Here is a 65,835-nt window from a genome sequence, read left to right on the forward strand (position 1 = left end):
TTGTAACTCGAGGTACTACTGCATTCTGTATTATTCTGTATTTGTAATTGGTGTATTTTAAATGCAGCAAGCCTCCTTGAATCCCAACCTGGGAGAAAAGTGGGATACGAATATATAAAATGAAATACCGTATTTTTTGCTCTATAAGACTCACTTTTTCCCTCCTAAAAAGTAAGGGGAAATGTGTGTGTGTCTTATGGAGCGAATGCAGGCTGCGCAGCTATCCCAGAAGCCGGAACAGCAAGAGGGATTGCTGCTTTCACTGCGCAGCGATCCCTCTTGCTGTTCTGGCTTCTGAGATTCAGAATATTTTTTTTCTTGTTTTCCTCCTCCAAAAACTAGGTGCATCTTGTGGTCTGGTGCGTCTTATAGAGCGAAAAATACGGTAGATGCACCAGGGCATTTCCTGCAGGGAACACACTGGCAAAGCAGATCCCTCCTCCCAACCGGTGGGTTAACTTTGGCAAGTGTGTAGGACTGCCCATCTATCAGTTAGCTGACACCCTCATGATATGAAATGATAGGCAGGTAGGTGCTCCACCTACCTATTAAAAGATGACCAAAAAGGTCATAGTAGTAGTGGCTTATTCAATTTACTGTAAGTTTCCAACAACAGTCCCCGCCCCACCAACAACAAAAAACCAAGACAAAGGCATTTTTTTCCTTTTCCCTGCAATTGTTTCTTATGGTAAACCAGAAAATACAAGATGCCGTTCAAAACCAGAACAGAACAGTTGAGCTCACAAGACACTGGGCGGCAAATAGAGAAAGACATTTGCCTTCCTAGTGTCTTCAAACACACACAAACAAAATACCAACCAGCAGGCTGGCCACAAGAGCATAAACATAAAAATGAAAAGTTTGCTGCCATTGTTTATTATTATTATTAAAAAAAAAAAAATCTGCTTTCGGCCACAACAGGTTTGGTGAATTAAACACTAGTTGGGCCTAATCCTTTTTGAGGGTTGGGGGTTGGAGGAAGGAGAGGGGCAGGGAAGGAAGAACTCCACTGATTTGTGCTCACCATATATAAAAGTCACAGAATTATTTGTTGGGCCTGGGGTGTGGACGTAAGCAGAAACATCGGAAACGAAATATGGGATTCAGCATCACTGTGCATGAGCAGCCACCTTGAAACCCAACTCTTACAGCAGCTGTAGCTGCCGAGACTGCAATTTATAAGCACCTGAGACCTTCTGTCTACAGCAAGGTCAAAAAAAATTTTTTTTGGGGGGGGGGTTGAGGAAGACAGGAGAGGAAGGGGGAGAGTCATGCATGTAATGTCCTGTTGAGGAGCTTCAAGATGATGCCATCTACAGACAGCAGGTCAGTCACATTTGTTTTTGGAAGTCGTTTAAGAAATGTGTGTGTGTGTGTGTGTGCGCGTGCATGTAGATAAACACACAATTCTCTCCCGCCCGCCAGTTTCATACAACGCAGGAGTATCAAAATGCAAGAGAAACCCGTGAAAGTTATTGTCTCCTACCCCTCCCCACGCCGTCAGGGCGGCTGTTGCCGGTCGTGGCTTACAGGAGAGGGCTTGGGTGGGGAAGGACCAGCGCACAGAACACACAACCTCAGCAAGTGTCTACAGCAAGGGTGGGTCAGTCGTTGGCTTCGGGGTCTGTCTGGGCCATGTAGGCGTCCAGTTCAGCATCCAGGTGTCCTTTCGTTTTTGACATGTACGCGTCAAGTTGGTTGTCGAGCTGCTCCTTGGTCAGGGCGGGGCGAGGGGCGCCTCTGCCTCTGCCCCGGCCTCTCCCACGGCTGCCGAAGCCGCCTCGTCCCCGGCCCACCATGCCACGACCTGGGCGGGAGGAGGAGGAGGACAGGGTTAGGCACTGCACCACTGGAGCTCAGCTGCCTCCTCTTCTAGGATAAAGTTCAAACCGCCCCCCGCTCCCGCCCCATAGCCTCCCCAGTGCAAAAGATGGCTAAAATGCGATCAGAGGGCTGCTGTCAATCAGAGTAGACACAGAAAGCTTCCTTCGACTGCACCAGGCTATCGGTCCATCTAGTTAACTCAGCATTGCCTAGATCAGGGTTCCCCAAACTTGGGTCTCCAACTGTTTTTGGACTACAGTTCCTATCATCCCTGACTACTTGTTCTTCTAGCTAGGGATGATGGGAAACAGCTGAAAGACCCAAGTTTGGGAAACCCCGGTCTATATTGATTGGCAGGGGCTCTCCAGTGTTTGAGGAAGGGGATATTCTCAGCCCTTCCTGGATATCAGTGACTGAACTGTGGCTCTTTTGCATTCACAGCTGATGTTCTATCATTGAGTTATGGCTTGTCTCCTAAAGTTAAAGCAAGATCCCAGATCTTAGTTTTCCCGATTAAATGGCCTATTCTAGTCCTCATAGAAAGCTGCCTTATGTTGAATAATAATGTTTGTCTATCCCACAGAGCTCTCTTGGGTTTCAATGTTTTTCCTGTGTTTGGTTTTAACGTTTTTTGCTATTCCTGCTTATTCATTTCAAGTCGCTTGGTGTAAAAAGCGGCAAACGAATATAACTGACCTCTCCTGTGCTGCGGTTTTCACACATGCAGTAAATCTACTGTATATTTTTGGAAAGCTGTTTGTTCCTTCGCTCAGCATTTAGATGCCTCTTAAAGATACCACCACCAAATTTGGCATGCCGGTTCCTGAGGTGACGGAGCAAGTTTTCGTCTAAAGTTTGGAAACAGCTGGAAGCCATTCTGACTCGAGATGGCAGACTAAACCTTTTCAGTACGGGACTGATGTTTTCGCTTCTTAGAATTTCTCTGCAATGCCAGGTACGAGGCTGCAGGAATAAAATGAAAGTGAGTGTAACATCCCAAGTTAGTTGTGCTCACCTCTGCCGCCAATGCCACCCCGGCCCATGGCTCCTCTGCCAAGCCCTCCTCTGCCAAGCCCACCCCGTCCTCTAAGGCCTCCTCTTCTCAGGCCCATTCGAGCAGCTATGCCGCGTCCTCCCCGAAGTAAACCCTGTCCTTTAAAGGGGAAGAGAGAGAGAAAGAGAGAAAGAGAGTCAACCATCAGTTGAGCTTTTGAAGAAAAGGTCTTGCCAGCAAACTCAGGATATTTCTGCACTACAGGTCTACTTTCAAATTCTACAGTGGCTTAATAATAATGGTGTCTCCAAAGCACATTTTGCTTGAGAATTCTCTTTTGGATCCTAGCCCCTTCACTGGTTGTCGGCTTCCTATTTCAAAAAAAGTTGCAACAGCCCAGGTAACTGTTATGCCAAAATGCGCTATGGCAAATGTGGGGAGGCTTTGTAGCCTTACAGTTGTTGTTGGACTCCCATGTCCCAGCAGCTGGCATGGCCACAGTCAGGGATGATGGGAGTCACAGCTGAAAGTTCACCACCCATTACCTATGGGCTTCAAAGCCTACCAGCCTCGTTTTCCATTTTCCAGGCTTCTCTCTGCAGTTACAGAAGCTAGGGACTTAAAAAAAAAACAAAACAAGCAGAGCTTACTCCAGGATAGCAAACTTAGCTGAAGAGAAGCAGAGCTCTGCTAAAGGCGGCTGAGTCTTTGGTAATATGGTGCCCTGAACAAGGACAAAAATCCACACACCCCCAATATCTTATTTTAGTAATACTTCCTTTTGGTACAGTTGCATTTTTATGGATCTTAGTAAATACATGTTTTTAAATAATAATAATAATAATAATAATAATAATAATAATAGTAATAATAATTATTAGCCCCCTTGGTAGTATGTCCTAAATCTGGCACCGGAAAACTGTTTCATCTGTTGGGGGCAGGCTCCCAAGTTTCTCTTTCCTCAACTCCTTGCTCTCCCACCCCTCTCTCAAGTTTGCACCAAGTATACTAAATCCACTGAAGTCACGCCATGCAATCAGACTCATGTAGATTAACATGTGGACTATGTCAAAGTTTATGCACTGAGCCCCCAAACGGGGGGAGCAGAGCACACAGCAAACAGGCTGTGTGAAGAATGGACATCAGTTCTGGCCCCCCCCCATAGTATTATTGTTCATCAGATATATCTTTGGGGGGTGTCAAGTGATATTTGGCAAGTAAAGTTTGGGGAGCCTCAGACCTGAGGGCTGAGTTGAATGTGGCCCTCAAGGTCTCCCTATCTGGCCCTCAGAACTCTCCCAGGCCCCACCCCTGCTCCCAGGCCCCTGGGCCCTGCTTCACACCCTCTCCTTGAGTGTTTTTGCCTGGCTGGGACGTGCCTTTGAACTCTGACCATGCCTCTCTGGGTGGAAGATGGAGAAGGGCACGCGTGTGTATGTGCAGAAAGTAGCCTACGGTACAAAGGTAAAATTGGCCTTAACTTTTCCACCCATTGTTCCTCCTTGCCCTGCCCAACACTGGCACGTGGCCCTTCTTGGAAGGGTACCCAGAAAGGATTGCTGCCTCCAGACAGAAAACGGTGCCGCCCCCCCAGTCCTAAGTGAACTAATTCACTGACACACTAACCTCGGAGGGGAATTCCTCCCCGTAGCAACGCTCTGGTGCCACGCCCGCCGCGCATGGCTCCTCGGGGCAAGCCTCTCTGACCCATGGGCAAGCCTCGGCTCCCTAATGCACCCCGGACCAGGGGTCCCGCCGGCCGGCCTAAACGCGCCTGGATGTTGCTCTTCCCCAGGCGTTGCTTCAGGCTCTTCTGGAAGAAGAGAGTGTTAGACAGGAAAACGTCGCACAGAAACAAGCAGCGAGCAGCGGGCACGGAAGGGCGGGCGCAAGCTGCTTGAGATGGGAGTAATGGGGGGAAAAGAGAGAGAGAGGGTCACATGTGATCACCACGGCTCTTGGTTCAATGCAGGAAAGGTCTGGGGAAGAAAAAGGGTGAAGCAACATGGTTTGGTTTGAGGAGGGAATGAAGATGTGCCCAGAACATTTTGAGAGATGCGCTGCATTTTTATTTTAAATACCATTACATAAAACCTATGCAATGGTTTATCACATCAGCAGACTAGTGTATAATGGATTATTATGTGAGTGGCGGTAAATATATGAAATGTTAAACATGGTTCTCCAGCTCTCACAAGTCACCTGGTAGCTCATGAAATCATACCAAGGTACATCCTCACAGGGACACGGGTGGCGCTGTGGTCTAAACCAGAGCCTAGGGCTTTCCAATCAGAAGGCCAGCTGTTCAAATCCCCACGTGGGGTGAGATCCCGTTGCTGGGTCCCTGCTCCTGCCAACCTAGCTGTTCGAAAGCACATCAAAGTGCAAGTAGATACCGTATTTTTCGCCCTATAGGACGCACTTTCCCCCCTCCAAAAATGAAGGGGAAATGTGTGTGCGTCCTATGGGGCGAATGCAGGCTTTCGCTGAAGCCTGGAGAGCGAGAGGGGTCGGTGTGCACCGACCCCTCTCGCTCTCTAGGCTTCAGGAAGCTATCCGCAAGCCGTGGGAGGGCTGCGCGAAGTCGCGCAGCTCTCCCACGGCTTGGGGAGAGGTGCCTGCACCCGAAACCTGGGGGCCCGCTGAGCTCAGCGCCCCCCCAGGCTTCGGGCTTTGCGCAGCTCTCCCACGGCTAGTGGATAGCAGCCTGTTCTGGGGGCTGGGGAAGCTCGGGCTTCCCCCGCCCCAGCCCCGCACCTGGGGGGGAAATAATTTTTATTTATTTCCCCCCCAAAAAACTAGGTGCGCCCTATGGGCCGAAAAATATGGTATATAGGTACTGCTTCGGCGGGAAGGTAAACGGCGTTTCCGTGTGCTGCTCTGGTTCACCAGAAGCGGCTTAGTCATGCTGGCCACATGACCCGGAAGCTGTATGCCGGCTCCCTCGGCCAATAAAGCGAGAGGAGCACCGCAATCTCAGAGTCGTCTGCGACTGGACCTAACGGTCAGGGGCCCCTTTACCTTTACATCCTAACAAGATCAGACAAAGGGAAAGGAGGGGACCGCAGATGCACCCCGAGATAAATCAGAGCCACCTTTTGCAAGTAGGGGATGACCATGCCTCTTTCAGGGAGCAGCACCCGTTCAGGACTCTACTGCATTTTAGCTCCTGCCATATGTTCTCATTTGAAAAGGGTCATTTCACACAAGTCGTGCAATGGAGCAGCACCTGCTACACACGTGTCACGGCTGCCTGCGCCACCCTGGGGCCCAAATGTAGATGGAGACTAAAGCTACACAGGGGGGGAAATGATTGCATGATCAAAACCAGCAAAGCTGCACCACCACCCTGGTCCTCTGAGGCCCAAACTCAGAAGGGCAAACTCTCCCAGAATGGGATTTCGGTCACAAGCCTGTAATCTTTTGGGGCCTACCACAGCGAGGTGCAAGGGAACCTCCTCTGCTGTAGCCAAGTCCCTGAGATCAACCCACGTTGCTTTAACCTTACGCAGCACAATGACATAGGCGGCCATTTTCTGTTTCTGGGATGACATGCAATCGTTCTTGCCTTTTGTGTGGTTGTGTTTGCGGTTTCTTTTTTGTTATTTTTCACACAATGAATACTAGAAGTAAACAAATAATGGGTACGTCTATGTGGTGCCTTCCAGATCTGTCGTGAACAACAGCTCCCATCACACACCCTCCATCACTGACTGAGCTGGGACTGATGCAAGTGGCCACCCGAAACAGGTGGAGGGCACCAGGTTAGCAACCCCTGAGTGAAGCCATATGGTGATTGCTATGCAGTCCTTCCTTAAGAGCCCTGGTGGATCAGACCACCTGGACAAAGGATTATTTCCTAGAAGGCAGCAGGAGGTGTCGTGGGACGTGGCCCACCAGCAGGAACATCGACCAAAGATTTGCATAAGGAGAGCCTTGCTGGGTCAGGCCAATGGCCCATCTAGCCCAGAATCCTAATCTCACAAGAGGACCACGCTGTGGGAAACCTGCAAGCAGGACCCTGTGGTTTCCAGAAGCTGGCATCCATCTATCACACCTGTGCTTCCCACCCAAATGAAGCCCCCGGCTGCCAAGGCTCCATCGCTGGCTCTCCTGCGCCTCTCTCACCTGCTTGAGCTTTAACGCAGCCTGCACAGAAGGTCTGTTCTCCATCTGCTGGGCCAGCCTCCTGTTCCGGGCACTGGCTAGCTGTTGCTGCTGCATGGTGGCTCGAATGTTCACGGGGATCGGCTGTTTGTTCTTCAGCATATTAGTAAAGCTTCAAGGTCGAACAAAACGGGTGTTTAAACAAAAGCTTGTCATTACAAAAGCATCTCAACTGGCATTTCATGGCCCTTAAGAGTGGGCGGCCGCGGCCCACAATTTTTTTTTTTTAACGCCAACAACGTGGTACACATTTTAATTTATCGCAGGTTAATGAGCTACAGACTTTTCCTCGTTTTCCAGAAGACGTGCAAGGACAGGACATTCAAAAGGGTATGGATTAGTGCAGTATATTTAAAACAGAAGTGATTTTTTTAAATAAAAAAATCAAATTTCATGTGATCTCAAAATGAAGAAGCAAAGATGGAAAAAGCACACAAAGCAGTTAAGCAAGATGGAGAGAAAGGTGAAGGGAAAGCAGTGCTGGTTGCAAATGGACTGACTCAATTGGCCAGCAAAGGGAGGCTAAGAGAGGAATTGCCAAATCAAGCTGCTCTGAACCACTAGGTCATCTTGAAGCTGCAACGGACCTCTTCTCCCCATAGGAACCAGCCCAGACCTTGCGGTCTTCATCTAAAGCCCTTCTCATTGAGTGCCCCACCTGAGGGAGGTGCGGAGGGTGATCACACAAGAACACGCCTTTTCTAGTGGTCCCATGCTGCCACCTGGAGGTCCCAGGAAGACATGCCTGATGCCAACCTTGCCAATCTTTAGGCATCAGGCCAATACTTTTTAACTCAACCAGGCCTTTGATTAATTAATGTTGCCGTCTGTGGCAGTGCTCAGCTTTAAGCAGGGCAGGCAGGCCTTGGTCCTTATTTATATGTTGCTATATTTTGGTATGGTTCATGGTTTCAGAATCCCCCTCACTCCTAGGGATTTACATTGCTTTTATAAGTTGTATTTCACCTTGTCAAGCTGCTCTGATACTTGCTATATAAAATGACTGATATAATAAATAATAATTATTATTATTATACAATGCTCCAAAGGTAGCAAAATTAAAGAACCAGCCCTATATTTAATAATTCTCCTGGCAGCCACATACAGTGAGTACTTTTAGGCAGGGCATGTGCCGGAAGGATGGGGGGCTGAGAGGTGAGAACTACTAGTTTCTTAGCAAGCTAGTCACTTTCGTTAGCTTATTTATGAGGGAGCTACGACATGGGACGTGTCCCCCCCATAACTACAATCCCAGGGGTTTCTAATACTATGGCAAAAATGCCGTTCCAATTCTTATGGCAGTTTCCATCTTTTGGACACATAAGGGAACACACAAACTGCCAATCGGCAACTAGCATACTGCTAGATTTGCACCCAGTCCAAACGAGGTTTGGATCCAGATTCTGAAAGGCGGCTGCTGCTCACAAACAAGGTTTTTCAGCTCTCCCTTTATGGGCCTGAGCAGCACCCTAAACCAGGAGACACAAAGGGCTGCCAGCTGGAAAGAAACCAGTCGTTGGCAGGAAGCGTTCTCTGCTCATGCCGGGGGCATTCAAACCCTATGAGTAAGGATCTCAAACAGCACACAGGATGTGCTTTCGAAGTAAAGTTTGGACCTGGCTCCAGAAATGGTTCCTTCAGCAAATAACTGGCCATGCTGGCTGGGGCTGGTGGAAGTCAGGAGCCCAACTGCAGCTGGAAGGGCAACAGGTTTTCCCCACATGGAGATCCCCCTCCCCACAAAAACTCCATGCCCTGGCAGGTGCAGGGACAGAGCAAGCAATTGGAGCCTGCTGCCCAATCTAGGCCCAGAGCCACAAGGTCAAATGCAGACAGGACAAGGGCACACTGGTGAGCAACTGTTAAAAATGAGTCATAAATCAATCACATTACGGGAGGGGTATTTCTCGGACTAAGGCGAAACTATGAAGCTCCTTTGCCATTTTTGCTTTTGGTTTTCTGGATGCTGTTTAAGTAATATTGTGATGTTTTTTAGTATTGAAATGTGGGGTTTTGCTATGCTATTATAATTGTTAATGTTTGCTAAGTTATTGTAAAAATAGTCTTTGTAGCATTCGTTTGCAATGTGTTCCCGTTTTCTTTGTTATAAGCCGCTCTGAGCATGATTTATTTTCTGGAAAAGCAGCATACAAATTGAGTGGCTGAATGAAATCAAACGGATTTTCTCTGGGCAAGGACCTAGCCCCTTTCCACGTCTATGATGCCACTCACCCTGCCAAGTTAGCAAGGGCTCAATATCAAATAGTACTAATACAACCTTCAAAATACGATGGGAAGCAGCTACCCCCTGACGGTGGAGCCCAATCTCGTTGGTGAAGCCTTCCAATAAATCAAAAATATGAGCGCACGCCACTAACATACAGGAAGCCCCCTACAGTGTGGTGTGGCCTGACCACTGGTTCCCCAATTGAAGGGGGTGGGAGAGATGGGAGAGATGGCCACAAGTGCAAACCTGTTGCTATGGAATAGAGCAGAGCTTTCCAAACTTTTCAAGTTGGTGACACGCTTTTTGGACACGCATCATTTTGCAACACAGTAATTCAGTTTTACTATCAAACTGGAGGTTAAACTAACCCTTTCCATTGCCAGGAGGAGCGCAGGGAGCGTTCGTGCAACACAACTACACACTGCAGCTGACACACTAACGTATTGTGACACAGAGTTTGGAAAACTCTGGAATAGAGTCTACAGCAGGTGTGGGGAACCACCGGCCCTCCAGATGTTACTGACTCCAAGTTCCATCAGCTCCAGCAAGCATGGCCAACAGCCGGGGATGATGGGAGTTGTAGTCCAGCAACATCTGGAGGGCACTAGGATCCATGACTCCCAGGGTTTAACAAAACTCACACACCTACAATTTTGAGAAGGGGCAAGAAATCCAAAAAAATTCAAATGGAAACTTAGAATTCATTTTCTGAATGCCGAAAGGCATGTTTCCCACTCCTGGTCTACAGCATAGCTAGCAGGCTCCCCCGATTGTTCAGAAAGGCTGCAAACCCTATTGCCTGTGTGTGTGTATTCCTATCCAATAATGCTATGAAGATTTACTTGGAAGTGCACTTGATTGAGCAAAGTGGGACTTAATTCCAAATAAGCTTATGTAGGACTGCACTGTTTATTAAATAGTATTCTGCAGATTGCAAAAGGACTATCCCTACACCCTCAAAGAACGCCTGATGAAAACTTTAGGACACAAATGAAATGCCAATCCAAGAACAGGAGATATGTTATTCAGCAACATGGCTGTAAAAAGGCAGAATTTATTCTCTAACAGAATAGACATTATGTAAGGCTAGAAAGAATTTTGTTTGCAATTGTAATGTCATGCATTTATACCAAAGGTGGGCAGAACCCATGGTCTTCCTGGCGTTGTTTGACTAAAACTCCTTGTCCACTGAGCAGGCTGGCTGGGGTGGATGGGGAACTGGAAGTCCAGCAATACCTGGAGAGTGACAGGTTCCCCATCCCTGATCAAAGAGCAGCTGACTGTGAGTTGTATGGTCTCCTCAGAGCAGACCTACTGAAATTAATGGACAGAAAGGATGTAGATGCCCAACTGTTTCAAGGGACCAATTCCAAGTACAACTACACCCCTACAGAGCAGCTCAAGGAGTTTCTCAGATAATCCAAGCCTGCCATACCTCTGTACACTGGATCCCTCTTCTCCTGGCCTGCCATTGAAACCAGCTGTGCGTTTCCCAGAGAGATGACCAGGTTTTAAGATTACCAACCCTCTTAACAGAGACAGAGTACACAAGGGCCACACAATGTAAGCACCACCTATTAGTTGGAAAATTTACATATAGGAATGCACTGGAGAGGAGAGGAGAAAAAGGAAGGAGAAGAGAGGGCATGCAGAGGGCAAAGGAAGCAGATGATGAATGGAGCGGAGCACTTGCCTCTTACAAGGTCCAAGGACTGTGGCCAAGGAGCCTTCGGGCTGATCAGAGCGGCCAGCTGCCTGCCTCTTACAGGCCAGACCACACAAGGATGTGTGTCCGCCTTGGACACCGCAGCAAAGCCTCCTGCAGCTTAGGTCACATGCTACCGCACTGCAGGGGTCACCTATATAATGTGAACACATGTGGAAGAAAAAAAGGAGGGTGCGAGGTTTTCCTTAGAACACATCCCACCAGATTACCGTTTTCAGCTTTATCATCAGACAGACAATTTTGGCCCTTTTAACCTTGTGTACCATCGCTTGCTGTCGGATTTAAGGCAGACGCAAAGCTGCCCCCTGCTTCTCTGCATCTGGGTAGGTTAAAAGCAGGGCAAGGACCATGTTGGCTCTGGATATCGAACACAGTGATAACTAAGCAAAAATAAAAATTTAAAAAAAATCTTATGAGCTGAAGTTGGCCGTTGGGCTCCTCACCGCTCGTTGAGGGACATCTTGGTGGTGCTCTTAAGCACGACTTTCGGCGCTGACTGCGCGGCCATCTCAGGTCCCCAGAATCTGCAAAAGAAGAAGACAGGGCCAGTTCAGAAAAAAGAAAAAAAACATTAACTGTTGCTAAAGGAAGAGCTTCTTCACACAGCTCACAGCTAAATGTTGAAATTCACCCACAAGAGGCAGTTATGGCCACTAACTTGGCTGGCTTTAAAGGAGGATTGGAGAAATTCCTGGGGGATAAAGGCTATGGATGGATACGAGCCATGATGGCTAATTTCTGCTTTCATGATCAGAGGTAGTAATGCTTCTGAATACCAGCCCTGGGAACTGGTAGGAGGGGAAAGCACTCTTACACTCGGGCCCTGCTTTTTGCTATCTGGTTGGCCACTATGAGAACAAGTGGAGGGACTACATGGGTCTTTGGCCTGATCCATCGGGCTCTTATATTCTGGGAAGCAGGGAGCTCATTGGTCCTCTTGCTAGTAGCAAAAGCATCTGCCTCACAGTCAGTCTCAGGGAACTTTCCCCCTCTTTTTAAAAGAGCCAAACAAGATTCCTCAATACAATTATGGAGGAGAAGGCTATCAACAGCTACCTGAGCCTGTCTTCACATGCAGGGTAAGTTCCTAACTCACTGAGGGTTTGAGACCTATCGTTGACCCTCGCCTAGTTTAGTTGGCCAGTCAAATTCATTTCCCAGAAGGAGCATTACTGTGCTACAGGAGGAGTCTACACTGTGCTGCATTCATTGGTGTTTCAGGGGCCTAATTTGGCCCGCCAGTCGATTTAATCCGGCCCCCATGGCAGTATATGTCCCGGGGTAAAATCCAAAAAAAAAGCTCAACAACTTCAATCCTAAAAGAAGCTCAACAGCTTTGGTTGGCCCTCAAACACGTTCACTTCATCAAATCTGGCTCAGAGTTCTAGTCCCTGCTCAGCCATGAAGCTTAGGCCAATCACTGTCTCTCAGCCCAACCTACCTCACAGGGTCATTGAAAGACCAAATGGGGGTGGGGTGGACAACCAAGTTCACCACCTTGGCGAAAAAGTGGGATATAAATGTAATAAATAATAAAGGAGGGCAGAGTAGAGCCAACATCAAAAGTGATTTTATACAGGTTTTTTTTTTCTTTTTTAAGCAGGAACTGAGGGCAACTGAGTTTCCTGACCTTTAAAAAATTAAATCTTTTTTTTTTTTGGTCTGACGGGGCTGATATGGAGATACACCCAATGCCTGAGCCAAAAATCCACCTATATCTGTAATCAATAAATTCGTGGCCATTTCTAATTCAGATCCTTGTCTGCTTGAGCTGATTAATCACAACTTAACATTTAGCCACTGCTGGGCTGTGTGTGTCGGTACTGCGACTGGGCCCGCAATAAATTTCGCGGTAACTTCCCCCACCTCTTCCCCCCCCCCGAAAAAAAACACTGATTTTACAGGAGACCCATTCATTCATTCATTCTGGAGAGAAGGGAACGCATGGGAATGCACTGGAGTCGCCCCGCCCACCACAGAACCCCGTTGCATCCGGGCATTCCCCCGCTGCTCGCCAGGCTTCTGAACCGGTCACGTGCGCGGCCGGGGCGAATGCCTCCCTCTCCCCCCCCCCACCCGGCGCGGCCTGCTGGAAGGCGCCAACGGTCCTCGAGGCCCCGCCCCCTCCGCGCGCGGCCTACACGACCCAACGGTCTCCTCACTCACCGTCGGGGGCGGGGCTCGCTCTGCTCTGTCTGCGGCTCCGGCGGGGCCAGCGGAGGCGGCGGGAGGCTCCGCTCAGGCTTAGCCCGGCCTCCCCCGTCAGGCGCCCCAAACGCAAAGATGGTGGCGGTGGTTGGTTCCCCCCTCAGCTTCCCCTCCTCCTCCAACCTCCCGTCGTCTCTCTCTCGGGAGGACGACGACGGCGACGACTCTCTCACTTCAGCCGCTCGGAGCCTTCCTCGCTTCAAATTCCCCTTCAGAAAGGAGCCCGGCAAAATGGCGGAGCTTTTTTTTCCCCAAAAAAATTAATATATATATATAAAAAAGGCCGGAGCTGCGCACGCGTCAAGCAGCGGCCGCGCGTGCGCCAGGAGGTTGAGGCGAGGCTGCCTCTCTGCGCATGCGCGGAGAAACGTCCTCTCCGGATGGGAGGAGGAGACCCGGAGCGCACCGTGGTTACGTCTCCTAGAAAGAGAGGGAGAAGGCGGGCTCCGACGTGCTACGTAGAGTGGTTGGCCGTTTGTCGCTTTCTGAGTGGTTGGAGCTGAGGGAGGGGCGTGGCTCTGCCGGGGCGACGCTCATTCTCAAGAGAGGAAGCTTTTTTTGTGAATGGATGGAGTTGGTTTAGAAGCGGGCGCGGTTTGGTTTAAAGGGGCGCGGCTGCTTTTAAGTGCGAGGGGGTTTCGGAGCGAGGCCTGCATACAGTGGGTTGAGGTTTGTGCATAAGAACAGAAGGTGTTTCCTGTTGGAGTAGGTGAACGGCCCATCTAAGTCATAGAATCTCAGAATTGTAGAATTGGAAGGGACGATGAAGACCATCTGGTCCAATCCCCTGAAATGCAGGAATCTTTTGCCCAACCCACAACCCTGATTGATATTAAGAATTTCATGCTTTACCGATTGAGCTATCTAGCATCCTGGTCTCACAGTGGCCAGCCAGATGGCCTCACTGGGAAGCCTGCACACAGGACCTGAGCACAACAGCACATACCCTGCTAAGGTTTGATGCTAGGCTGTGCATGAATACAGTACCAGCAACTCGTATTCAGATGCATCCTGCCTCGGAGGGTGGAGGTGGAACAGAACACCAACACCACAGACTGGCTTATGAGTATAAAACCAAATTTACTAGAATAACAAGTAGAATAGACTTGTAACCATTCAAGCAACAAACATACTAAGGTGCCATGTGCAAAACAAAGCCTGGAGATACTGTAAACATGGAGTGGACAAATGTACAACTGGTTCTGTGATTGGACTTATGCTACTTGTTGAACGGTTCATTATCCAGTCTGTATAACGTTTATTGCACATGTAACTTGTTAAGATACAGTTGTACATTTATCCACTCCATGTTTACAGTATCTCCAAGCTTTTGTTTTGCACATGGCACCTTAGTATGTTTGTTGCTTGAATGGTTACAAGTCTATTCTACTTGTTATTCTAGTAAATTTGGTTTTATACTCATAAGCCAGTTTGTGGTGTTGTTTTGTTGCATTATTATTACTGTCACCACATTTGATACTTTGTGTATATACTATGGAGGTAGAACAGAGCCATTGTGGCTAGTAGCCACGGATAACCTTATTCTCTGTGAATTTGTCTACTTTTAAGGCCATCCAAATTGGTGGCTGCTGTTGCATCTTGTGGGAGCAGATTTCATAGTTTTAGCTATGTGCTGTGTGAAGGAGGACTTTCGTTTGTCTGTCCTGAGTCTTTTTTAACTTCTCAAACACATGGGCTTTGTCTATGCTAAGGGAAATTGGGAACTCTGAAAGCGTCTTAGGAGAGGATATTTTAAAGTCCCATCAGTTTATATTCCCACACTTTACTTTCCTGCCTGTTTTGTGGTTTTAATTTAAATCTCTGCTGGGGCTCTCTCACCAAAGAGTACCTGCCCCAAACCTGGATCTGTACATCCAGGGAATACTCCTTTTACCATATCTATTATCCTTTAAAACCAACAGTGTATGCGGCCCATAATCTTAAGCACCTCTGTCATGTCTTCCCAACTTACCTTTCCCTCCTAAAATAAAAAAGCTCTAAATGTCATCTTTCCTAGTAGAGGAGTTGCTTTAACTCCTTGATCATTTGGGTTGTTCTTTTCTGAAACTTTTATGAGTAAAAATGCATAGGATCAAGATGTATCATTTATTGGTTGTATTTATTGGTTGACCACAAGGTGGCAGTCCTCTACAGTCAGAGAGATGCTCGTCCACTCCCAGATCAAGGTTTTCTTCACTTCCTGCAGGGCCTATCCAGGTTTCCTCAGAAGTAAATCTCACTGAATTTAATGAGATTAATTCCACAGTGTGCATTGTAGCCTCACAGTGCTATCTTGTACAAGTCTGTTCAGAATTCATTCCCATTGAATAGATTGGGACTTCACCTTTTTGGGAAACTGGGTAGGATTGCAGCTTTGAAGATGGAAGGTGCTGAAAAATCTTGGGTGCAATACATGAGTCTGCCAATCCCTTGCTGCAGTGAACATTTCTCTGGTTTTGTTTTGTTTATAGTAAAGTTAGAGCTGCAACAAAGTTTAATCTATTTTGAGTAACAAAAAAGTACCCTATATATATATTAATCGGGACACCTTTTTAGATGATTTTTAATGCATCAAAGAGCAGTTTGGATAAATTTGTTCTGTATCCTGGAAGGATGTTGTTAATCACCAATGAAACCATATCTTTGACTAAGGTCACAGAGATACTGGTTTACTCTGTTATGTTAGTCACATACACATGACCTTCCTCCACGACCACACACACACACACACACAAACAAATTATGCAGGCCAGCACAGCAGAAACATATTGCTCAATCTACTGGTAAAAAGAAAAAAATCCCTACAAGGCTTGTAGCCAACATTTCCATGCTGGTTGAAGAGTGGGCTTCTAAGCAAAATATTTTTGCAGGCCAGTAAAATTAATGGCAGGCTACTGACATTTGTGGGCGTATTTATTTTAACAACACTGGCCGCATCAGTTGGTGCCGCCAGCGGTAGAAGTGAAATTGAATTTTTCTGTTTTTTAGTTTCAGCCCTTGCGTGGATAGCTGAGTAGAAAGCCCGTGAAAGGTCCCAATCCTGGAACCGGAGGTGGTTGGCCCATCCCCAAATCTGCTCCTCCCCACTTTCCCCTGCAAGAAAAGCAGACCAGACCACCAGCAAAGGGTTGGGTGGGGGATGGCTTTTAATAAGCAGCGTTGTCTGGCGAGCGATTACATGGCACTGAAAGGTGCTCTCTTTCCTCCAGGCTGGAGGGAGAAGCCAAGGAGGCTAGGAGGGGGACCGGGAAGGAGACGGCAAGAGGGGTGCCATGCCAGGCTTGGCAAAGCAGCTGCTTCCGTGGCTCGCCAGGGCTTCAAGCCCCTCAGGAGTTCTCCCAGAAGAAGTTGTTGCAAGCCACAGTGAGGGCTGCCACCAGGACCACGAATTCCTGGAAATCGACCTCCCCATCGCCGTTCTCATCCAGGTCATGCATGATCTTGTCCACTGCTTCTGTGTCCTTCTGGGCCTGCAACACAGGAGAGAAGGGGTTCATTTTTTACAATTGTGTCGTTTTACTACTGCTGTTTGCATTGCTCCCCAACCCCGCTTACTCCCTGCCCCATGTATTCACAGCTCCATCTAACCCACTCCCTGTTCTCACAGCTCCTCTGTATCTCTCCCTCTCTGCTTTACTCTGCGGTTGTTTAGAAACCATTTAAGAACCTGCCTTCTCTCCCACTCCCCTATCCTGCTCTGACTTCCTGCAAATCCAGGATTGTGATGCTGCTCTACAAATCATCCAATGGGAGCTGTGCTTTGACTTCCTAACCTCTTTATGTATGCAGTGAGATTGTATACTACCAGTCCCGTACACAGCATTGCTTGGGAATTCCCGGGAACCAAAAAGATGAGAGCGGTTTTGAAAACAGTGGTTAAAATCGGTACATTTTCAAAAGGTTCAGCCTGCCATCTTGAATCAAAATGGCACCCGGCTGCATCCAAACATAGAAGAAAAACCTTCTTCTTGATCTCTGGAACCATCACGCAAAATTTGGTTAGAATGAGCACTGCTTTGAAGGATTCATCAATCCACCTTGATTCAAAATGGCACCCAGTTATAGCCAAACACAGGCAGAAAACCTGCTCCTTGATCTCAGGAAACCCCATTCAAAATTTGGTTACATTATTGTAAGATGTGTCCGAATGCATAGCAAACAAACAGCATTCCAAAATATTTAACAGGACTAGCAGAAAGTTCCTGGTGCTGTTCAAACACCTGGTTTTCTGCAGCAAACTACCCTTGAACATGGAAGATCTATTTCACTGTATTGACAAAGAAGCACTGATAGAACTATCCTTTATAAGTAAAGCAGTTTGCATTGGCATGCAATGCGAACAGAACCCAAGAAAGGCATGCACGAATGACGGCAGACGAAGTTGTGCATCATCCCTCTGTTTAAATCCACCCAATGCCGGATTTGTGTGCTGCGGAGAGGTCCGGTATCGCTGTGCCGGCCAGTCAGGCTTGCCCTCCTCGGGGATTACTCCATTCCGTTTCCCCATTAAAACTTTCCATACCTCCAGGAAGCAGCCGAGCTCGTTCTGCAGCAGATCCTTCAGCTCCTTCTTGCTCAGCTTGTACTTGTCGCCCTCCTTGCCCGAGTAGCTGTGGAAGACGGAGATGAGGCCGTCCATTGCGCTCTCCAGCTGCGACGTCATTTCTGCGGTGGTGGTGGAGGAGGAGGAGAGAAGCCCGATAAAAGAATTGACCCTGTGGAGGAATGGAAGTTGACCATCAAACTCCCTGGGTGCATGCATGCAGCCATTAACACACAGCCCGGAAATGTCACATAAGGTGGGAAAACCCACCTACCCCATGCTATAAGAACAGGAGCCTTTTGGGTCAGGCCAATGGCCCATCTAGTCCTGTTTCTCACAGTGGCCAAGCAGATGCCATAATGGGAAGCTCTCAAGCAGGATTCGAACACAAGAGCCCTCTCCCTTCCTATGGTTTCCAGCCACTGGTATCCAGAAGATTTGCTGCCTCTGTCTGGATGCAAAGCATAGCCATCAGTGGCCTTATCCTCAACAAATTTATCCAGTCCTCTCTTAAAGCCATGCAACTCGCTGCGGCCATCGCTGCCTCCTGTGGCAGCAAGTTCCGTAGTTTAACTGCACCGCACGAAGAAGTACCGTATTTTTCGCTCTATAAGACGCACCAGACCACAAGACGCACCTAGTTTTTGGAGGAGGAAAACAAGGAATAAAATATCTCAGAAGCCAGAACAGCAAGAGGGATCCCGCTGCACCGTGAAAGCAGCAACCCCTCTTGCTGTTCTGGCTTCTGGGATAGCTGCGCAGCCTGCATTCGCTCCATAAGACGCACACACATTTCCCCTTACTTTTTAGGAGGGAAAAAGTGAGTCTTACAGAGCAAAAAATACGGTACTTTCTTTTACCTCTCCCAAACCTCCTGACGACCCCTTTCTGTAGTCAGAAATACACCGTAGATTTGAAGCATGCTTAAAGCACATGACGTCCCCCAATCCTGGGAACTGTAGTTTAAGGGCGCTGGGAGTTGTAGCTCAGTGAAGGGCAAAGTACAGTCTCCAGGATTCTTGGGGGGTGGAGGGTGGGCAGGGAATACGCTTTAAACGTATGGTGTGTACACAGATAATTTCCCACCCGTATTCTCAGGCTACCTTTCAGGAGTTTTGAATCAAGGAAGAGAGATCCAAAGTAAGAGAGTGAGGCTCTGCCATGTTGGCATTCTGGACTGGAGTCCCAGGCATAAAGCACAGCGACAGGGAAAGGGCAGGCTTGCTCATACAGCTCTGTAGAGATTAGTGTGTTGGACTGGGGCTGGATAAACCCTGGTTCAAATCCCCCTGCCAACTCGTTGGCTTTGGGCCAGTCACTCTGTCACTGTAACTAGCACTGCAGGCTTGTTGGGAAGATATAAAGGTAGATAGGGGAGACTGCATTGGCCATCCTCAACTCCTCGGGGGGGGGGGTATAACTACAATCAACTAAATGGCACAAGAAGACTCTTGCATTTTCAGTTTTACAGCTGCTTAAATGTTGGGGCCACCTGTTCCTGGCTTCGAAAACCCTTGCCCTCGCTTGCTCCCACCACACCTGCCTCCCACCCTCACCTGTGCGGGCGCAACCCCAAAACCATCACCCTCACCTCTCTTTCTGTCCTCAGTTCTGTGCGTCGCAGCTGCCTCTGACAAAGCGAGTCCAAAATAGCTGGTCAGTGGCTTTAAATACGATCCCAGCGCCCTCCCCCAAAGGAAGAAACCGATACCGGCAGCTGGACAATCTGGCTGGGAGCTCACCGGGCAGGCAGTGTCCAAATTTAAAGGGGCAGGGTGGGTGCAGGATTAGGCAGGATTCTCTCCACCACACCCAGATGGAGCCACTAAGCCCGGGGAATGACTGAATACAGTGGAAAAATTCTCATCCTATGCAAACAGGAGTCCTTTTTCCCCCTTTTTACTCCCTGCCGAATACGCGATCCAGAGAACCCTCACGCTTTTTGATGGAACTGTGTCGCTCCCCCAAAAGGCTAGCAAATAAAATCTGCCCTGTGCGAGCCCCAAAAACCCACAAGTGGAAAAAGGCTGGGGTTCTGCAACCCCCGTGGTCAACACAGCAAAGCAAATCTTTGGCCTTGTTTTCACAGATGTATTTCTCTGTTTTACTTGACCGCCACTGGAAGTTCTTCTCCCTCCATCGCCCACTATATTTGTCTGCTCCTTGGCCCGATCAAAGAGCGCAATTGTCCTCTGGCATACATTGAAAGCTCAAAAAGGAAGCCTCATGCTACGTGGCACCCAAATGTTCAAGTGTGCAGAAGTCGGGGTACTTCTCTTCCTCCACTCAGACTATCAGCTCAATCCTAGGCAGGGGCAGTTCCACACCTGGGGAGCCCCGAGGGGCTCACTGGGAACCAGTGGTGTCAAAGCGAGGCCAGGACCTGACGTTTTAATGGCCCACAATGCCCCAGGGCCACTCAGGGGCATTCTGGGAAACTGAAATGGCAGCTCATAGACCCAACTGCCCAATGTGTGCTAGGGGCAGCTGCTGGTGGGCCCACCTGGGGTCTTAGCGCCTGTTGTAATATTGCAGGAATTTATGTATAGGTTGTGGGGGGGTTGCCCCTCCAGCAGATATCACGCACATGCACCCCACTACCAAAATCAGCACACTTTTGTGACTTGTCCCCACAAAACACTTCGTCACAGTTTCTCCGTATCTATTCAAAGCGCCTCTGCTGCACAATACCAAACGTAACAATTCACTGATAAATGTATCTATGTACACTGGGAAAACTTCAGAAATTCATATAGACCTGTGAGCTCAGCTATTCAGCAGCCCCTCTGCCTGAGTGATAATTCCTGGCATCCTGATACCTGAGTGCCAGACAGGTAGCCATTCCAGAAATAACAAACCCAGATGAAGACAAAAGGGTGGGATTAACTTGGCTGGGAAACAGGGAAATGTAAATATCTCTTTTGTTTCACTTGATAGGTGTATGGTGGAGGGCAAGGGGAACCATGGGGCAGGGTCCAGGATGCTCAGATTACTGCCACCAGACCTCCCCTTTCATGATGTAACCATGATGTATTAATGATGTAGTTTGGGGGGGGTGTAACATGGGGATTAGGGATGCGGGTGGCGCTGTGAGTTAAACCACAGAGCCTAGGGCTTGCCAATCAGAAGGTCTGCAGTTCGAATCCCTGCGACAGGGTGAGCTCCCATTGCTTGGTCCCTGCTCCTGCCAACCTAGCAGTTCAAAAGCACGTCAAAGTGCAAGTAGATAAATAGGCACTGCTCCGGCGGGAAGGTAAACAGTGTTTCCGTGTGCTGCTCTGGTTCGCCAGAAGCGGCTTAGTCATGCTGGCCACATGACCCGGAAGGTGTACTCCGGCTCCCTCGGCCAATAAAGCGAGATGAACGCCGCAACCCCAGAGTCATCCGCGACTGGACCTAACGGTTAGGGGTCCCTTTACCTTTAACATGGGGATTAGCAGCTAATAAAAATTTGGGTTCTCTTTTGTACGGGGCTTCCATCTTGTTCCACCTGGTGGCAGGTGGGAGTCCTGTCGCGACAGTCTTCAATAAAGACCAAGCCTACTGGCTGCTGTTTGCTCTGGTATTCCTGGCTGGTGTCCTTGGTTGGTTTTTTTTTTGGTCCAAGGGAGCCCTCATATTTCTCCGTTAACAGTTGGAAGCCGGTCGCTACCGCCGGTCCTGATCCTATCCATGTTTACTCCGAACTCTGAGTTCAATAAGAGCATTGAAAAGCCGTGCTGAATCAGGCCCATCTAGTCCAGTGTCCTGTCCTAAGAGCTCAAGTGGTGGCTGTTAGAACTGGTAGGGCGGAAGGCAGGGAGCCCAGCAGTAGGTGGCGCCAGAGAGCCAACGGTCCCATCCTTTCTCTTCCTCCCTGCTGAGTTCTACCAGGGGCAACCCTGAGACTAAGCAGGAGGAGGAAGCTGACAGCCAGGGTCACCCTGGAAGTAAGAAGCCATGGCAGTGACCCATTTACCCTAATGGAGCAGCCTCTGCGGCCTAAGGGTCAACCAGATGACCCTGGGAAGCTTGCAAGCCAGGCTTGCGAACAACATCAACTCTCCCCTCCTGCGGTTGACAGAACATTAGCAGCTGCAGCTAAGCTAACGTTCCTAATCTTCTTTTAAAGCTGTCGCAAGTTGGTGGCCATTGTTGCCTTTTGTGGGAGCATGAATAGGGAGAAGTCCTTCATTTTGTCTGTCCCAAATCTACCCAACATTCGACTTCACTGGATGTGCCTGAGTTCTAGTACGATGCAAGAGGGAGGAAAAACTTATCCGCTGTCTTCACAACATGCATAATTTTGGACAGCTCTTCTCTCACGTTCCCCCTTCCTCGCCTTTTCTCTAAGACCTACTCGGTAAGTAGACCTAGGATTGCTGGGGACGCGGGTGGCGCTGTGGGTTAAACCACAGAGCCTAGGGCTTGCCGATCAGAAGGTCGGCGGTTCGAATGAGCTCCCATTGCTCTCTCCCTGCTCCTGCCAACCTAGCAGTTCGAAAGCACGTCAAAGTGCAAGTAGATAAATAGGTACCACTCTGGCGGGAAGGTAAACGGTGTTTCCGTGCGCTGCTCTGGTTCGCCAGAAGCGGCTTAGTCATGCTGGCCACAGGACCCGGAAGCTGTACGCCGGCTCCCTCGGCCAATAAAGCAAGATGAGCGCCGCAACCCCAGAGTCGGTCACAACTGGACCTAGTGGTCAGGGGTCCCTTTACCTTTTTATTGCATAGCAGATAAATGTAAGAAAAGATGTCATACCTGAATTATCTAAATTGATAACCTTGCTAGCTGAGGTGATACACCTCATGTAAACAATATACCTCAATACAGTTTTATTTTATTAATTGCATTTATACACCAAAGAGCTTAAGGTGCCATGCATGGGCCTCCCACCTCTTCATTTAACCCCCAAAACAACCCTGCAAAGTAGGTCTGGATGAGAGGCAGCGACTGGCCCAAGGTCCCTCAAATGAACTTCACGGGGCCAAGTTGGGGGGATTTGAACCCTGAACTCTCCCAGGTCCTAGTCTGAAACTCCTACCACTGGCTCTCACTAGGAGTCCTCGACTCTGTGAACTACATGTAATATATGTGTTTCTGTTTCTGCTTGCCTGCACCAACATATCAGCTCTTTGTTAAGAGAGTTTGTTTCTCCAAAGACGCCTTCAAATTTTCTTCCAATGGTCAAAGAAGAACCCCCCTCCCAAAAAAACCCAGGATATTTGGGCAGGCCGGCATCAGACCGAAATCATCCTGCGAAATCTCGGCAGCGGCACGTTGGCCGGGCGTGACTCCTGAGAGGGTTTTTTTTTTTTGCTCTGCGCCCGGTCTATTAATACCGCGAGTACGGTTTCTGCCGTAACAGTGGCATTGTCCGGGGACCTGTAACCCATCCTCTCGATAAGGAGGGCCCGCGATTGGGTGTCTCTGCCAGCTTCCTATCGGACAAAGGGTGCTGTCAGAGGAGGCCGCTCGGGTGACGGATCCGGGCCCACCTGACTCTGGGTTACGCAGGGATGAGAAAGGGCCCTTGTTGAATGAAAACGTGCTGCCCTCAATGGTTGCCGCGGAAACGGAGGAGACCCGAAACCGGATTCCGGGCCTGGAGCCGGGACAAGCAAAGCCCAACTGGAAATAAACAAAAAACAAAAAAAACCACAACCCACCCACACGCCTCGGGTCCGGTTACGAGACCTGGAGCTTGCGGCAAGAATAAACCGTCCTGGCATTAAAGATGCAAGGGGGAGACCATTAATCATGCATCGTGTTATTGTGCCTTTTCCTCCTCCAGAGCTGGATTTGGCATCCTTGTTCTCAGGCATAAGTCACGATGTTTCATGCCACCCTGGGCACACACATGAGGCAAAGTCAGCTCAGGGCAGGCGGGGATGCAGTTCTCAGTCGGCTGCCGTGTGGGGAAATGTCGAGGGCACCCCAGGGGTGTGGCGAAAGGCAGGGCTGGGCACATTTTTTTAGCAAAGTGTGGGAAGGCTTCAGAGTTGCGGGATCAACTTTGTTGGGGTGGGGGGGCCTGGTGCAAAATGGCGGCTCATGGGGGCAGAGCTAGGCTCAACATGGCCGCACTGGGGACGGAGCCCAGCCAACAACAGAGCTTGGGAACTTGCAGTGGGGAAAATACTTACCTATGATACGTTAATCTTTATTGTCATTGTCCCATACAGAACAACAAAACTGAAAAATCACATAAGACATTCAAAACCCAAGCTACGCCAGCCCATGAGCCAAGCATTGTGTATACAAGAGAAAAAACATAACACAATATTCAGTAAGGTAAAGGTAAAGGGACCCCTGACCATTAGGTCCAGTCGTGGCCGACTCTGGGGTTGCGGTGCTCATCTCGCTTTATGGGCTGAGGGAGCTGGCGTACCGCTTCCGGGTCATGTGGCCAGCAGGACTAAGCCGCTTCTGGTGAACCAGAGCAGCACACAGAAGCAACATTTACCTTCCCGCAGGAGCGGTACCTATTTATCTACTTGCACTGGCGTGCTTTCAGACTGCTAGGTTGGCAGGAGCAGGGACCGAGCAACGGGAGCTCACTCCGTCGCGGGGATTCGAACCGCCGATCGGCAAGTCCTAGGATCTGTGGTTTAACCCACAGCACCACCGGCCTCCCTACAATATTCAGTACAGTAGTCTAATTTGAAGGCACAGGAGTAGCTTTGTCATAGCCTATCCTGCTTTTTACTCCATGTCAGAAACCATATTGTTCCTGTCCATCCAGACACTGACCAGGCCCAGGCTTCAGCAAGTTGGTGGCCTCATGTGCTTTCCTGCTTTTATTGTTAATGATGATTATTATTCATAATGGTGATGATATTTTAGCCTCCTTGAGTTTCCTAGTTCATGCCCTAGTCCAGGTTTTCGGGATAGAGGGCACCATTTTAAAATTCCGAGCTATTGCCGTGGGTGCCGCTCACAAAATGGCGTCTGCGTGGATGTGGCATGTCACAAAATGGATGCCACGGGAGCGTGGCATAACTCAAAATGGCTGTCTTAAGAGGTGCTGGTGGACACACAGACAACCTCTGCCCTTGGTTCTAGCAGCCTGGTAGGAGTCAAATCAGATTTGCAGAGAAGACTCAGCGAGACTCTTATCGAGGGGAGGTCTGAGTCTCTTTGCATTATATCAGAGGATTTCAACCTTTTTAAGTCCACGTCTCCCTTGACCACTGCATTATACAGGTTCCTGCAAGGCTGAATGGTAAAGTTTCTATTGCCGCACAAAGTTTCACATGCACCTTCTGTTCCACCCAGGCTCTCTACGGTGTTTCAGACTCTACAATCACTCTGCTCACCATCCTCTATATTAGCAGGTCCCCAACTGCTAGTTTATTTTAAATAGATATAATCATTTGACAGTCATTAAAAATAATCAAGAAATCTGCTCAAGAAAAAAAAGCCTTCGCATCCTTAATATGCTGCAATAAAATACGGCAACGTAAAACAACATTTTTTTCTAAAAAGAGAAAGACAAAAACTGCTTGAATTAGCTTTTATGGAAGGTCATTATTTTCTTAATACAATATTGTATTAAGGGGCAACCTGTTTCCCCATAATTTATTTCTAGAGTCGCTTGCAGTTTTCACTCTTAGGTGTTATTCTTCCTATTACAGCCAAATCCCAAAGTTTCTTAGGAAATTCTTTCCACGAAGGGAGTAATGGAACTTTCCAGTTTTGAGCCATTAACATTCTTACAGGTATTTGCAGATAGGAGGCCTGTTCCTTATGTTATTTCTTTAGGATAGGTGACATATAGTTCTGCCCTATCAATACCGGATCTAAGGGAACTTCATATTTCAATATTGTCGCTGTTATTCTAATGATCACCTTCCACTATATTTGTGTAAAAGATACACGGCCACCACATGTGGTGATATGTTCCGTTCTGCTTTCTGCAAATCTGCCTCATCTTGGCTTTCTCTGTTGCCTCCGAGTTCGTGGTACCATTACACGCAAAAGCCCCTTCGTTTGGTGGGGCTGCATTTGCTACTGTCTCTCTTTGCCCCCCACCCCATCCTGCCCCATCGCCTTATAAAGCAGTTGGGACTCATGACATCGTCGTCAGGCTATTCTGGCAGCTAAGATTTTACTTCTCTGGTCTGGCGAAGGAGAATGTGAAGCAGTCAGGCACAAAACACACACACACCCTCCAACATATCTCCAATGAAAATAGGGATGTCCAATTCCATAGTAGTAGTATTACTTGTTGTTGTTATTATACAGCACTCATCCTACTGGTTTGCCCCAGCCCCGCTGGGTGGCTTCCAACATATATAAAACATAATAAAACATGAAACATTAAATAAACCTTCCCTTTACAGGGCTGCCTTCAGATGTCTTCTAAGGGTTGTATAGTTATTTATCTATTCAGGGGGGTCACATAACTGTACTCTCCAACATTTCTCTGATGAAAATAGGGACGTCCTAATGAAAAGTGGGACATTGCAGGGTTAAGAAATCAGAAACTGGGACAGATTCTGTAAATCCAGGACCGTCCCTGGAAAACAGGGACACTTGGCGGATCTGAAAACATCAGGGCTTGCTCCAGTCAGATTGTAAAGCCCCCCCCCCCCCAATTTTACATGTTATATGATTTGTCTTAGTACTTTAAAATTGTAAACCACCTTGGGTGCCTTGGCAGAAACATGGCTTATTAATGCAATGAAATAACAACAACAACAACAACATTGACAGAGTGTGGGAGTTGGGTCTACTCCTGGCTTGCCTCTCCACACGGATATGTTACAGTCAACATAGTGAATCACTGGGTAGCGATTGATACGGTTGCTTGCATGCCATTTCGAACAATGACTAGCCAGAGCATGAAACCAAGGGCAAATTCCAGATTGCCAACACGAGCACACCTCGGTTGGTTCTGCTTCTGAGTTGGCAAGCCAGCCGCCATTTTGTATTCCCCCACAATGCACTGGAAATGGTGAGGGGAAATGGCAGGCGCCACCAACACGCACACAGAGAATGTGGAGGATATTCCACGAATAGTCTACAAAATGGCCTTCGATGAGTAGACAAGGGCCTTAATAATTAAAAAAAGAAGAAGCACATCAAATTCTACCAGAAAGGTTGTGAAATGTTTGGCCCAGCTTTGCATTAAAGTACCGGTCATCGGCCACTAGTGGGCAATGTATGCTGTTATCTCTACTGCTTCCCAGGCCTTTGCCACTGAGAACTGCAGCTGATTTTGCAAGAGCTTAAGGCGTGGACCAGAGATGCTCCAGAGACCTGCCAGCATTCCATCGCTCTCTGAATTCCTCCACGGTCTAATATTTCTCTCTTGCTTCCTGTCCCCAAACAGTTGTGTAATTGTGTAATTGCGCTGCGGCGCTGTGCAATGGAGCCTTGTCATTTTTCCAGAATGGAACGACGTTCTGGAATGTTCCCACTTCCACCCAGCCTTACGCATGGCCCTTGATTTATTTTCTTTTATGAAATACATGTAAAAGGTTTCGGTTTTTTAAAGAAAAGCACAGTCATTCCTGTGGTATCGGAGCACGGTGGCACATCACGGTCACACTGCGCACCGTACATTTAACAGAGGATTATACCACTTCAAGGGACGCGCTGATCGGAAGGTCGGCAGTTCGAATCCCATTGCTCGGTTCCTGCTCCTGCCAACCTAGCAGTTCGAAAGCACATCAAAGTGCAAGTAGATAAATCGGTACCACTCCGGTGGGAAGGTAAACGGTGTTTGCGTGCGCTGCTCTGCTTCGCCAGAAGCTGCTTAGTCATGCTGGCCACATGACCCGGTTAAGCGAGATGAGCGCCGCAACCCCAGAGTCATCTGCGACTGGACCTATCGGTCCGGGGTCCCTTTACCTTTACCTATACCACTTCAACAGTCATATCCCTCCCCCCAAATAATAATAATAATCCTGGGAGCTTTTGTTTGTTACGGGTGCTGAGTGTTAGTAGGTGGCCCTGCTTCCCTTCACAGAACTAACATTTTCAGAGTTCCCTAGGAAGAGGGGTTGATTGCTAAACCACTCTGAGAATTATAGCTCTCTGGCCATTGCTGACATTCTCTTTATCAGCAACTGGCAACTCCTGGGCCAGGTGAATTTCCTTAAAAAATAGCTAAAATGCATACTTTTTTATGGAGATCTTGGAAAAAAAAAAGCTCAACAACATTTGCGTCCATCTGGATTTTTACTTTTTGAAATATGGCAACCTTAATGTACAGTCCACTCATGGAGAGCTATAACTTATATGGGGGTACCCAGGCAAGTCCTATTATGTGCCTAGGCACCCGAGCCACAAAGTTCCCAGGAGAACAATGAAACACACTGACACGAAGTATTTGGGTTCAAACAGGCCACAACATGGCCGGCCATGACGTAGGGGTGAAGTAGAGTACCTCCACCCCTAAGCTGGACAACCATTGAGGCTTGGTTTCCTGGCCGCAATGCCTCCCACCATTAAAGAGGTGAGCGGACTTCTGAGAAGACCCATCGGTGGGTTTACTCTGAGTAGGACCTAGTTGTCCCAGAAAGGCCTATTATAGCCTATTGATATCTATCTTGTTGACCCCTCAAAAGCTGCCATAATATATTGTCTGAACTAATTATTAATGGCAGGGAGGAGAAAACCCAGAGCTCTTCACTGCAGTATAAGCTTTCTAGAAAGGTGTCGTTTTCCAACAACACAGCGTCTAGGATATCATCCTTCCATAGGCTTGATTTCGAAAATCGGAAGCTTGTTGTGTTTGGTCAACGTGGAGTAACTGTGCGCTGTACCCTCCTGGTCAACCTATCCGCAGGAAGGTTAAACTATGCAAATTTCTGCAGAAAGGTGAAGAGCTGAATTTAAAATTGGAGAGATGGGAAACCGACTTACAGATTTGTACCTCCTTAGCGGCTCATAGGGAAGTCAGAGAATTCTGACCAAAATGGGGATCAGAAATTGCTAGTGCTTGCTCACTTGTCCCCTGTCCAGAATACAAACCAGTCTGGCAAATATGATCAGTCCTTTGCTATAATTTTCTGCTCTCAGTCTGCAAGCGATACTTGATTATTTCCCCCTGTGCTTCCTTTGCATTTATGTGATGTATTTTTGTGTTTATATACTGTGAACTGCCTTGTTATCCTCGGATGAAGGGCAGTATACAAATGTAATATAAATACAGATAAATAAATAAAATTAATTCAGTAACTTACGTACGACAGCAATACAAACAGTACAGTTTTGGGCAGAGGACTAACTGCATGAGACAAACACAGGGTGGGACGGGAAAATATGCCTTCTTACATTGCTAGTGGCTCATCGTGCCCAAGCCATTTTGCTCCCTGAGGCAAAGGAAAAATTGCCTCCCCCCCAAAAAAATGCCATGTACAAAATCTGACCAGTTTAGCAGTTTTGTCTTATTTCTAGACCAGCAGTGGGGCATTATCCCTCACCATACCTGCAGGCCACAGGCTAGCATGGAGGGTTACAAAGCAAGCTGGTTTAGTGAAGTTAGGGGGGAAGGGAGGACCGTCCCCCTATCATTTGCCACCTGAGGCAGATGTGTCACTTTACTGAATAGCAGAGCCGGTTCTGGTACTTTCTGAACAGGAAGGGGTTGGGAACGGAGGGTTGGGAGGGGGAGAAGGGGAGCTGTTTACAACTGTCTTTTTTCTCCCTCTGCCAAGACAGAGAACTCATTCAGTTCCTTGGTCCAGTAGCACCAGCGGTGCTGAGCCTCGCCCCTTCCTTTGCCCGTGGGATTTTGGAAAAGCGTCTCTCTCTGTGTGTGCACAGGAACCGGGGGGGGGGGAGCAGTGGAACGAGCGAGATGTTTGCAAGAACACGGGGTGGGTCGGAACGGATGGAGTTGGATCTGATGTCGAAGCACAAGAAGAGCAGTGTCTCAAATCCAGGGGTGGATTTAGAGGCCACCCCACCCCTGGTCACTGCCGCCTGCGTTAAGGGTGCCAGCGTTCCTTGCTAAAACATCGTCATCAATCGACAAGCAAGTCAAGGAGGGAGACCAACGTCACTTGCTGTTTGGCGGAGAGAATGCGCCATGGGCCAGCCTTTCAGCCTATCATAGAATCATAGAATGGTAGAGTTGGATATATGGGCGGGGTATAAATAATAAATTATTATTATTATTATTATTATTATTATTATTATTATTATTTGCTGAGATTCCTGCATTGCAGGGGGTTGGACTAGATGACCCGGGGTCCCTTCCAACTCTAAGATTCTATGATTCTACCATTTGGTGGCGGCTGATAACTACTGAAGCCGGAGGGGTGGTGGGCAGGGCATCTAATGGGAGGGGGAGCCATCTCATTCTCCCTCCCTCGTCCCTTGCAAAGGGACAATGGGCACAAAGCAATTCTCAAACGCAAGCACCGGATTTGGATGATGCCAAGGTTGCAGGTTCGATCCTGGGACGGGACAGCTGCATATTCCTGCATTGCAGGGGGTTGAACTAGATCATAGCTGTCAACTTTTCCCTTTTCTTGCGAGGAATCCTTTTCAGAATAAGGGAATTTCTCTTAAATAAAGGGAAACGTTGACAGCTATGCACTAGATGTTCCTCAGGGTCTAAAATTCTATGATCCTATGATTCCCATCACCTCTGACTATTGGGCATGCTGGCTGCCAGGGGTTGGGAGTGCAGCAGGCTCTCCACCCCTGCTCCCTAAACTTACGAGGAAGAACATTTGCTTTTATTCTCTAATATGCGACGTGGTTGACAGATCCACGCTTGCAGGATCTTCTGGCTCAGAGATGAGTCATGGGTGCAGATGGCGAAGCCAAGTCAACATAACGCATGCAGCCATGGTGACTGCCAGCTCAGCGCGTTGAAGGGATCATGGGAGATGCTCCTTGCTCAGAGAAGCCACACTGGTCTAGCGCTTGGATTATTCAATTTGTTAATGATCTGGAGTGAAGGAGGATGATCCCAATTCTGGGGTAGCCGACAGTTACCCTGCCTAGGCATTAAGTGCCACAGCCCTTTTCAGAAAGACCCATTCACCTGTGGGTAGATGACCTGAATCAGAGAAAATTAGGGCTTCCTTTAACTCTGGCTTGCATCTAGGAAATGCCTCTGGGCAGGTGCAGAGTGCCTTTTGCTTGCCAAACTGAGTAACCACCACCACCACCACCTAATCACCAGCCAGGGGAAAGGCATGGGCACAGAGGCAAGCTGGTTTGGGGACTAGGTGCCCACAGGTGCCAGTGTGCTCTCCAGCCCCTCTAATGGTGCCCACAAAATATCTCTTTCAAAATCCAGGGGTGGTTTGCTCTTCCAGCTCAGTTCCTGTTTGCACTGGCTCATTCTCATACACTGAAAGCACCCTCTTAAACATGCCAGGATTCAATCTTCCCATTCTGGACAGAGAAGAGGTGTAAAGAGTTTCTCTCTGCGAGAAAGCACAGTGGTCCGTGATGTGGGTCCCTTTTCCCTGTTGGGGGGCAGCCAATGGGGGGCGGGAATGCCATTTTCACTCTCTCAAATGCTGCAGCTGTTTTGTGCTAGGCCGTACCCCCACAGCAGCTATCAGAAAATACTACTAAATATTATTATTATTATTATTAAATTACAAGTACTATTACTGCATTTATGTCACAGAGAAAACAGCACAATCATAAAACCATGTAATAAAATCCACAAAAATAAATCAATTAAAAACCCTGCAGCAGTGAGTTCCATAGATTCACAACCGCACAGTGCAGATTTGCAGTGCTTTGATTGGTCTCTCCTAAACGTGCTGGCTCGGCAGTGCCGACATTCCAGCAGAGAGAGAGAGACAATAAAAATAATAATATCAACTTTCCATCCTATCCCCTCCATCACCCAGCTGCCCCCACCCCCAAACTAACCCACCAAATGTGTTTGCCTTTTCCTGATAGGTGCTCCAAACATCTGGACCGTTTCAGCTGCCCTTTAAGGGAGGGCCGTCACACAGTGGAAAAGCACCTCCTTTGTACCCAGAAGGTCCCAGGTCTTGTCTCTCACCTGAAACCCTGACATTCAAGTGTAGCAAATGCTAAGACAAACGAACAAATGACCTGGTGCCGTATAAGGCAGTTTCCTGTTTTCCTTATCAACACAGCTTTTTATTCAGAACAATGAGGACTAGGATCTTAACTTGACTTATTGGCAGTGCCGCCTGTCTGAAACCCTTGAATGCAGCTGCCTGTCTGTGGAGACAGAGGGAATATTGATCTAGATAGACCAGCAAAAGAAGACGCTGTTGGATCAGACCCCCAGCCCCTCTCTAGTCCTGTCCTTGCAGGTGCCAACCATATCTCCCAGCGACAAACCCGCAAGCACAATGGCCCTCTACCCTCCTGTGTTTCCCTCCAGCCACAGAGGCAGAGCGTAACCCATGTGGCTAGTAGCTATGAATAGCCTTCTATTCCCATGTATATGCCCAATCCGCTTTTAAAGCCATTCCAGTTGCCGGCCATCACTGCATTCCTGTGGCAGAGAGTTCCACAGGTCCTGAATCTTCCAACACTCAGCTTTGCCTGCAAGTTCTGCTGTTGTGGAAGAGAAGAGCCTCTCTCCATGTTATCAATGTGATGCGTAATTCTGTAAACTTCTGTCAAGCCGCCCTTTCCCCTCGCCTCTAAGCTGAAAAGTCCCAGACACTGAGGAGCTCTGTTTCGTGTGTCCTCTTCTTGGGAGAGGAGAGAGGAGGGGAAAGCCAAGCCCAGTGCTGCCCCTTCCCCAATCCCCTTAAATCGAAACCACTTACTTAAAACCTGGAGGGATATTGCGTGCGGCTGCTGCAGCAGGTCTGGGATAGGTGGGTGCCAGAGGGACTTGCCTTGTACCCGGGTCTGGACCCTCCCCCCGGACCCTCCCCACCTCTGAGCACCAATGAAGGGAAGTCGGCAACCGGTCAGAAAGCACAGAAGTCTGTTTGTCTAGCCTGCTGTGGCCCAGCAGAAGAGGCCGTGGGCATAACAAAGGCCAATTGTGCCCCATCTCCGAAAAACAGCCGGCTCTCACACCCGCTACCTCTCAATTCTTCCTTCATAAAATGAAGGTGGGGGAAAAAAAATAACCCTCTGAGGTTTTTCAAGCAGCCAAGCTCAAATATTCGGTGCCTGGGTGCTTTTCGCTTGTTTGTTTTTTTACACAGCGTCCAAAATTCTGGGACAGGGAAAGCAAAAAAGGGGTTATTGATTGGGGATAGTGAAGCTGTGGCCCCGCAGGTGTTGCAGAACTACAACTCCCATGAACCTTTGCGGTTGGCCACGCTGACTAGGGGCTGATGGGAGTTTTCAGCAGCAACAACTGGAGAACCACAAGCTCTCCATCTCTGTTTTGCGCCTCTCTATGTGCATTTAATGTGTGATCCCTAATTGGTTGGGACCATAGCTGTCAACTTACAGATTTGAAAATAAGTGATCAGCAGCCTTGAAAATAAGGGATCAGCAGCCAAAATAAGGGATTTTCCGGGCACAGATATGTTCAACTTCTGAGCCCCTCTGAGCCAAAAGCAGAAAGCCCAGCCAGCAGCCAAATGAAGCCTCATCAATAAGGGACAGCAGCGGGACATGGCGCTGGGATAAGGGACTGTCCCGCCAAATAAGGGACACTTGACAGCTATGGTTGGGACGTGTGTCTAGGAGAGGGGTGGGCATGTGGCTGGACTCCCAACTCCCACAATCCCCAGCGGTTTGCCATGCTGGCTGAGGTTAATAGGAGTTGGGAGTCCTGGATGGAAGACTGAAGAAACCCCAACTTAAGAATCATGGCAAGAAAAATTGATGGACTACACAGAACTGGCAAAACTGACATACAAGCTACGGGACAAGGATAACTGTGACTTTAAAGATGAACGGGAACCCTTTACAAAGTATTTGAAGACGCAACAAAGCGAACTGGACTCCTTGGCTGGCTTTGAATAAACATTCACAAACTTTTTATTGATAATAATCAGCTAAATAGTTTGAGGATCTATACAACTGTGTAACATGCAGAAAATAGCATTTTTAGAGAAATCAAAGACTGGAACTGAGGGAAGTCGGGGGTGGGGGTGGGTGGGTTCTGTGGGGGGAGGGAGGAAAAATGGGGGGGGGAATAAGGACGATATGTTTCTGGATAATATGTTTTGTTTTAGGTAAAGGGACCCCTGACCATTAGGTTCAGTTGTGGCTGACTCTGGGGTTGCAGCGCTCATCTCGCTTTATTGGCCGAGGGAGGCAGCGTACAGCTTCTGGGTCATGTGGCCAGGATGACTAAGCCGCTTCTGGCGAACCAGAGCAGCACACGGAAATGCCGTTTACCTTCCTGCTGGAGCGGTACCTATTTATCTACTTGCACTTTGACGTGCTTTTGAACTGCTAGGCTGGCAGGAGCTGGGACCAAGCAACAGGAGCTCACCCTGTCACGGGGATTCGAACCGCCGACCTTCTGATCGGCAAGTCCGGGGCTCTGTGGTTTAACCCACAGCGCCACCCGCGTCCCTGAAGAACCGCTATGGTGTAGTTATTAGAGGTTTGGACTATGACCTGGGAGACCAGGGTTTTAATCCCCGCTCAGCCATGAAGCTTGCTGGGTGACCTTGGGCCAATCACCGTCTCTCTTGGCCAGGGTTATTGTGAGGATAAAATGGGGAGGAAGAGAACCATGTGCCCCACCTTGAGGTTCATGGAGAAAAAGTGGTATATAAATAAATGAATAAATAAATAAAGTTTGATGAGGTTCAAAGGAAGGTCTCCTGCTTGGGGCCTGACACGACTGCTTAGCTTCAGCAATGTGGCTGCATCATAGGCCTGCAATTACTGCAGCCAATCAGATGCCTCGGGGATGCCCACAAACAGGCCACGAAGGCAGCAAGCCTTTCCTATTGTTTACTTCCTTATGGTTACTCCTAACCGACTGTTTATGCTGTTGCATCTATGCTAATCTCTGAGCAGCAACAGACTCCCACTTCTGACACCAGTGTTGCACGCACCCAATTTCCAAGTGGTGGGAGACTCCAGAGCATCCTTTCTCAACCTGTGGGTCCCCAGATGTTGTTGGACTACAACTCCCATCACCCCTAGCTAGCAAGGCCAGAGCTCAGGGATGATGGGAGTTGTAGTCCAACAACATCTGGGGACCCACATCTTGAGAAAGGCTGCTCCAGAGGTTCCAGTCCTTACTCTGAGTTTGCTTTCTTTGGAATGATGGTCAACGGAGACTGTGGTGCCTTTAGGATGTATGGTCTTATTCACACGCACAACCTGAGCGTAGGATGGAGACACTTACAGCACCAACACGCCAACAGATCTTGCCTCCCCATTGGGTTCCCAGGGAGGTCTCCAAGCCATAGTTTTGGGGTCCAGCACAGAGCAAGACATGCCTCTGTTTCTACAGCTGCCAGCATCAAACCCACCCCCTCCCCAGCCTCCCTTTGGCCTGTCATTCTCCTTCCTAGAATGGTGTGACAGCCAGCCAGGTGAAGTGAAGAAAAGGTCCACCCATTTGCCTCCATGGCAACAGAGCTCACTCTTTAAGATGCTGATGACGAGTATCTTGCTGAGCAATGAAGGCCAGTACTTGAACAAAGGAACTGGTTTGACCTGTTGCCTGTCATAGAGTCTAACTTCACAAATACAGGATCACAGGCCTGGAAGGGACCAAGAGGCATCATCCAGACTGACCCCTCAAACCTATAACAACATATAGCCACCACAACCAGTAGCTGTTGACAGATCTGTTAGAACAGGAATGGGGAATTACATCAGCCAGGATCCCTGGCCATCGGCAGGGATGGGGGAGCTGATATAAGTTGGAGCTGGAGTAATAATTCTCTCTATCTCTGCTGTTTCCTCTTGATTGTCATCCTTATTAGAAAGATTATCTTTTTGCCAAATAAACCTCCCTATCCAAATGGACTCCCCCTCTCCAAAGTCTAACACTCTAACCACTATACCACACTGCCTTCTCAATAATCCCGGCTAGATTTACCCTCTATGTTTTCGTGGTTTCCTATGGATTGTCATTCCTATTAGATGCAGTCTCCTTTTGCCAGGTGGGCCTCCCCATCTAAACAGACCTGCCTCCCAAATCTTATTGCCGTGACCACTATGCTGCGCTACCTCTCGATAACCCTGGCTGGATTGGCCTTCTCTATCTCTGCTGTTTCTTCTTGAACACCATTCAAATCAGATTCACTCTCTTTTTGCTGAATACCTTGAAGAAAAAGGAGGGCAGCCAGGCACGCAAGCAATTAGTGACATGCTCACACTAGCAAGAATGAATGATGACATGACAAGCCAGATTGGGGTGTGTGTGTGTGTGTGAGAGAGAGAGAGAGAGAGAGACAGAGAGAGAGAGAGAGAGAGAGAGAGAGAGAGAGAGAGATACGGCTTGCAAGTTCACGAAATCAGATCTCTCTCTCTCTCTCTCTCTCTCTCTCTTTCTCTCTTTCCAAACAGGTTCCTTAAGAATAAAAAAGTCTTTGCAACCCAGATCAACCGGTTTGTTGTCCATTTCAGGAGTGGGTGACCCAGGAGCAACCATCTGTCTCTAAGAAAAGCTTACAGAATAGTTTTTCTCTGTCTCTCATAATAATAATAATAATAATAATAATAATTTTTATTTATATTCCGCCCTCCCCAGCCAAAGCCGGGCTCAGGGCAGCTAACAACAATAAAATAGTGCAGCATTCTAGAAACATTTCGTTATAAAAATTAATTAAAATCAAATTGATGGCAACCAAAGGAGGGAGTCACTAAAACTCGTGGACTTGCATTCATGAAGCTGAATGTTGGAAGATTCTAACAGATAAAGTGCTTCTTTGTGCAGCACAGAAAGGGACTCTGAAACTTGCTCCAGAAGGGACAGTGATGGCCTTAAAAGTGGATTAGGAATAATGATGGTTTTAAAAGTGGATTAGGAATGATGATGATGATGATGATGGAGGAACCCGCGACAGGGGAGAGGACTCACGGAGCTACAATTCCAAGAGTGGTTTAAGAATCACTCTCTCTTCCCAGGGAATTCTGGGAACTGCCACTCTGTGAGGAGAATCACTGTCTCCTAATAACCCTCAGCACGTTTTACAAACTACAGTTCCTAGGGTGCATTGCATGCTTAGAACAGAGCCTCAGTCCTACTTAAAGTAGGAACTATCCTGAAGCTGAGGCTCCAAGACTTTGGCCACCTCATGAGAAGAGAAGACTCCTTGGAAAAGACCCTTATTTTGGGAAAGATGGAGGGCACAAGGAGAAGGGGACGACAGAGGACGAGATGGCTGGACAGTGTTCTCGAAGCTACCAGCATGAGTTTGACCAAACTGCGGGAGGCAGTGGAAGACATGAGTGCCTGGCGTGCTCTGGTCCAGGGGGTCACGAATATTCAGACATGACTAAACGACTAAACAACAACAAATACCCCTTTAAACAGGGCTGTCATACGCCCAGGATTCGTCCGTCAAAAATAGCGTCCAAGCGGAATTTCTCAAAATCAGTAAAAAATATTCCATGTCGTATGGCAACCCATGTCGGAAGTGTTGATTTCTTGGCAGATTTCCTTTAAAAATAGCTTTAAAAGTTTGGGTTTTTTGCACTCACAAAAAGCAACCCTATACAGTTGGGACCAGATGCTACCCTCCCCATGAAGCCTAAATAAGACCTGCCTATTTTCTGCACTCTGCTAACCCTCCACCCACCGCTTTCCAGATCTCTCTCCCTCTCTGCATAACTCACACAGTGCCAGGGCTTTTAAGCCAAAGAGAAAAGAAGCGTTTGAGATGAGTTTGCAGTTTTCTCTCCCGGGGTGGGGGTGAAGAATGTTGATGTGAAGGCTGGGTCCATTTCTTGGCACCGAGGGGAGATAAATGCCAGGATCTCTGCCAGCTGAACGTGGCAGCGCGGGGACAGCGCCAGCATAGGCCAGCTCACCAGATGCTGCCAGGCCGACTTGGCTGGCTCCACTGGGCAGAGGGAGGGGGCCTCCAGCCTAAGGGCCAGATGTGACCCCCAAAGAATTCTGGGAACTGTAGTTAGTTCAGGGTGCCGAGAATGGTTAAGAGACCCCCCTATTCGCCGCTCACCACTACAATTCCCAGCATTCCCTGGAAAGAGAGGTGGATTATTAAACCATTTTGGAGAACAATAGCTCTCTGTGAAGGGATGCGGATGGTGCTGTGGGTTAAACCACAGAGCCTAGGACTTGCCGATCCGAAGGTCGGCGGTTTGATTCCCTGCGATGGGGGGAGCTCCCATTGCTCAGTCCCTGCTCCTGCCAACCTAGCAGTTTGAAAGCACGAAGTGCAAGTAGATAAATAGGTACCGCTCCGGTGGGAAGGTAAACGGCGTTTCCGTGCGCTGCTCTGGTTCGCCAGAAGCGGCTTAGTCATGCTGGCCACATGACCCAGAAGCTGTACGCCGGCTCCCTCGGCCAGTAAAGCAAGATGAGCGCTGCAACCCCAGAGTCTGCCATGACTGGACCTAATGGTCAGGGGTCCCTTTACCTTTACCTTTCTCTCTGTGAAGAGAGAAAGGGTCCCTTTACAGCTCCCATAATACTGGGAGGTTGCTATGCTGCCGATGCAGGATCATCACATAGTGCCACCCTCCCAGGGAGGGACGCGGGTGGCACTGTGGTCTAAATCTCTTGGGCTTGCCGATCGGAAGGTTGGCGGTTCGAATCCCCTCGATGGGGTGACCTCCCGCTGCTCTGTCCCAGCTTCTGCCAACCCAGCAGTTCCAAAGCACGCCAGTGCAAGTAGATAAATAGGTACCATTGTGGCAGGAAGGTAAATGGCATTTCTGTGCACTCTGGCACTTGTCACAGTCATATGTGCTCCAGTGGTGATTTAGTCATGCTAGCCACATGACTCGGAAAGCTGTCTGTGGACAAACGCTGGCTCCTTTGGCCTGAAAAGCGAGATGAGCGCCCTACCCCATAGTCGCCTTTGTCTGTCTAGGGGTCCTTTACCTTTTACTCTTCTAGGGATGGTCAAACCTCTCAAACTTCCTAATTCTCTCTCTCTCCCCCCCCCCATTCCCCAGTTTTAAGTTTGTACCTTTTCTGCATCAAACCTTGGATTTTAAAAAAAAAGTTTGCACAAAATTTCCCATGCATTTCTGCGAACATTTCTGCCTTATATACACATGATGGGTTGTATGCAACATTTGTTCTGCTCAGAGTAGATTCATGGAAAATAATGGGCATGACTCACTTGTGCCTATTAATTTCACTGAGTCTACTCTGAGTGTAACTTTGATGCAACTCTTTTTGCATGCAATTCTATAGCAATTTATTTCATAATATATATAGATTGCTTAGCATTAACGAGCCATCTCAAAGTGGTTTATGATATACAAATTTAAATATGTTTAAAAATCAGTACAAAAATGCGAAATAGGCTGCTTCTTCTGGATAAATTCTTCATCTTCGTGCTGCTCCTGTTGCCAGGGCTGACAAGCAGAGGATCCAACAGATGAGATAGGGGAACCGTGGGGCTACAGACTCTTCTGGCTGCCCCTCCATGGCTCACTAGGGGTGACCATCCACTGCATCTCCTGACGTTGCAGTTCACAGTGCCACCTGTCTGTGGCCATGCAAACTGCAGCCTGACAACAGCCCAACATTTTTATTCTATGTTAAGATATTGCTCTGGTCAGAATGTTTCCCCAGATGTTTGCTGCTGATCCACCTGTCTTCTTACAACCAGTCAGGACGGGACACTTTTGCCTATCACTGACTCTCGTTCCACCTGCTGTTGGTCTCCCTGCCTTCTGCCCTCTCAGTCCCATTGGACACCAGCCACCCTTGTCTCAGGTAAAGGTAAAGGGACCCCTGACCATTAGGTCCAGAGCCTTAGTCCTACTTAAGGTAGGAACTGGGGGAAGTATAAAAGGTAAAGGGATCCCTGACCGTTAGGTCAAGTCGTGACCGACTCTGGGTTTGTGGCGCTCATCTCGCTTTATTGGCCAAGGGAGCCGGCGTACAGCTTCCGGGTCATGTGGCCAACATGACTAAGCCACTTCTGGGGAACCAGAGCAGCGCACGGAAACGCTGTTTACCTTCCCACTGGAGCGGTACCTATTTATCTACTTGCACTTTGACGTGCTTTTGAACTGCTAGGTAGGTTGGCAGGAGCAGGGACCGAGCAACGAGAGCTCGAACCACCAACCTTCTGATCGGCAAGTCCTAGGCTCTGTGGTTCAACCCACAGTGCCACCCGTATCCCTTTTGTCTCAGGTACAGGGGTGCTAACTTGAATAAAATATTGGCAGGGTCTCCAGGTAAGCCCTGCCGTGCATAATTGATCACCCCCCATTTGATTGGCAATGCCCAACAACTTTGGGGGGCCCTCAAATATTTTATTTTGGGGGCCAAAGGGACCTTGGCCTCTAGGACTTGGCTCCTATGCTCAGGTTTAAGAATTTGGAGACTAAACAGCCCATTAAAGTCCAGAAATTGGCTCAACAAAATTTCCTTCCTTCCTTTCACTATTGACTCCATCTTGAAGCTGCTAGGCTCCACCCATGGGGCAACACATCCTGTCAGGACCCAGCTGGCTACACCTCTGGCAGTCATTGTGAAATCAAAAGTTGACAGTCGCCTCATTTAATACTCATCAAGCAAACTGTAACAGTGAGTTCCGATGATATGATGTCATGCATTCCTCAAACCGTGCCTGGCAAAGTAGTTACTCTCTGACATGCCTTAAGGTTTCAAAATATGATGGTGGAGATAATGGGGAGCTGCCTCCCCCAATTTCCCTCTCTGACTCTGGTTCACAAAGATGTAGAAATTGCATATTTTTGGCTTCTCTCTGTGTGGGGGTGTGTGTGAAACAGCACAGTGTTTAGATGCAGCAAGAATGGAGAACCTTAAGTCCATGGGTCAAATGTGGCCCTCCAAATATATCTATCCGGCCCTCAGAACCACCCCCCAAGCCACACCCTCACCAACCCTTGAGTATTTTGGCCTGGCTGGAGATAGGTCGTCTTGCTTGCCTGGATGAAGGATAGAGAGAAAAAGTGTGTGTGTGTGTGTGTGTGTGTGTGTGTGTGTGTGTGTGCGTGTGTGCAGAAAATAGCCTACTATGCAAAGGTACAAAATTCACATTGGTAAAAAATTCACAAAGGTAAAAATTCACCCCTGACATGTGGCCCTCAGAAGGTTGCCCAGAAAGGAATGTGTCCCTCGGGGATGAGAAAGATTCCTCACCTGCTGAAATACAGGCCTGATTTATTGTCAGCCTTTCTCCGAAGATTTATGTATGTATTTATTACATTTATATCCCAACTTTCCGTCTCGGAATTCAAGATGGCATACATGCTTCTCTGCCTCCCCCCATTTTGTCCTTGCGACGACCCTGTGAGGTGGGTTAGGCTGAGAGGCAGTGACTGGCCCAAGGCCACACCCAGTGAGCTTTACCCTGGCCTTCCATGTCCTAGTCTAGCACTCTAACCGCTACACCACACTGTTGTTTCCTTCTTTCCCAGGGAGCTCGCTGAGGCTCCCCCTTTCTCCTTCTTTGTGTATCAGGGGTTTGTGTCTTTGCTTTCACATCACAATGGCCACATTCACACCATACATTGCAGCTCAGGGAGGGGAAATGGGTGTCTCCTAACAACTCTCAGGGAGGGATGTTAGGTCTAAACCACAGAGCCTAGGGTTTGCCGATCAGAAGGTCGGTGGTTCGAATCCCCGTGACGGGGTGAGCTCCTGTTGCTCGGTCCCTGCTCCTGCACACTTAGCAGTTCGAAAGCATGTCAAAGTGCAAGTAGATAAATAGGTACCACTCCGGCGGGAAGGAAAATGACGTTTCCATGCGCTGCTCTGGTTCGCCAGAAGCGGCTTAGTCATGCTGGCCACATGACCCGGAAGCTGTACGCCGGTTCCCTCGACCAATAAAGCGAGATGAGCGCCGCAACCCCAGAGTCGGTCACGACTGGACCTAATGGTCAGGGGTCCCTTTACCTTTACCTAACAACTCTCAGCACCCTTAACAAACCACAGCTCCCAGAATTCTTTGTGGGGCTCCATGACTGTTTAAAGTGGTATCATTGCACTATAAACAGGCTCCCCCCCCCAAAAAAATAAAATTATGGGAGCTCTCCTTTCTTCAGGGAGCTGAGAACTGACCCCCCCTATACCCCTCAGAGGGCTACAATTCCCAAAAATCCCTGCGAAGAGGGCTTGATCCTGAAACCACTCTGGGAATTGTAGTTCTGTGAGGGGAATGGCGACCGTAAAGCCACTCCTGACATACGGAGGGGGGGGTTGCGAGTTTAACAAACAACAGCTCCCAGAATTCTTTTATTTTTTTGGGGGGAGGACGCCCCTGGCTTTTTAAAGGGAAATTATTACGCTTTGAATGTATGGTGTGAATGTAGCCTCGAAAATTTCAAAATATGATGTGGTTCAGAAATTTGAATAAATACTGGCAGAATCCGAGACCAGGGAGAAGAGTCGGTGAAAGAAGACTGGAAGAAATTTAAAGACTATTTACAGAAATATTGTAAAATTAATGAATCTTAGAAGGATGTTGGATAGAAACTAAGTGGTTTCCAGCTGTAATGCTTTAAGAGATACGAAAAAAGGTTCACAAATGGGTAAAAGCTTAATGGTAAGGATTTGCTGAACTAACAAACTGAACTGGAATACAAAAAAGGGAGGTACGAGGAGGTCCGGGGAAATAAGGGTAAGGAAGATATGCTATGGAGAATTAACGTGTTTTTAGTTTGTATGTTTCTTTTTATTTTTCATTTTTTTGTTATATTTTAAAAACTTTACTCCTTTTTCTGTATTTTGTATTTTCTTGTATTTTTATTTTTTGTTTTTGTGTAATTCTTGTATTCTTTGAAACTTTAATAAATATCATTTTTTTTAAAAAAAGAAATTTGAATAAATAAATATTGTGAGGGGGGGAGGCAAGGCTGTCACAAGCAGTTGGCCATTATTCATTGGGGAGCTGGTGCGTGACACATGGCCTCGCTTATCCTCTGAGTCCCACAGCACGTGCCTCTGTTTCTCCAGCCAAAGGTGGTTCCTTCCGGGATTGGAAAGCTGTGACGTCCTCGCCTTGTCCCAGTTCTCCGGAAATCTATTATCTACCCTTGGCGATGGCATGGAGTTCGACTGGCCCGGATTAGCATATGGGTGAGCGAGACAGAGTTATGCGCGTGTGGGCACACGAAACAGGCCGGGCCGGTGTTCCTTGCTGCTGGTGTTCCCAGAATCCCGGGTCATCTGAACGTGTTAGGGCTCAGCAACAGGAGGCTGGCGATGGTTTGCAAAAACTAAAAAAAGCCCCTGTTATTGCAAGCCTCCACAGAAGGAAGGAATGTGTGCCAATCAATCAGCGTTTGCCGGGCTTGATCATGACAGGGGGCGAGGAATGACAATGAAAAATGTGGGAAGCTCTCTTCTGATAATGGGGCTTGTTGGTTTAAGAACATAAGGACGGACTCTCCAAGTGCCCCTATTTTCCAGCGAATTTCCTGGATTTACAGAATCCGTCCTGGTTTCTGATTTGATCCTGGAATGTCCCGCTTTTCCTTGTTGTTGTTTAGTCGTGTCCAACTCTTCATGACCCCCTGGACCAGAGCACGCCAGGCACTCCTGTCTTCCACTGCCTCCCACAGTTTGGTCAAACCCATGTTCGTAGCTTCGAGAACACTGTCCAACCATCTCGTTCTCTGTCATCCCCTTCTCCTTGTGCCCTCCATCTTTCCCAACATCAGTTTCTTTTCCAGGGAGTCTTCTCTTCTCATGAGGTGGCCAAAGTATTGGAGCCTCAGCTTCAGGATCTGTCCTTCCAGTGAGCACTCAGGGCTGATTTCCCTCAGAATGGATAGATTTTCCTTAAAGGTAAAGGTAAAGGGACCCCTGACCACTAATTCCAGTTGTGACCGACTCTGGGGTTGCGGCGCTCATCTCGCTTTACTGGCCGAGGGAGCTGGCGTACAGCTTCCAGGTCATGTGACCAGCATGACTAAGCCGTTTCTGGCGAACCAGAGCAGCACACGGAAATGCCGTTTACTTTCCCGCCGGAGCGGTACCTATTTATCTACTTGCACTTTGATGTGCTTTCAAACTGCTAGGTTGGCAGGAGCAGGGACTGAGCAACGGGAGGTCACCCCATCACGGGGATTTGAACCGCCGACCTTCTGATCGGCAAGTCCTAGGCTCTGTGGTTTAACCCACAGTGCCACCCACATCCCTAGGTTTTCCTTAGGTTGTCCCTATTCTCACTGGAGAAATACTGAAGGAATAATGTGACCCCCAAGCCAAGCATATAAGGCAGCTCTGTACAGTGGTACCTCGGGTTACATATCCTTCAGGTTACATACGCTTCAGGTTACAGACTCCGCTAACCCAGAAATATTACCTCAGGTTAAGAACTTTGCTTCAGGATGAGAAGAGAAATTGTGCTCCGATGGCACGTCAGCAGCAGGAGGCCCCATTAGCTAAAGTGGTGCTTCAGGTTAAGAACAGTTTCAGGTTAAGAACGGACCTTCAGAACGAATTAAGTACTTAACCCGAGGTACCACTGTATAGGGTTTTGTTTTTTTAAGGTTTAATGCTTTATTATGTTTTTATATAAGTTGGAAGCTGCCTAGCTGCCCTGAGCTGGGGCAACCCAGTCAGATGGGCGGGGAATAATAATAATAATAATAATAATAATAATAATGGAAGTCCCCATTTTCATCGGAGAAATGTTGAAGGGTATTTAAGACGATCCCTGTCTGATCAGGGCAATGGTCCGTCTAGTCCACCTTGTCAGCACATTAATCATTTCCCCTTGGGGTGCTGGACTAGGACTTAGGAGAGAGCTGGGTTCAAATCCCGGTTGGCCTTGAAGCTCACAGAGTGAGACCTTCCCACAGTCTGTGCGTCTCAGCCTGGCCTACCTCGCAGGGCGGTTGTGAGGATGAAATGAGAAGAGCAGAACCATGTATGTCACCTTCAGCTCATTGGAGGGAAAAGTGGACCATAAGTGCAATTTTGAATGAATGAATGAATAAAACAACCTGAGATGCGTTGCCAGGTCTCGCAAAACCTACACAATCTTAATTTGATTTCCCCCCTTTTTTTAAGTGTGACATGTCAGAGTCAAAACACCGGGCCTCTCGGCAGCGCATAGGGGTTGTTGCTTTGTACGCCGAAGGATCTTTCCGGTAATTCTTGTCCGGCTGCCTCTTCTGCATTCCAGTGTTATCTCTCTGTGGGCCAAAGCAGCAAAACATAGCCTTATTACTATTATTGTCAAATAACTTAGCTGTTTTACAATGCCACTTAATACTGAGTCAGGCAATTGGTCCATAAGGCCCAGGAATGCCTAAGCAAGGCCTGAGGGGGAACTTCCTGAGGCTCTCCTCAGTGATGGGGGCGGGGGGAGAAATTGGATCCAGGTTTCAGCCAAATCTATCAAATCCTCACTTTCGGAAACGAAAAGACAGCTATCCATCAAAATTCGCACTTCTCTGAGTTTTGCTGTGCAGTCCATCAATCAAACCATATTGACAAAAATGTATCTAATGGGGGAAATTGTGTGTATTCGTTAATTGATTGATTGATTGATTGATTTCCATCCCAGCTTTTTCCCCCTCAAGGAGCTCAAAGTGACATGCAGTGGTACCTCTGGTCAAGTACTTAATTCGTTCCAGAGGTCCGTTCTTAACCTGCAACTGTTCTTAACCTGAAGCACCACTTTAGCTAATGGGGCCTCCTGCTGCTACCGTTCCGCCGGAGCACGATTTCTGTTCTCAGCCTGAAGCAAAGTTCTTAACCTGAGGTAATATTTCCGGGTTAGCAGAGTCTGTAACCTGAAGCGTATGTGTAAGTATGTAACCTGAAGCGTATGTAACCCGAGGTACCACTGTACACAGTTCTCTCCATGCCATCTGAAAGGTAGGTTAGGCTGAGAGGCAGTGGCTGGGCCTGAGATCATACGCAGTGAGCTTCATGGCTGAGTGGTGGGATTCAAAATTCAATCTCCCTCTTGGGACCTAGTTATCCACTCTAACCACTGCACCACCGCTGCCTCTTTCCCCCTTCCTTCTGATATCTGCCTCTTGTGCTGGTCTAGGAGGTAGGACACATTGGTATACATTTAGAATGAGTGTGTAGCCAGCACAGCCAGTGGTCAGGTATAGGGATGGAAGGGAAATTGTTTTGGTTCCAACTTAAAGTCAAACCTACTGATTCACCTGAAGCAATACATGAGTCGAATTGTGGCCGACCTTTGAAATTTGTGCTTTTCTGAAATTTGCAGTGCAATTCTGCAGCTGAGTCATGCATACAAAAAAGTCACCCATGAGACCAAAGTCTGCATCCATTAGTGGAAGTAACAGGTCAAATATGCATTGTGTTACTGAAAACTGCTTTGCAAAAATGCACACAAAAAAATTGCATGCCAAGTTGTGTATGCCAGGAGTCTTTGAATTCTTTGATTCAAGCTGATGAATTCTCATAAAGCCTTTTGTGGGGAGGGTGTGGATCTGCAAACTGATGTGCAGATGTGGAGAACTGAACTGAATATTGGGGAAAGGAGGAATGGATTTGCCCATTCTGAACCCCTTCCCGTTCCCAAAGCAGTCTATAACAAATTGAGCTGCTCAGGATAAACCAATAAGATATTGGACTGAACTTGCACCGCTTCTGCTAAAGCAGTGTTCAAAAACAGGAAGGACTGGAGGAGGCTGGTGATTTGGGGAGGAGCCCAGGAGTGTTTGTGTGTTTGTGTTTGTGTGTGTGGTGGTGGGGGGTCGGTGACCGCATTTTTCCAATAGCAGGTAAGTGACTGCTGTAGACTGAACTAAATGTGAGTGGATTTGGGAAAGAGATTATGAGCTTGCAGAGTCGGAGCGAGGGAAAGCCGCAGCTTAGCATCGTCATTTGAGAACATTGAAAAATAACTCTCCATTTGATACTTCGCTCTGAGGTCATTAACACTGAAGTGCCGCTGATTACGATGCTGCTAACGACAACAAAACAGTATATTGCACAAAAACAGAAATATAACCCCATCCCCATCCCCATATCTGATTGGCTAAGGAAAACCTGGCAAACTATCTTAACGATAAACCTTACACATAAGAAAAATGCAATATGTAATACTCAAGAAAACACACTTGTTGAGAAGTGAGGCTTTTCTGGAATGACAATGTAAATGATTGTATCATCTCATGGCGCTATAGCCTTTTTTGTTATATTATCCCTCCCCTCCCACATGCCATTTTCTTTCCCCCGCTTTCTGTTTGATTTGTTTTCTTTTTATTCATTCATTCATTTGATTTATTTATTGAATTTATATTCCGCCCTATACCTGGAGGTCTCAGGGCAGCTCACAGAACAAAACCAGAACTCAAAACCACAAAATATATAATCAAAATAAAAACAATAACCCAATAACACCCTCTCCCCAAAAACCCCCACATTTTAAAAGGGCATATGGTGTCAATCAAATCAACCAAAGGCCTGGTTGAAAAGGAACATTCCACAGACGGGGAGCCACTGCAGAGAAGGCCCGTTCTCGTGTTGCCACGTTCTTGTGCAGTTTTCTTCTTAGGAAACAAGGCTGTTTGATATATAAAACAGTTTGGAATTGTGATAATATAGCAATTTAGCATCAATCAATTTATTGTTTAGAAAAGGGAGATCTGGAGGCAGTGAGGAAAGGATGAGTGTGTGGGGGTCGTCCCCCACCCCATCCTTGGGAAGGTTGGTAAATATTGTGGATCTCTAACGGGCTGGGCATTGAAGCCAGGCACTGATTCTTCTACAAAATAAAAATATTTTCCGCACCAAGCGTTCCATGATGCATAATTCCTTCTATCGCTGATGGTTAAGTCATGAAAATGGCAGGATGCTTCTGCAAGAGGGAGATATCGACTGGCTTGGGGAATCCTGAGGTTTACAGATGCTGAAATCTATTTAGGGAGAAATGCTAAGGGGAGGGAAACAAACAAACAAACAAACCCTCCAGCAAAACAAGAATTGAGCATGCTCAGTGGCCACAAAATGCCAGCTAATTGTTGGCGGGGATGGATGTATCATTCATGTGGTCAACTTTAATCCATCGGTAACTGTTGAATGGGACGCAGGTGGCGCTGTGGGTTCAACCACAGAGCCTAGGACTTGCCGATCAGAAGGTTGGCGGTTCGAATCCCCGCGATGGGGTGAGCTCCGGTTGCTTGGTCCCTGCTCCTGCCCACCTAGCAGTTCAAAAGCACATCAAAGTGCAAGTAGATAAATAGGTACCACTCCAGCGGGAAGGTAAACCGCGTTTCCGTGTGCTGCTCTGGTTTGTCAGAAGTGACTTAGTCATGCTGGCCACATGACCCGGAAGCTGTACGCCGGCTCCCTCGGCCAATAAAGCGAGATGAGCGCTGCAACCCCAGAGTCGGCCACGACTGGACCTCATGGTCAGGGGTCCCTTTACCTTTAACTGTTGAATGTTGAAGGGAAAGAGGCGATGTTCCACATACATTCATTCGGAGTGCAGATCTGTGATCTTGACAGAACCCCTATAATCGGATGCTGTGATTTCCTGGTCTTCAGTGGTAAGCTGGCACACCTGGGTCAGGAAGGTACCTACATCTATCCAGCGATTATTATACTACAACTCCCATAAATGCTAAACTTCCTGTCTGAGTCTGTCTGAGCCTGACTTAAATTCAAAATCTTGCAAGGTCGTCCTGACTGAATCTGACTTAAATCCAAGCCTCGCTAGATCAAACTGTTTGATCCTGAATTAAATTCAAAATCTTGCTAGATCATCCTGTCTCAGACCCGCCAGGTGTCCCTATTTTCCAGGGACGTCCCCAATTTAGAGAAGCTGTCCCGGTTTCTGATATGATCCCGGAACATCCTGCTTTTCCTTAGGAAGTCCCTATTTTCATGGGAGAAATGTTGGAGGGTATGGTAGGATGACCCTATTTGCACTGGAGGGTATGGAGTTATTCAACCCCTGAGTTATCTGAAGGCAATCCTACATAGGGAAGGTTTTTAAAAAATGTTTAATGTTTTATTATGTTTTCATATATGTTGGAAGCTGCCCAGAGAGGCTGGGACAACCCAACGTGGGGTATAAATAGTAAAATTCATTGTGGAATGGGATGTCCCTATTTTCATCGGAGAAGCGTTGGAGGGTATACTTGTCTCAACCCGACTTAAATCCAAGCCTTGCTAGATCTTCCTTTCTAAGCCTGAAATATAATTCAAAACCTTGCTAGGTCACCCTGTCCGAGCCTGGCATCAAGTCCAAACCTTGCTAGGGCATCCTGTTTACTTTTCCTGGCCAAAATCAAAATCAAACTACCCCTCCCCCCCACAAAAAAATGTCCCAGCGCGAGCGACGGCCAGTCGTGTTTTTCTGCAAACGGCGGCTGGGCGAGTGAGTCAGCTCATGAAATAGATTTTCCTTGAGGGCTTCCACCGCCTTCCCTGCTAACTCATCCCGAGGCCTCGGCCGAGAGTCTGTAACACAAACTCTCCCCTTGTGTGTCTTCTGCAGCCTGTACACACACACACACAAGGTGCTGTTGTTGGGGGCTTCTCCACCCCCCCTCTCAGCCCTTCCTTGGTTGCATGCCGAATCTTGCAAAAAGAAAGTTTGTTTGTGGACAGCTGGGCAGGGCTGAGGCTGGCTGCTGAGCTTTGTGGGTTGTTGCTGACAAGCCAGGAAGGCAGTGCCATGTGTCAGTAGCAGTGCGGGCTGCAGCCTGGGGGGGGGGGGGGAAGTCCGGGCGTGGGCGGTGTCTGTGGAAAGAGAAACCGTACACCAGCAAAGTCTTTTAGCTTAATGGAGCACTGATCCTTTGAACAACTCCCCCCCTTCCTCGTTTCCCCCCCCCCCGATTCTGGCTGCCCACAGCTGTATAAAAAGCACCGCCCTGTTCCCCCACTGACATTATCCTTGCAAGCGTCCGTCTTCAGGGTAAGTGGCAATCCTTGGGAAGGGGCACAGTGCCAGTTGGTGACAGAGGCTGGGCCCCCTTCTTTGGTCATGGGATGTGCATGTGTGTGTGTGTGAGAGAGAGAGATATGGGGCAGTGCAGTTATGGGAGTGCAAAGTCTGCTGACTAACGAAAAGAATTTTGGGAGGCGATGAATCACTTGAAAACACCCATCCAATCCACCATTGCATTCATGGATTACATGCATGCATTGAGGTGTGTTAGAAAAATCTGCAAGCAGAGGAGGGTCGTCTGTTTGAGGTACAGTGGTACCTCGGGTTACAGATGCTTCAGGTTATAGACACTTCAGGTTACAGACTCCGCTAACCCAGAAATAGTACCTCGTGTTAAGCACTTTACTTCAGGATGAGAACAGAAATCGCACGGTGGCAGCGGGAGGCCCCATTAGCTAAAGTGGTACCTCAGGTTAAGAACAGTTTCAGGTTAAGAACAGACCTCCGGAATGATTTAAGTTCTTAACCCGATGTACCACTGTACTGGTGAGATTCTGAGATAAGCTCAGAGGTTTAAGAAGTTCTGGGCTCCTCCCCTCAAAAAAATATATTGCAGAATGGGAAAAGTTTCAGAAAAGGACAACCGCAAATGATCAAGAGGGTTGGAGCGAGCCCCCACCCCATGAGGAAATATTTTTAGAAGACATCTGAAGGCAGCCCTGTTTAGGGAAGCTTTTAATGTTTGATGTATTACGGTATTTTAATATTTTGTTGGAAGCCGCCCAGAGTGGCTGGGGAAGCCCAGCCAGATGGGTGGGGTATAAATAATAAATTATTATTATTATTATTATTATTATTATTATTATTAAAGCCTCTGGGACTTTTTAGCTTAGAGAAATGACCATTAAGAGGTGGCGCGAGAGACGTTTATACAATTATGCACATGGACAGAGAAAAAGCGTTTCTCCCTCTCTCATAACACCAGAGTTTGAAGTGGAGTTGAATGTGGGAAGGGCCGGGGCGGATAAAAAGAAGGACTTCTTCACACAGTGCAGAGTTAAACTGTGGAACTCCCCGCAGGAGACAGTGGCCGATGGCGACCGACTCGGGTGCCTTCAAGAAAAAGGATCAGAGAAATTCATGGGGGAGGAGGAGATGGCTATCGATGGCTACTAGCCATGATGGTTCGATTCTGCCTCCACAGGCAGCAGTGCTTCTGAACGCCAGTTACTGGAACCTGCAGCAGGGGCGAGGACCACTGTGAGAACAGGATTCTGGATTATATGGGCCAGGGGTCTGATCCCGCAGGATCCCTTTGCTCTTACGTTTAAGAAACAAGTGGGCAATGCGATCCTAAGCACTTTGACTTGAGAGCCAGTGAACTTTGGGAGATATATACCCTAAGTAAATATGTTAATGACTGCACTGTCTGTCTCTGTCCATTCAGCTATCTCCCTATATGTTCCGTATTTTTCGCTCTATAGGACGCACCGGACCATAGGACGCACTGGACCATAGGAGGGGAAGAACAGGGGAAAAAATTCTCCCACTCTCTGCTCAGTGCCCCTTCAGCGAAGCGGCATGAGAAACGGAGCCCCTTCCATTTCTCCTCCCGTTTCACTGAAGGGGCGCTGGGCAGAGAGGGAAAACTGTGCAGCACCTCTCCAGTGAAGCGAAGCCTGGAGAGCAAGAGGGATCGGTGTGCACCGACCCCTCTCGCTCTCCAGGCTTCAGGCGGCTATCTGCAAGCCTTCAGAGCGCAGCGGGAACTCCTGCTGCGCTCCGAAGGCTTGCGGATAGCTGCCTGAATCCCTCGGAGCGCAGCGGGAGTTCCCGCGAAAGCAACGCGAAGCCTCCGGAGCGCGGGGGGAGCTCTCTCTCTGCACTTCGGAGGCTTCGCGTTGCAATTGCTGAAGCCAAGGAGCCTGCATTCGCTCCATAGGACGCGCACACATTTCCCCTTAATTTTTGGAGGGGAAAAAGTGCGTCTTATAGAGCAAAAAATATGGTATTTATTCTCTTGTAATAATACTGTATTATATGAAGGGCACTTCCAGACAGATGCTGTTTTCTAATGAGATCCAATGATGTACTGGCAAATCTGGGTTGGGCAATTAAAATCAATTGGGAGGTCTTGCATAAACCTACTTTCCCCACCCCACCCTGGACTTTTTGCAGGAAGGAAAGTGATGGGGAAAAGCACCAGAGAGAGAGTGTTGGGTCGCAGTTGATTGACACAACATCATCTAACGAATCAGAACGAAATGCTCAAGAAATAGCAAAGGCCATCTAACCTCCCAGCAAACAAATCAGGATGAGTGCCGGATAAACCCGTCACGTGGAAGTGACATAACACACCAGAATCCAAAATAGCCCACAAGATGTGCTTCATAGCCACTAGCTTAGATAGAATCACAGACGTGTGTCTGTAAGGGCATACCCACATTCTATGATTCTATGAAAACCAGGTGCTAAAGACAAATTGCAAAAAACAACAACGTGGAACGTTGCCTCCATGCCTTGCTGGTGGGTTTCTGGGAGATTCCTGGGTCTCTCGCTGAGGAGGGCTTTTCTTACATTTTAAAGGGTGCTATTAATTCTCAGTCCAGCCAGCTAACCGGCGTAAGGACCAGCCAGCTTGGACGTTGGTCACCTATTTTGGAGCTAATTGCCTTTTAAGAGAATTAGCTTGTGTGGTATGGGGAGCCAGATCGCAGGGCTGTGGGACGGAGGGGAAAGTGTCTCCCCTGACCCCAAAGTCGCGTTTAGAAGTGCTTTAGTTGCCCCAGGAGGAAAGTGGTGTGATCCTATCCATGCTTTCGCCCTGAATTCAGCAGGACTGGCTTGCAAGAGGGCATTCATAGGATCTGGCCCACACGTCCATGCAACTGAATTCACCTCCTCATATTTACCCAAAAGTAAGCCTCATTGAGTTGGAGGAGGCTTATTCCCAAGTCAGCGTGCAGCACAATGCAATTGATTAATCTATGGATGGAAAGATACAACTCTGATGTGCGCATTGTTATTTCTTACTGTTAATTCTTTTTAGTGGTGTTATTAGTTCCTAATTTCCACAGAGGGGGGTGAGCTCCTTGCCCTCTTAACAACCAGTTCCCTTCTCCTTGGGACTTGACCACTTTCTAATATTTTGGGGATACAATGTCCTGCAGAAATGTACTAGGATCAACCCACAGTCAGAGTTGATGGGGAGAAATGTGATTCAGCTCACATTTAAAAATGAATCTCCCTAGTTTCCACATCCCAAAATGATTCACAAATGGAAACACAGCCATTTTAGGAAATCTGTGCTTCTCTGAATTTTGCAATCCAGTTTCTTTAGCGGAGTAACATGTACAGACTGGCGTTAAAGTGTGTGTAGAAATGGATCTCTTAATGAAACCAACCCGCCACAAATGCACTCTACTGGGAAACGTTGCAAATAGGTGCATAAGAAGATTGCGAACATCAGGAGAAGTTTGAGCGAATATGCTAATAGGTTTTCACGAGAAGAAAAGAAAGGTAATAGAATCATAGAATCATAGAATCATAGAGTTGGAAGAGACCACAAGGGCTATCGAGTCCAACCCCCTGCCAAGCAGGAAACACCATCAGAGCACTCACTCCTGACATATGGTTGTCAAGCCTCTGCTTAAAGACCTTCAAAGAAGGGGACTCCACCAAAGGTCGAGGGCTTGTGAGAGTTGGTTGATGCAGATATGCTGAAGGAGGATGGGAGAATGCCAGAATGGCCAGTTCTAGTGCTTTATTAAAGGAAAGTGTAAGCTTACAACAAGCCCTGCAAAGCCTCACTGCTATTATGTTAAGCATTACTTATGCACAAAGCAAACTACGTAAACAGGCACCAATAATCCAGTTAACTCACCCCTGGCTTAGAGGCCCCCTTCCATCTCTCAGATAAGGTAGTACTTTATCTCTCATCCATCTCTCAGATAAGGTAGAAGCTTTCATCCATCTCTCAGATAAGGTAGAAGCTTATCTCTCATCCATCTCAGGCTAGCAGGCAATCAGTGTGAGAGGTCTCCCTTCTCCCAACTTGCTAAGCATCCCAAGCAAGCCAACTAATACTGTATATGCCCAAGCACGTGAATAAGCCGATTTGATCTTGTTCTTTAAAAAAAATATTTTTTTATTAACAATTTCAACATAACAATAGATCAAAACATATCATATTCATTATTTCCCCCCTTTTCCCATTCCCCATCAAACCCTCTCCCCCCCGAGACTTCCCTCAGTTCCTCTCTCTGATTTCTCAGCATATTATAAAATTATTTCAATCCTTATATTATCTATCTACCATGTTATCAATCACTAAATTTGTGTGTGTTTATTCAAAACCTGCCAAGGAGTCACAATTCATTTTGTTGTCTTTTTAAATACTTTGTAAAAAGTTCCCATTCTTCTTTGAAGTCACCGTTGTCCTTACCTCGCAGTTTGTATGTCAGTCTAGCCAATTCTGCATAGTTCATCAGTTTCTCTTGCCACTGTTCCTTTGTCGGGGTTTCCTCATTCTTCCATCCTTGTGCTCTTGCCGCTGTTGTAGCATACATGAATAAATTCTTTGTTTTCCTTGGCAGGTCTTGTCCTACAACCCCTAACAAAAATGCTTCTGTTTTTTTTTACAAATGTTATTTTAAACATTTTCTTCAATTCATTATCTATCATTTCCCAAAAATTTTTTAACTTCTCTGCATTCCCACCACATACGATGTGATCTTGTTCTTGCAGCAAGTGACAATTGGTCCTGGGGTTATCTTGGCTAGCAAGGTGGTGTTTACAGGCCTTCTGGAACGTTTTCGCCTTTGCCTCTAGGCAGTATCGCAAACTGGTAGCTCAGCTGGTTGGAGCATGGTGCTGATAACGCCAAGGTTGCAGGTTTGATCCCTGTATGGAACAGCAGGACATGTTTCCTGCACGGCAGGGGGTTGGATGACATGGTTCTCAAGATCCTTTTCAACTCTACCGTTCTGTGATTCTATGAAAAGCTGAAAGACCAGCCCATGGTGCATTCGTTTGGCAAAGCAACAAGTGACGTTGGTCTCTCTCGTTGACTTGTTGTCGATTGATGGTGATGTTTTAACTAGCCAGAGCTATGATTCGATTCATTTAAAATATTGCTATGGAAAGACCCTGACAGTTAAAAAAATAAAAAGACATAGCAATAAAAAAAACAGCAGAACAACAGAAAAATTACTACTACTACTACTATTAATAATAATAATAAGTTATTATTTATACCCCGCCCATCTGGCTGGGCTTCCCCAGCCACTCTGGGCGGCTTCCCCAAAAATATTGAAATACTGCAATACATCAAACACTAAAAGCTTCCCTAAACAGGGCTGCCTTCAGATGTCTTCTAAAAGTCTGGTAGTTGTTGTTCTCTTTGACATCTAATGGGAGGGCGTTCCACAGGGAGGGCGCCACTACTGAGAAGGCCCTCTGCCTGGTTCCCTGTAACTTGGCTTCTCGCAGTGAAGGAACCACCAGAAGGCCTTCAGTGGTGGACCTCAGCGTCTGGGCAGAATGATGCGGGTGGAGACACTCCTTCAGGTATACTGGACCGAGGCCGTTTAGGGCTTTAAAGGTCAGCACCAACACTTTGAATTGTGCTCAGAAACGTACTGGGAGCCAATGTAGATCTTTCAAGACCGGTGTTATATGGTCTCTTAGTTCTTCTTATGTCCTTTGCTGCTTTGTTGCTGCTTTCCTCCTGCTCTTCCCCTGTTAATTTCCTCCTGACTGCCTCACCTTGCCTCTTTCCCCTGTTCACAGAGCCTGTCTTACACAGCCCGTTGCTACAAACACACTCTCCATCCGTCGAGCCACAGCCTCAGCGAGGAAGGAAGGAACTCACCACTCCTCAGTCCTGAGATGGCCAGCAGCGAATGGACAGAGCTGGAGGCAGCCATCGAGAAGATCGTGAACATCTTCTTCACGCATGCGGGCCGTGAGGGCAAGAAGGGGACTCTGACAGCTGGGGAGTTCAAGGAACTTGTTCATGAGCAGCTCCCGAATCTCATGAAGGTAGGGGGGGGCAACACATATTATAGGGTGCAAGACCAGGAGGATGGGGGAGACTTTTATTTTAAAATCAGGATAAGCAGCGCTAGGCCGAAAGCATTTTGCTGAAGGACAAGTTGGAGACCCACTGCCTCTCATTTGAATGTCCCAGAAGCTCTGCAGGGAAAAGTTTTCTGCCTGAGAGCCACATTCCCTTCTGAGCAGCCTTCCAGGGCCGTGTTGCAGTGTTGGGCAGGGACCAGAGGCAACAGTGAGTGGAGTAACGAGTGCGGATTTTACCTTTGCCGAGTAAACTGGTTCCCGCACACTCACTTGCACCTCCCTTCATGAATCCTTCATCCAAGCAAGCAAGAGGCATTATTAGAGTTGGGATGGTGTCCTGTGCAGGTCAGCAATAAATCACACAGCGTCAGTGAAGTTAGGGAAACAAGATCTGCTCAGGAGGCCAGGCCTAGCGAGCACAGCAACTCATCCTGGTAGACCTTGCCCCCTATGAGGCAGCTGAGGGTTGCCCACAGTTGCCTAAGTCTGCTTCTCCCCAGTTCCTTCCCAAGCAATCTGAGACTCAGTCGACGTGCCTGTCTTTGTTACTCCCTCTTCACACCTCTCCTGGTCCTGGGAGACCAGCAGGGAGGGAAGCTGGACACAGCAGGAGGGGAGTCTCCCTGGCTTCTTCAGCAGCCTGCCTCGTCTCGGCCTCTTGGCCCTGTCCTTTCCAGCCTCTGCTTCTGCCTCTGATTCTGAACTGCTCTCTGCCACAGCCTCTTCCTGCTCACTACAGCGGTTCATAAGAAACTTTTTTGTTGTTGTAAATGCCTGCTCCAAAGGTCTTATCTTACTATCTTAGGGATTATACAGCTATATCTGAAGTGTCATGCATATCAGTTAATATCTTGACCCTCCTCCACGAAATAGCTGTTTACTTGGCCGTTTTCCTATGTCGTGAAGGGTGAAATTTCAATTCAGTGGAGCAGGGTCAAGATATTAACTGATATGCATGAAATTTCAGATATAGCTATATAATCCCTAGTGTAGTAAGATAAGACCATTGGAGCAGGCATTTACAAAAGAAAAGTTTTTTATGAACCGCCCTACTGCTCACTAAGGGATGCGGGTGGCGCTGTGGTCTAAACTTGCTGATCAGAAGGTCGGCAGTTCGAATCCCCATGACGGGGTGAGCTCCTGTTGCTCGGTCCCTGCTCCTGCCAACCTAGCAGTTCGAAAGCACATCAAAGTGCAAGTAGACAAATAGGTACTGCTCCGGAGGTAAGGTAAACGGCATTTCCGTGCACTGCTCTGGTTCACCAGAAGCAGCTTAGTCATGCTGGCCACATGACCCAGAAGCTGTACGCCAGCTCCCTTGGCCAGTTAAGCGAGATGAGTGCCGCAACCCCAGAGTCGGTCATGACTTGACCTGATGGTCAGGGGTCCCTTTACCTTTACCTTTACTGCTCACTAAACCCTGTTGCATGTTCTGCTTCCGACACATCCTTCTCCTTCTGACCACCCACGACCAGTCCCCTGGCTCCGAGCCATCTTCCCTTCGGGGTTCTCCAGCTACTGCTTCTCACCTCTCCTCTGCATCGAGCTAGTCTCCAACAGCTGAGAGAGAACCCTGCCTCAAACCCTAGAGAGCAGTTGCCAGTCAGTGTTGGAAATACTGTGCCAGACGAACCAATGGTCTGACTCTGACAAGAGTGGAGGGATTCACTCGTGTGCTACATTCCAGTAGGTAAGGTGAAGGATTGCAAAAGTTTTGAGTAGCTGGCAGCTGCAGCAGTCGCAATGTCTAAGGACAGGGGAGGTATTGTATTTGATTCATGTCGCAGTTGGAGGAGAACCTAAGTCGTGCTTTCGGAATCAATGACTTAAATGCAGCCTGCCTTCAAAATTCACCCTTCTCTGAATCTTGCAATGCATTCTCTAGCACAGCCTTTTACACCAAGATGTGTATGAATGCGTCTCTTAGTGAAAATAAGATAGAAAAATGCATTGTATTCAGGAAAATTGCTTTGCAAAGATTTGTGTGTGTGTGTGTGTGTGTGTGTGTGTGTGTGTTAGGTAAAATTGCATAGAAAAATGTGTGCTCTGCAAAACTATTAGGCAACGTTGCATATACGCATGTGTCCATTTTGAGAAATGTGCATTAAAACGCTGATGGATTTTCATGAGGCCTTGATTCGTGTCCCTTTTAAAAGTGAGCCTACTTGACAGTTGCCATTGTGCTCAGAGTAGACCCACTGGAAATAATGGACCTACGTTAGTCTAGTTCATTAAAGTCAACGGGGGTCTATTTCTGAGTGGGATGAAGATTGGGAGCAACCCCACTGAGCCTAAGTTAGTCACATCCATTGATTTCAGTGGGTCTACTCTGAGTAATGACTAATGCTTGGCTCCACCTATACTAGCTGTTCAAAGAACTGTGATACCGCTTTAACAGCCATGGCTGCCTCCATAGGATCCTGGGAGGAGTTGTTTATTAAGGGTGATGTTAGGAGACCCCCCCCCCCGAGCTACGATTCCCAGCACCCTTAAACTGTGGTTCCCAAGATTCTTTGGAGGAAACTGCCTTGACTTTAAAAAGTGGTATAAATGTGATTTCAATTGATGGTTTGGATATGACCCCTGCTGCCTTTGATTTTCTTTTCTTCTTCTTTTTATATATAAATTTTATTAGTATTTTCCACACAACAACAACAACATGAAAAATATCAAAAAATAACAGTACACAAAAACACTAAAACCGACATTCAAAACAAACAAACAAAACAAATCCATATCCTACAAGTTAATAATATAAACACTAAAAAGAAAAACAAACATTGACTTCCCTTTGATTATCTACATTAAGCCATGGGGTTATGGTCCCGGCTGTGTATACTATACATTTAAGGCACCCCCACAAAATAAAAAAAGGATCCTAGGAGCTGTAGTTTGTTAAATTGAGAGATTTTAGGAGACCTTAAGACAGCTACAATTCCCAGTGCCTCTAACAAACTGCTGTATACTTCCCAGGATTATTTAAGGAGGGGGAAAGCCACGACTGCTAAAGTGGTATAAAAATGCTATAGCTATATGGGGTTCTTATTCCTACTCAGAGTAAACCCACTGAAATTAATCAACACGACTAACCTAGTCTACTCTGCCAAGAAAGAGCATGTAGAAAACTAGTTCTTCAGGGAATAAATTGCAGCTAGACCACCTTCTACCTGACTTGCTAGATTTCTGTGTGCAAGGAATTCCTTTCCTCTCTTACTCTGTGTGCGTGTAACTTTCAGACCACCCCCTCACTTGCTGCTTGTGGGAAGTTGGACCAGACTCCGTGTCATCCATGGGGTGATGCAAACATGAGACACCTGCTGCCGCGATGACCAGATCTTGCAGGAGCAAATTCCTGAAGTTAATTATGCATAGTTATGAAGATGTATTTCCTTTTGTTGGTTCTGAACCGAGGGCTGCCAATCAATTTTCTTGGATGACTCTGAGCTCTAGGAGTATGATGAGAGAGAGAGAGAGAATTCTCCTCAGACTGTCTTCTCCATACCTTACATAATTTTTACAAGCGGGTTCGTGTGACAAAACGTCGCAGCGCCTTTGCTATCCCTGACTTTTCCTTTAAAAAAAAATAATAATACATTTTTATTAATTTTAACATACAAATTATAAAACGTACCACACAAATTATTACAAATACACTTTTTTTGGACTTAACCTCTTTTTATGCATTACTTAATTTTATATTGTCTTTACCTCTCGTAACTTATCATCTCTCCTTTTCCATTTTTACAATATTTCCAACAATACTCATCACAGAACTTATTGCAAACCTGCAAACGTTGTCTGATCATCACAAATACTTTTCATATAGTTCGTAAATTTACTCCAGTCTTCAGTAAAATTCTGGTCCTGCCGGTTTCAGATCCTTCCTGTTAATTTGTCTAATTCCTGTTAATTTGTCTAATTAACAAATTAACAAATTAGACGTATCCCTGACTTTTCCTTTCCTTTCCTCCTTTTCCGAAGGACGTTGGCGACCTCGACGAGAAGATGAGGAGCTTGGATGTCAACAACGACGAGGAGCTGAAATTCGGAGAGTACTGGAGGCTGATCGGGGAGCTGGCCAAGGATATCAAGAGGGAGAAAGTGGGGAGAAAGAAGTGAAAGTCGTGGCACGGGTGGGTGGCCGTGGCTCGTGCGAGAGAGAGAGTTGGGTGGGTGGGACCAAGACACCTTGATTCTGAGTCCTTGCAGGAGGAGGAAGATAACAGGAAATATCAACCTGTCAGTCAGCAGGCTGCAGCAATTCAAATAAAAGCATTTGCTCTGAGATACTGTTGTTTGTTTGTTGCTTGCTTGGTGGCAAAGTAATAATAATAATAATAATAATAATAATAATAATAATAATAATAATTTATTATTTGTACCCCACCCATCTGGCTGGGCTTCCCTAGCCACTCTGGGAGGCTTCCAACAACATATTAAAATACAGTAATGCATCAAACATTAAAAGCTTCCCTAAACAGGGCTGCCTTCAGATGTCTTCTAAAAGTCTGGTAGTTGTTGTTCTCTTTGACATCTGGTGGGAGGGCGTTCCACAGGGTGGGTGCCACTACCGAGAAGGCCCTCTGCCCCCTGTAACTTGGCTTCTCACAGTGAGGGAACCACCAGAAGACCCTTGGTGCTGGACCTCAGTGTCCGGGTAGAACGATGGGGATGGAGACGCTCCTTCAGATATACTGGACCGAGGCCATTTAGGGCTTTAAAGGTCAGCACCAACACAAGCAAGGAAGAGGGAGCATGACTGAGGTGTATAAAATCATACATGGTGTGGAGAAAGTGGACAGAGATAAGTTTTTCTCCCTTTTTTATAGCACTAGAATTTGTGGACGTCCAATGAAGCTGGTGGTGCTGGGGACGTGGGTGGCGCTGTGGGTTAAACCACAGAGCCTAGGACTTGCCGATCAGAAGGTCGTCGGTTCGAATCCCTGCGACGGGGTGAGCTCCCGTTGCTTGGTCTCTGTTCCTGCCAACCTAGCAGTTTGAAAGCACATCAAGTAGATAAATAGGTACCGCTCTGGCAGGAAGTTTAACGGCATTTCCGTGCACTGCTCTGGTTCGCCAGAAGCAGCTTAGTCATGCTGGCCACATGACCCGGAAGCTGTACGCTGACTCCCTCAGCCAATAAAGTGAGATGAGCTCCGCAACCCCAGAGTCGGTCACGACTGGACCTAATGATCAGGGGTCCCTTTACCTTTACCTTTAATGAAGCTGAATGTTGGAAGATTCCAGACAGACAGAGGAAAGTAGTTTCGCTCCACAAAGTGAATAGTTAATCTAGAGGACTCATTTCCAGAGGAAGCATTGATGGCCACCAACTTGGATGGCTTTAAAAGAGGATGGGGCAAATTCATGGTGAAGTCTGTCAATGAGCCATAATGACTACCGATATGCTAAAGAGGCAATGTGCTTTTAAACATCAGTTTTTAGGAATCACAAGTGGTGGGAGTTGCTGTTGCACTCAGGTCCTGTTTGCAGGCTCCCCAAAAAGTTAGCTCTCGTGAGAACAGGATTCTGGACTAGATGGGCATTGACTTGAACCAGCAGCCAGGTTCTTCTGAAGTCCAGGAACAGTCTATTCGGATTCCTGGGTTCTTAGGGTCTTTATCGTACAATTTCAACAGCTGTGGGAAGTAGGCATCAGGTTTGGGGTTGCAGGCTATAGGGCACGACTGAGAAACCTGTGACTCTCCAGGCGTTGTTAGACTACAACTCCCAGTGTTGCTGCTGCAAGTGATTGTCGGTTCTTATTTTAGGCTATTGGGGAGCACCTACTCATTAGCACCCAGGACAATCTGCTTAGTCCTTCATTCTTCCTCACCCTCTGCCACCCCTAATCTCTTGCAATTGTGTTTTAAAGTGGGTGTGACACCTTGCATCTCCCTGCCAATGCCCCCCCAACCCAAATCATGCCAGGGGATAATTTTCTCCTGACACCAGTCAGTATATCTGCAGAATCATTGTGTCATTGGTCAAGGGGTGGGGAAGAGTGATCTTGGCTGTATGTGACACTCCCTCTTGGTTCTACCCTATCCCTTCCGTTTTCTTCCCCACCCTGACCCCCAAGCCTACATCAGAAAAACGCTATTAATGAAACTGCCGGCACCCCGGCCATTGGCCTGACTGCCTGGGGCTGGTGGGATTTGGAGTCCAACAATGTCTGGAGGGCTGCAGGTTCCCTATCCCTGTTCTAGGGAGGAAGATTGGAGATGAGACGCTTCAGGACCAGGGAGAGCTCCTAAGGGAGGGAGGGAGGTGGTCTTGGAGCAAGGTCTTTAATTAGGGGCAAGGAGGAGGCTCTTCAGGACCTGGGAGAGCTCCCAAGGGATGGAGATGTTATTGTCACTATCAGAAGTGCTAGAGCTTCCTAGCTCTGAATGCTCTGCCTCCCATATTGCCCCCTCACTTTGCCTCATGGTGGGGCCTGCTCTTTAGGGTGAGCTGGTCTCAGCACTACTCCTCCCTATCACTAACGCTCCTCCAACTTGGGGCTGCCACTTTGCAACCTGGACAAAAGCTAAATGACAACAGGAGATGTGACAGTAGTTATCCACCCCCAACCCCCATGCCCTGCTCTTCCTTGGGTCTTGAGACCCACTCTCCACTCCCCTCTGTTGTGGAGAGGCCATTAATATTATAAGAACATATGGACATAAGAAGAGCTTTGCTGGATCAGGCCATTGGCCCTCTGCCCTCCTGTGTTTCCCAGCAACTGGTATTTAAAGACATGCTACCTGCAGCAGTGAAGGGAGAACATAGTTGCTGTGGTTAGTAACCATTGATACTATTGATACTCCATTGTTACTATTGATACTCCATTGATTTGTCTAATTCTCTTTTAAAGCCATCCAAGTGATTTCATTATATGTTTATTTTTCAAATGATTGATTTTATCTTAAGTTTGATAATGTTACTATTTTTGCTGTCCTTTCTCAATTTTTGTGTTTATTGCTATATGTTTTATTTCTTAACTGCCAGGGACTTTTCATAGCAATGATTTAAATGAATAGAATCATAGAATTGTAGGATGGAAGGGACCCTGAGGTTCATCTAATCCAACCTCCTGCAATGCAGAAATATGGAGTATAGTATCTAGATCAAGGGAAGTAATAGTGCCACTGTATTCTACTCTGGTCAGACCTCACCTGGAGTACTGTCTCCAGTTCTGGGCACCACAGTTCAAGAAGGACACTGACAAACTGGAATGTGTCCAGAGGAGGGCAACCAAAATGGTCAAAGGCCTGGAAACGATGCCTTATGAGGAACGGCTAAGGGAGCTGGGCATGTTTAGCCTGGAGAAGAGGAGGTTAAGGGGTGATATGATAGCCATGTTCAAATATATAAAAGGATGTCACATAGAGGAGGGAGAAAGGTTGTTTTCTGCTGCTCCAGAGAAGCGGACACGGAGCAATGGATCCAAACTACAAGAAAGAAGATTCCACCTAAACATTAGGAAGAACTTCCTGACAGTAAGAGCTGTTCGACAGTGGAATTTGCTGCCAAGGAGTGTGGTGGAGTCTCCTTCTTTGGAGGTCTTTAAGCAGAGGCTTGACAACCATATGTCAGGAGTGCTCTGATGGTGTTTCCTGCTTGGCAGGCGGTTGGACTCGATGGCCCTTGTGGTCTCTTCCAACTCTATGATTCTATGATTCTATATGCAGCTGTCCCAAACAGGGCTCGAACCTACAGCCTTGGTGTAATCAGCACTATGCTCTAACCGACTGAGCTACTCAGTGGTCCATTTCATTTTGCTTCTTGCAAACTGCTTAGAAATATTCTTTTGAATTAAGTGGTATATAAATCTGGCAGCCCCTTCCTCGAGGAGGAGGAGGAGGAGGAGGAGCAAGAAATCCATCACCTCCTTTTGTACTGATGAGAGTAAGATGTGTCTACCTCTGGAGGGGGGAAGGCGGAGCATCTGTTAAGACAGAGGACCAGCTCGACAGGTAAGAGAAACACGTTTGGCTTCAGGCCAGGGCTCGGTGCGAGAGAGCCCAGGAATGACAACCTGCTGTTCCTTTGGAGCCGGAAATGATTTCCAAGACGCGTATTGTATAAGGAGGCTGATTTCGGCAGGACAAAGGAATGCGCTCCGGAATTTAACCCCCGAGGGTGTTGCTCCGCCACAGGTGACCATGACAACAGGGGCGTCTCCTGAATCCACACGGCCTCTGATTCCAAGCTTTGTGTGGGCACAGAGGTGGCACCAGTGGCACCTGAACTGCAGGCTGCTCGTGCACGCAAATGAGCTTTGCCCATATGGACAAAAGCATCCTTCCCATCCTTTATCCACAGAAAAGGTTCACAGTATAGAAAGATTCCCCATGCGCTCATGGAGCTGTCCCGTGCGCAAGTGCCTTTCCTGGCCCTTACCCACATGGAAGCTTCCCTGTGTGCGCACTGGGCTCCCACATTCCCAGGTGCCTCCAAGAAGCCCACACAAGATGGGGCTGAGAATAACCATAACCCCTGCTTGCCCACCCGCTCCAAAACCAGCATCCATAAATTGAGTGCCTCTGAATTTAGAGGGCTCATAGAGCCATCATGATGAGTTGTAGTCATTGACAGACCCTCTCCTGAACCAATGATTTGTCTAATTTCAGCTGAGTTAGGGAATGGGCAAATCTATGTCATTTCCCCAGTTTTCCACATTTCCACATCAGTCTGCATTGAAAGAAAAACTCCACGTGATAATTTATCAGCATTTTAGGGCAGATTTCTCCTAATATGCAGGGTTTGGTTTTGGTTTTTGTCTTGCGAAACAATTCTCCCTTCCGCAAGCCATTATTTTAGGCTCTTTTTATTCACGCATGCATTTCCCTGAAAACTATATTATCTGTTTTTGAAGCTTGGCTGGGGAACCACACTACAAAAGTTAGAGAAGGAGGGATTTGAAGAATGTGTTTTTGGTTCATGCACTCTTTCAGAAAGTTCAGGGTATATTATTAAAAGTAAAGGGACCCCTGACCATTAGGTCCAGTCGTGGCTGACTCTGGGGTTGCGGCGCTCATCTCGCTTTACTGACCGAGGGAGCCGGCGTACAGCTTCCGGGTCATGTGGCCAGCATGACTAAGCCGCTTCTGGCGAACCAGAGCAGCACACGGAAACGCCGTTTACCTTCCTGCCGGAGTGGTACCTATTTATCTACTTGCACTTTGTGCTTTCAAACTGCTAGGTGGGCAGGAGCTGGGACTGAGCAACGGGAGCTCACCCCGTCACGGGGATTCGAACCGCCGACCTTCTGATCGGCAAGCCCTAGGCTCTGTGGTTTAACCCATAGTGCCATCAGGGTAGATGGGCTTGCTTTTAAAGGCAAACTGAATCCTAAGAACACAAGGAAAGCCTGTTGGATCAGGCCAATGTCCATTTAGTTCAGCATCCTGTCCAACTTGTGGAAAACTGGCAACTGGTATTCCGGAGTGGTAATGCCTCCGACCACAAAGGTCTATATTTTTAGGACCCACCTGATGTCTGTGATTATAAGCTGCCTTAAACTGTTAACGTTGGGTTGTAACTGTTGTCGCCTGCCTTGGGACCTTAGGGTGTAAGGTGGGTAAATAAGACTGAGAACAATAATCCTCATTGGTTAACTCTCTTTAATTAAAGGCTCCTGTCTAGGGACTGTCAGCAGAAACAGGGTGCTAGATTTTATTACTGGGAAATGATTATATGTGGTTTATACAAATTCGCAACGGATATGTCTGTCAATGACTGTTAGGCGAACCAGGCTATATACCCAGAGGCAACCCTGTACACTCACAGCCGCGTCCGGGGAACCTGTGGCCCTCCAGTTGTGTCAGGACTCGAACTCGCAGCAGCCCCAGCAGTCAGCATGTTTGATAAGCAGGGGCTGGTGGGAGTTCCACAACATCTGGAGGGCCACAGGATGCCCTAGCAGGCTCGATTCTGCAAGAATGGTTCCTTACATCAATGCAGTGGTTCCAAAATCAACGATGCACATGAGGAAGCGAGCTTTGGGCTAGGTTTTGAGAGGGGACCCTTAAGGGATGGGGTACAGACATCTGAAGGCAGCCTTGTTTAGGGAAGCTTTTAATGTTTGATGTATTACAGTATTTTAATATTTTTTGGGAAGCTGCCCAGAGTGGCTGGGGAAGCCCAGCCAGATGGGCGGGGTATAAATAAATTATTATTATTATTATTATTATTATTATTATTATTATTACACCCAAAACAGCCCAGTGAGGAGTC

General features: G+C 47.6%; 3 protein-coding genes and 1 long non-coding RNA gene across 7 annotated transcripts; 1 reads left to right on the plus strand and 3 right to left on the minus strand.

Moving 5' to 3' along the window:
• Nucleotides 1-894: 894 nt before the first annotated feature.
• Nucleotides 895-13,478, minus strand: CHTOP (chromatin target of PRMT1). Of its 3 annotated transcripts, none has more exons than XM_080985678.1 (6): nt 13,105-13,478; nt 11,382-11,462; nt 6,947-7,097; nt 4,445-4,631; nt 2,840-2,977; nt 895-1,807 (listed from the first exon to the last, which is right to left on the minus strand). In XM_080985678.1, the coding sequence occupies exons 2-6, from the start codon at nt 11,444-11,446 to the stop codon at nt 1,605-1,607; spliced, it is 744 nt and encodes a 247-aa protein (XP_080841804.1). In that variant the 5' UTR covers nt 11,447-11,462; nt 13,105-13,478; the 3' UTR covers nt 895-1,604. The 3 variants fall into 3 exon arrangements, with proteins under 3 accessions (XP_080841804.1, XP_080841805.1, XP_080841806.1); XM_080985679.1 differs by having other exon boundaries at nt 4,445-4,628; nt 13,105-13,477; XM_080985680.1 differs by lacking the exons at nt 11,382-11,462; nt 13,105-13,478 and adding an exon at nt 11,148-11,372.
• A 2,796-nt stretch (nt 13,479-16,274) lies between these two features.
• LOC308465105 (protein S100-A1-like) lies at nt 16,275-32,556 on the minus strand. Of its 2 annotated transcripts, none has more exons than XM_080984950.1 (3): nt 32,407-32,556; nt 17,669-17,861; nt 16,275-16,616 (listed from the first exon to the last, which is right to left on the minus strand). In XM_080984950.1, exons 2-3 carry the CDS (start codon nt 17,807-17,809, stop codon nt 16,473-16,475), a joined length of 285 nt encoding a protein of 94 aa, XP_080841076.1. In that variant the 5' UTR covers nt 17,810-17,861; nt 32,407-32,556; the 3' UTR covers nt 16,275-16,472. The 2 variants fall into 2 exon arrangements, with proteins under 2 accessions (XP_080841076.1, XP_080841077.1); XM_080984951.1 differs by lacking the exon at nt 32,407-32,556 and adding an exon at nt 19,281-19,417.
• Nucleotides 32,557-49,470: 16,914 nt separating this feature from the next.
• LOC308465141 lies at nt 49,471-55,416 on the minus strand. The gene is made up of 2 exons (XR_013980276.1): nt 55,333-55,416; nt 49,471-49,570 (listed from the first exon to the last, which is right to left on the minus strand). It is a non-coding gene; the product is annotated as an uncharacterized lncRNA (long non-coding RNA).
• Nucleotides 55,417-55,418: 2 nt separating this feature from the next.
• On the plus strand, nt 55,419-59,896 carry S100A13 (S100 calcium binding protein A13). Its single transcript, XM_080984947.1, has 2 exons — nt 55,419-55,572; nt 59,593-59,896. Exons 1-2 carry the CDS (start codon nt 55,420-55,422, stop codon nt 59,728-59,730), a joined length of 291 nt encoding a protein of 96 aa, XP_080841073.1. The 5' UTR covers nt 55,419; the 3' UTR covers nt 59,731-59,896.
• The last annotated feature ends 5,939 nt before the right edge of the window (nt 59,897-65,835 follow it).

This window comes from Podarcis pityusensis (genome assembly GCF_964106645.2).
Source record: "Podarcis pityusensis genome assembly, chromosome: 16".
Lineage (NCBI taxonomy): Eukaryota > Metazoa > Chordata > Lepidosauria > Squamata > Lacertidae > Podarcis > Podarcis pityusensis.

What these genes read in the sequence shown, in the direction of transcription:
- CHTOP (XM_080985678.1), bottom strand. Translation starts at nt 11,446, where the DNA reads ATGGCCGCGCAGTCAGCGCCGAAAGTCGTGCTTAAGAGCACCACCAAG. An exon ending in CTGCGTTAAAGCTCAAGCAG is followed by an intron (nt 4,632 to 6,946) that starts GTGAGAGAGGCG and finishes CTCTTCTTCCAG; the next exon opens with AAGAGCCTGAAGCAACGCCT. An exon ending in GGGTGGCATTGGCGGCAGAG is followed by an intron (nt 1,808 to 2,839) that starts GTGAGCACAACT and finishes CCTCCCGCCCAG; the next exon opens with GTCGTGGCATGGTGGGCCGG.
- LOC308465105 (XM_080984950.1), bottom strand. Translation starts at nt 17,809, where the DNA reads ATGACGTCGCAGCTGGAGAGCGCAATGGACGGCCTCATCTCCGTCTTC. An exon ending in AGCTCGGCTGCTTCCTGGAG is followed by an intron (nt 16,617 to 17,668) that starts GTATGGAAAGTT and finishes CCTGTGTTGCAG; the next exon opens with GCCCAGAAGGACACAGAAGC.
- S100A13 (XM_080984947.1), top strand. Translation starts at nt 55,420, where the DNA reads ATGGCCAGCAGCGAATGGACAGAGCTGGAGGCAGCCATCGAGAAGATC. An exon ending in AGCTCCCGAATCTCATGAAG is followed by an intron (nt 55,573 to 59,592) that starts GTAGGGGGGGGC and finishes CCTTTTCCGAAG; the next exon opens with GACGTTGGCGACCTCGACGA.